We start from the raw sequence: 72,089 nt of genomic DNA on the forward strand, positions 1-72,089 counted from the left end.
GCATGGGTTGTACAGATGTTCCACATTCACACTCTGTGTCTGCCACATCTGCATAGCCCCATTTGCTCATATTGGTCTTGCATCAGCCCATCCCTGTACGAAGCCGATTGAGGAACTTCCAGGTCTTCCAGCCACACCTGGACCCACACGACAGAGGGCTAACTCCACGCAGGTCAATGTCTCTGCGTAAGACGCTACTTTTATTTCATTCGAACGAATAATTCCCTTTTATCTTCCTTGCGTCTTTCCATCCCGTGTGAGTGCAGGCAGCTACTGTAAGGAGAAACCGAGAGCGCGGCTTCAAAGCCCAAACAAAAGTACTGTGATTTCTGGTAGCTCGTTGCTGCTGGCTTTACTGCTCTTTCATTCCTGACACAGGGCGCCGACAGTCTCCGGGTGTCCAAGTCCATTGATCATTCCTTTTGTGAGGAAAAATACAACCCTGGTCCTAAAGATGATACTGAGATCAAAAGCTCAGCTGAGAATCAGATCGCCTGACTTCACTCCTGCATCAGCCTTTCTGCTGCTCAAACTTTTCTTCCCTGTCTTTGTTCCATCACTGCTGCTTAGTTACTGCCACATGTTTCACTTCTCTGCCGACTTTAGTGCATTTAGAATGTTGTCCCTCTTCCTCCCTCTCCCTTGAAAGACTGGAGCGGCTAGGCTTGTACACACTGGAATTTAGAAGGATGAGAGGGGATCTTATCGAAACGTATAAGATTATTAAGGGGTTGGACATGTTAGAGGCAGGAAACACGTTCCCAATGTTGGGGGAGTCCAGAACCAGGGGCCACAGTTTGAGAATAAGGGGTAGGCCATTTGGAACTGAGATGAGGAAAATCTTTTTCAGTCAGAGAGTTGTGAATCTGTGGAATTCTCTGCCTCAGAAGGCAGTGGAGGCCAATTCCCTGAATGCATTCAAGAGAGAGCTAGATAGAGCTCTTAAGGATAGCGGAGTCAGGGGGTTTGGGGAGAAGGCAGGAACGGGGTACTGGATTGAGAATGATCAGCCATGATCACATTGAATGGCGGTGCTGGCTCGGAGGGCCGAATGGCCTCCTCCTGCACCTATTGTCTATTGTCTATTGTCTATTGTCTATCAGGCAAGAGATACAGAATTTTGAAAACACTCACCTCAAGAGTCTGAAGAAGGGTCTTGACCCAAAACGTCACCTATTCCTTCTCTCCAGGGATGCTGCCCTGTCCCGCTGAGTTACCGCAGCTCTTTGTGTCTATCTCTGATCTAAACCAGCATCTGCAGTTCCTTCCTGCACCTCTGGATTTGGTGACAGTTGCTTCCCAGCTGTTATCAGGCAAATGAGCCATCCTATCAACAACTAAATAGCAGTCCTGTTCTACTTCATTGGAGACCGTTGGACTATCCTGGTCAATGTTTGTCACCATTGCCATGTGGTCAGTGAGGTGCTGGAGGCTGTGGGAGTCTCATATAATATAAATGCCCACAACCTGACCCAATGGGTGGGCTATGGGTTTATTATTGTGCCAGGGCATCATGATTCATATTTCTGGATTCATTGATTTGAAGACTTAGTTTAATTTAGTTTAGAGATATAGCCAAGCGTTCAAATTCCATCACAACAATTAGGAATTATAAAATAAATCTATAATGAAGAGCTTATTTAGTTTAGTTTAGAGGTACAGTGTGGAAACAGGCCCTTCGACCCAACGAGTCCGCACCGACCAATTCGATCACCGCACATTAACACCACCCGACACACACTAGGGCCAAATTTTACATTTATGCCTAGCTAATTAGCCCACAAACCTGATAGACACGAAATGCTGGAGTAACTCAGCGGGTCAGGCAGCATCTCTGGAGCGAAGGAATGGGTGACCCGAAACGTCACCCATTCCTTCTCTCCTGAGATGTTGCCTGACCCGCTGAGTTACTCCAGCATTTTGTGTCTACCTTCGATTTGAACCAGCATCTGCAGTTATTTTCCTACACAACCTACAAACCTGTACGTCTTTGGAGTATAAGAGATCCTGGAAAAAAAAACCCCACGCAGATCACGGGAAGAATGTACAAACTCCGTACAGACAGCACCCGTAGTCAGGATCGAACCCGGGTCTCTGGCGCTGAAAGGCATTTGCTCTACACTACACCATCGTGCCGCCGACCCACTTGTATTGATAATGTATTAATAATGTTGTGTTAATAATTTCGAGCATAAAATACTGGATTTACATGAGGTCACTGAAGTCCTGTGGGAAAGGGAGTCTGACATCCTTACTTAACCCAGGAGTGGCTCAACAACAATGGGGTGATTCTCAAGCAGGCCACCCAATTCAGAGCACAATTAGCAATGGGCACTAAATGGTGACCTTGACTGAGGCCTTAGCAGAAACAGCCAAATCCTGTGAGAGCATAAAAGTAACGAGACGATGTGGACCCGTTGGGCCCAAACCTCCTGCATTGGTGCAGCACCCTCACCTCTGCCCCCCCCCCTCCCCACTCCCTTTCCCTCCCCTCCCCGTCCCTAACCTCTGCATCATCAAGACTCTCGCAGTGCCTCCTCGTGGCAACACATGGTAACTGGGGCCAACTTCAGCCCCAGGCTAAACTGCACGGGGATCTCGGAAGAACTCTAGCCCCCAGACATGTGACGCGCAGGCCCACCGGCGTGTGGACACATCCTGACGCCCATCGACAGGTCCCAACCATGGGTTAAATAGCACCCCGCCCACTGCCTTGTGGGTCAGGCTCAGGAGAGCCAAAGGCACTGGAGCTGGAGTCCCTGGAGACGGTCGGCTGATCCCTCGTGCGTCCGCCTTCCAGCAACTCCTGCAACCGGGTAGGCCCCAGATATGGCAGCCACGCCATCCCTCCGGAATCAGCCTACCAGGTCGAGAGGGGAATGCAGATGCTGGACAAGTTTGTATTCCCATTCACCTGCCCAGGCTCAGCGGCTAAATCAAACAGAGAGGACACTTCATCCTTGCTGGGCACAGTGAGATGTAACCACAGATGAAAAATCCCCCTCTCCAAGCAGGACAACGCCAAGCTGACCATATACTCTCACAGATGGGCGGATGCCAATTCAATTCAATTCAGGATTATTCAGGCGTGGATACTGCAGGCATTAATTTGGACAAGAACCGTTTTTCAGGAAACCTGTTCTAATGTACATTACAAGGAGTAATCAATCTAATATTAAAAGGACAGCTTTGTAAACAAACATGTCCACTGACATGTTGTTGTATGCATCAACTGAATGTAAAATAATAGGGTATGTTGAGCAAAGAACAAAGCATTGGAGGAAATCAATGGGTCGGGCAGCATCTGTGGAAGCTGACATTTTGAGTCAGACGAATGGGGTGGGGTTGGGAAGGTGAAGTTGGGATGGGGTGGGCAAAGCAAACTAAAGTCCTGTGTGAAGAGTGGAAGGAGCCCAGTACTTCACAAATGGCCCATCCACCCCTTCTACACCCATCCTGTCAAGCTCTTCCTGCCCTGTTAATAGAAGAGACAGCAGTTTCCAAATTAGCTCATCAATCTCCTCAGAATCCAAATATCCAGAGTTGACAACATGAGAAGAAGACGGGAGATTGCTCACCATAGGATCAGATGTTTTGGGGTTCCTAATCCCAATCCAGGACTGATGGGTAAAGTCTAGAGGGGCTGCTCGGTGTGAAGGGACATTAAACTGTTGGAGGTGCAGTCTTTCTGTTGAAATACTCTCTCTTCACAAATAGTCACCAAAGGTCCTGCACTACATTTTAAAGAACCAGTAATTATTCCTAGTGGAAACAAAGAACCACAGATGCTGGTTCACACAAAAGGACACAAAGTGCTGAAATAAATCAGTGGGTCAAGAAGCATCTCTGGAGAACAGAGATAGGTGACGTTTCAGGTCAGGACCCTTCTTCAGACCCAAAACTACAGAAGGATCTCGACCCAAAATGTAATCTATCCATGTTCTCCCGGGTATAATTCCTATTGTCCTGCCAATATGTATCTGCATTAGCAAAAACATTATATGTGACCATTATCACGTTGCTAATGGTGTGACTACATTGTTCTGTGGTACACCTTAAATCTTACATATATTCCTGTCACTCAGGAAAATGCTTTCATTAAACCCTTCCACTTATCATTATGACCAATTAGCCTGTCTTTTGGAAAATAACTGACTGTTTGCTGCACTTTTATCAAATAGCACCATGGGGAATCTTTTATGAAAGTAAATGGGAATTGGTTTAACATACTGTCAAGTGGAAAACACCTTTCCAATAGCACAGAGCTCAAATAATATTGCACTGAAGACTACGCCCAGTCTGAAGAGGGTCTCGACCCGAAAAAGTCACCCATTCCTTCTCTCCAAGATGCTGCCTGACCTGCTGAGTTACTCCAGCATTTTGTGATAACTACGCTCATGAAGGAACTGCAGAAGAGAGACACAAAAAGCTGGAGTAAATCAGCGGGACAGGCAGCATCTCAGGAGAGAAGGAATGGGTGACATTTCGGGTCGAGACATGTCTTCAGGGTCAGACAGAATCTCATGAAGGGTGGGCATTTACAATGAAGTATGCTGACTTGCAATAAAGATCACACATAATAACAGCAGATGCTGGTACATATCGAAGGTATTTATTCACAAAATGCTGGAGTAACTCAGCAGGTCAGGCAGCATCTCAGGAGAGAAGGAATGGGTGACGTTTCGGGTCGAGACCCTTCTTCAGACTACAATAGAGAATCCACATAACACTTTATCTAATGTTAATGACTTGTACAAATAAATAAAACGTAATCCGGTGACAAAGAACAATGGATTGTTCCTCGTCCAGCTTAGCTGTATCCCTCATTACCTGGTTCCAGATGGGAATGTCAGGCTGTCATGCTCGTTCAATATGTAAAGCTTAACACATTTGTTGCTGCCATCAACTGAAGTGCAAACAATGTGCTTCCCTTGCTCAGGGGTCTACAGATGCTCACTGGTTTCATACTGATGAGGAAGCTGCCACACAGCACACTGATGAGGAATGGAAATTGGACAGTTCCAATTAATAATTCTTGGCTTGGAAGCAAAACTCCGTTGCAGAACTTTGGAAGCGTTTCATGTTCCACGTGCATTGCACAAAGCAAGTGTTTCTGATCATTCCTGAAGCCCTTATTCACGCCTTTGCTAGCTCTCATCGTAATGCTCAGTTTGGCAGCTCCCCTTATATTTTCTGTCAGCTGAAGTCATCCAAAACTCTACTACACGTAATCAAACTCGCAGCCGGTCCCATACTTGCCAATTCTGGTTCTTGGAGCTGAACTCTCAAATTCTCCTCCTCTGCTCCATCCCTTTCTCTCACTCTAACCTTGTCCTAACCTATAAGATTTTGATCTTTACTTCTTCATCATAACTAATTTTAATCGCTCCACTATCCTTCAGTGGCCATGGCGAAAACTGAGTATGTTCTCTTCTTAACCTTCCCCACCTTTCCCTTTTCCACAATGAAACTCCTTAAACCCAAATCTTTAACATGGGTTTTGTCTTGTCACTAACGTCTGTTTGTTAATACTACTGTGTCGTGTCCTGGGCTATTTTAATCTAGATATACTTTCCATTTTTCCTTCCAGCTGTGACTCTGGATTTTCATGTTTAAAGATGGTGCGACATGGTGGCGCAGTGGTAGAGTTGCTGCCTTACAGCACCAGAGACATGGGTTCAACCCTGACTGTGGGTGCTGTCTGTACGGAGTTTGTACGTTCTCCCCATGACCTACATGGGTTTTCTCTGGGTGCTCCAGTTTCCTCCCACTCACCAAAGAAATGCAGGTTTGTAGGTTAATTTGCTTTGGTAAAACTGCAAAATTGTCGCTAGTGTGAAGGATGGTGGAAGTGTATGTGGTGATCGATGGGCCAGCATGGACTCTGAGGGCCGAAAGGAATGTTTCCACGCTATATCTCTGAAGTACAGTAAAGACAAGCAAACTGCTTGATTGTAGACTGATTGATCCATTAATTCATCATGACCTCCACTGTGAGTCTGAGTGCCCTGTTGAACTCAGTGACCTGATAGAATCTAGTGCACTTGATGCCACGAGTCCAAGCAGTGTTTACAGGTATCAGCACAGCTGCTACAGTGGTTAGTGAAGAAGGGTCTCGACCCGAAACGTCACCCATTCCTTCTCTCCAGAGATGCTGCCTGACCCGCTGAGTTACTCCAGCATCTTGTGTCGACCTGGTTAGTGAAAGACGCATTGCTCTTATTAATTTATAATTGCCAATGTCCTCAATATTTTTTCTGTTCTTTTGAGAACTCCAAGCTTTTTACGGAGCTGATTGCAACAGAATTTCTCTGCAAAGGGAAGTCAAGTCATTATACTGAAGATAGACACAAAATGCTGGAGAAACTCAGCAGGACAGAAAGCACCCCTGGGGGAGAAGGAATGGGTGACGTCTTTGGTTGAGACCCTTCTTCAGACTGAGAGTCAGGGGAGAGAGAGACTAGAGATATAGAAGGTTGTGAAAACGTTTACTGCACTGTGAAAATCTCAGCAATGATTAGTCCCATTGCTCTCCCAAGAGGATTAACAATGTTATCTGCATTGCCAAGAGCCGCAAGAAGACTGTACCTTATGTTTTGCTACAGTGGCCAGTGACAAGCTACATCTTTTGATTCCCTTGATGTCAAAACAAAAACTATTCATCTTTAGCCCGAACAGAAAAAACTGAGCATCCACTGCTTAGGGGAAGAGAATTTCAAAGTCGGAGTGAAAAGATTTCTCATCTCAGTCCTACACAGATGTCCCCACCCTGAAATTGTACCTCTTAAATATAAACTTGTTCCAAGTATCTACTGTTGTAGGCGGTACGGTGGCGCAGCGGTAGAGTTGCTGCCTTACAGCGAATGCAGCGCCGGAGACTCAGGTTCGATCCTGACTACGGGCGCCGTCTGTACGGAGTTTGTACATTCTCCCCGTGACCTGCGTGGGTTTTCTCCGAGATCTTCGGTTTCCTCCCACACTCCAAAGACGTACAGGCATGTAGGTTAATTGACTGGGTAAATGTGAAAATTGTCCCTAGTGTGTGTAGGATAGTGTTAATGTGCGGGGATTGCTGGGCGGTGCGGACTCGGTGGGCCGAAGGGCCTGTTTCTGTGCTGTATCTCGAAATCTAAAATCTAAAAAAAAATCTAGTTCGAGATGCTGTCCACCTTCAAGGTATTCTCCCAACCTCCAGTATGAAGACACTCTGCTCGTAATAATATCCATCTCAGTACAATCAATGTCATAGAGAGACACAACAGAGTCCACATGGGCTATCAACCACCCGAGTACACTTGTGTTGTCAGTAAATTAAAAAAACTTAATCCAACATTGATCGACTACATTTCCTCACAAAACCTGCCCAAAATTCTTTTGATGGATCAGCCTACATCAACTTATTTACATGTTGTGGAAGGAACTGCAGATGCTGGTTTAAACCGAAGGTAGGCACAAAATGCTGGAGTAACTCAGCGGGACAGGTAGCATCTCCGGAAAGAAGGAATGAGTGACGTTTCGGGTCGAGACCCTTCTTCAGACAGGCAGTCAGAAGAAGGGTCTCGACCCGAAACGTCGCCCATTCCTTCTCTCCAGAGATGCTGCTTGTCCTGCTGAGTTAATCCGGCATTTTGTGTTTGTCTTCAACTTATTTACATGTTCGGTTGTGCTGTTGTGCAAGTAAGAATTTCTTTATTCTATCTGGGACATCTGTATACTAAAACTCTCATTTGTTTGTTTCTTCCTAAACTACAGTCAACATGATAGCGCAACAATTTTAGGCCCACCTTACTCACCGTCGTCCCTTTGGTGCTAATGGAAGAAGTTTCATTGAAATCGCTGTAATATTTTTAAAGTTATTCACATTTTAAAGTTTAAATCTATCTCCTAGGGAGGGAGGGGTGAGGGAGGGAGGAGGGGAGGGGGAAGGAGGGGGCACTCCTAAGGACCTTCTACAACACATGGAGTGGTCTGCTGGAGCAGCAGCATCTCAGCGGCGAAGGGGAAGAGACTTGACAAGCTGGTCAGGAAGGCCAGCTCTGTCCCGGGCTGGCGGCGCCGACAGCACGCGGCTGCGCCGGCCATGGCGCAGCGGCCGGGCTGGCGGCGCCGACAGCACGCGGCTGCGCCGGCCATGGCGCAGCGGCCGGGCTGGCGGCGCCGACAGCACGCGGCTGCGCCGGCCATGGCGCAGCGGCCGGGCTGGCGGCGCCGACAGCACGCGGCTGCGCCGGCCATGGCGCAGCGGCCGGGCTGGCGGCGCCGACAGCACGCGGCTGCGCCGGCCATGGCGCAGCGGCCGGGCTGGCGGCGCCGACAGCACGCGGCTGCGCCGGCCATGGCGCAGCGGCCGGGCTGGCGGCGCCGACAGCACGCGGCTGCGCCGGCCATGGCGCAGCGGCCGGGCTGGCGGCGCCGACAGCACGCGGCTGCGCCGGCCATGGCGCAGCGGCCGGGCTGGCGGCGCCGACAGCACGCGGCTGCGCCGGCCATGGCGCAGCGGCCGGGCTGGCGGCGCCGACAGCACGCGGCTGCGCCGGCCATGGCGCAGCGGCCGGGCTGGCGGCGCCGACAGCACGCGGCTGCGCCGGCCATGGCGCAGCGGCCGGGCTGGCGGCGCCGACAGCACGCCGCTGCGCCGGCCATGGCGCAGCGGCCGGGCTGGCGGCGCCGACAGCACGCGGCTGCGCCGGCCATGGCGCAGCGGCCGGGCCGGCGGCGCCGACAGGCTGCTGCTGCTGCTGCTGCTGCTGCTGCTGCTGCTGCTGCTGCTGCTGCTGCTGCTGCTGCTGCTGCTGCTGCTGCTGCTGCTGCTGCTGCTGCTGCTGCTGCTGCTGCTGCTGCTGCTGCTGCTGCTGCTGCTGCTGCTGCTGCTGCTGCTGCTGCTGCTGCTGCTGCTGCTGCTGCTGCTGCTGCTGCTGCTGCTGCTGCTGCTGCTGCTGCTGCTGCTGCTGCTGCTGTTGAAAATGCCCGCCGCCCTCCCCCCCCCCACCGGACCTCCTTTACTGATGTCGGGTTGGTGAGTAGAGACCTTGCTGTGGGTGGGGGGGGGTAGTAGAGACCTTGCTGTGGGTGGGTGGTGAGTAGAGACCTTGCTGTGGGGGGGGGGGTGGTGGGGAGTAGAGACCTTGCTGTGGGTGGGTGGTGAGTAGAGACCTTGCTGTGGGGGGGGGGGGGGTAGTAGAGACCTTGCTGTGGGTGGGGGGTGAGTAGAGACCTTGCTGTGGGTGGGTGGTGAGTAGAGACCTTGCTGTGGGGGGGGGGGTGGGGGGGAGTAGAGACCTTGCTGTGGGTGGGTGGTGAGTAGAGACCTTGCTGTGGGTGGGGGGGGGTAGTAGAGACCTTGCTGTGTGTGGGGGGGGGGTAGTAGAGACCTTGCTGTGGGGGGGGGTGGTGGGGAGTAGAGACCTTGCTGTGGGTGGGTGGTGAGTAGAGACCTTGCTGTGGGGGGGGGGGTGGTGGGGAGTAGAGACCTTGCTGTGGGGGGGGGGGTGGTGGGGAGTAGAGACCTTGCTGTGGGGGGGGGGTGGTGGGGAGTAGAGACCTTGCTGTGGGTGGGTGGTGAGTAGAGACCTTGCTGTGGGGGGGGGGGGTGGGGAGTAGAGGCCTTTGCCATGGGTGGGTGGTGAGTAGAGACCTTGCTGTGGGTGGGGGGTGGTAGTAGAGACCTTGCTGTGGGTGGGGGGGGGGTAGTAGAGACCTTGCTGTGGGTGGGGGGGGGTAGTAGAGACCTTGCTGTGGGTGGGGGGGGTGAGTAGAGACCTTGCTGTGGGTGGGTGGTGAGTAGAGACCTTGCTGTGGGGGGGTGGTGAGTAGAGACCTTGCTGTGTGTGGGTGGGGAGTAGAGACCTTGCTGTGGGTGGGTGGGGAGTAGAGACCTTGCTGTGGGTGGGTGGTGGGGAGTAGAGACCTTGCTGTGGGTGGGTGGGGAGTAGAGACCTTGCTGTGGGGGGGTGGTGAGTAGAGACCTTGCTGTGTGTGGGTGGGGAGTAGAGACCTTGCTGTGGGTGGGTGGTGGGGGAGTAGAGACCTTGCTGTGGGTGGGTGGGGAGTAGAGACCTTGCTGTGGGTGGGTGGGGAGTAGAGACCTTGCTGTGGGTGGGTGGTGGGGAGTAGAGACCTTGCTGTGGGTGGGTGGTGAGTAGAGACCTTGCTGTGGGTGGGTGGGGAAAGTGGGACATTCACGTTTCAGTGCATGGCGTGAGCAGCGACGTCTTTCCCCTCTCCTCTCCATGGGCAAACGCATTTTCCAGCTCAAGGTAAGGGTGATGTTTGTTTTACCTTGAATACAACACAAAAGTGCTGGAGCAACCCAGTGGGAAGTTGGGAAGGAATTCCCTCCAAAGATGCTGCCTAAACCACATAGTTCGTCCAGCACTTTTAAGTTCAACTCAAAATTTCCAACATCTGCAGTTCCCTGTGTTTGTCTCTCTCTTTGTTTTTCTTTTAACCTTGGCTGTACTTAGGCAGGAGAGTGCGGAGGATGTAAGATAAATTGCATCTTGTTCTCATTGGAGGCCCGAACACTTGTATGTACAGAACAATTAAAAAATAATAATTTGGCATCTCCTGCCTACTCTACAATTCAATGATAGATCAGCCATGATATTATCTCTTTACAACTCGCCCTCATTTGCTTTTTCATTTCATTTGCTTTCGTTTCATTTGCTCCAAGTTAAATTTTGCAAGTGCTGAATTCTGTTCACAAACTTAAAAATGTAGTGGCCAGTTGGAATCACAAGAGACTGTGGGTGATGTAATTTAGAGAGAAAAAAACAGACTATTGTAGGAATTCAGCATCCGTGGCACCTCATCAGGACTGATTGGCTAGTTTTTTTTGTGCTACATGTGTTCTTTGCAGAAATTATGTATTTGCATTCTTGGGCACCTGTTCATCTATACATTTGTAACATTGGCCAGTTTTTCAAAATGATTTCTGTTGGGATTGAGCAATGTTCTGAGATTTGGTTTGTTTAAAAAAAGTACTGATGAGAACTGATGAAAATGCTCCCTTGAGACACCACCTGATAATTGCCACACTTTGGGAGGGTTTGATGGTATTAGATTAAACCTTTATAACAATACTAAAAGTATAAACAATAATAAGTGTAATCTTATAAGAGTGGTATTCTTTAAAAAACCTTTTCAGTTATTCAAAGTTCAATAGTTAGCAAAAAATATAATTTAAATATATTTATAAAAATCAAAATTATACACAAACCAAATTTTAACTTTTAGTATAAATGTCTGTTCAAATGTTTCTGGTTTGATGTATTTCCTTTTTTTCATTCTACCCCTTCCCTTGTTATCACCAATCCTTGTGCTTTAACTCTTTTCTATATTTATTAAATTCATTACTTTTAACAAGCTTGTTCAAATTGTTATATTTTGTTATTCTCATTTTAATCTTCAATAAATCCCTTTTCCACTTGCTGTGCCCGTCTCGACCCGAAACATCACCCATTCCTTCTCTCCCGAGATGCTGCCTGACCTGCTGAGTTACTCCAGCATTTTGTGAATAAATACCTTCGATTTGTACCAACATCTGCAGTTATTTTCTTATACTATTAGTTTATTATTGCCCCATTATTGCTGTCTGGCCCGCTGAATTACTCCAGCTCTTTGTGTCTGTCCATGATTTCCAAGTCAGGATGATGTGACCTACAGATGGTGGTGATACCCCTTCTGTCCTTGTCCTTGGTGGTAGAGGTTGCCAGACCAAAGCCAAATGTGTCGCCGTGCTGCTGTCTTTTGGTGTCTTTAGATTTAGAGTTGCCCTAAAGTGAGAAGTGTCCTGCCACCATGATGGTCAATTTGCAGGTTCATCTCATTTTAAAAATGTAGTTTAGTTTAGTTTATTATTGTCACGTGTGCCAAGGTACAGTGAAAAACCTTTTTTTGTTTTTTTGTTGTGTGCTATCCAGTCAGCAAAAAAGACTATACATGATTACAATCAAGCGGGTCAGGCAGCATCTCTGAAGAAAAGCGTAGGTTTACTAGGTTAATTCCCGGAATGGCGGGACTGTCATATGTTGAAAGACTGGAGCGACTAGGCTTGTATACACTGGAATTTAGAAGGATGAGAGGAGATCTTATCGAAACGTATAAGATTATTAAGGGGTTGGACACGTTAGAGGCAGGAAACATGTTCCCAATGTTGGGGGAGTCCAGAACCAGGGGCCACAGTTTAAGAATAAGGGGTAGGCCATTTAGAACGGAGATGAGGATAAAACTTTTTCAGTCAGAGAGTTGCGAATCTGTGGAATTCTCTGCCTCAGAAGGCAGTGCAAGTGCTGAATTCTGAGGCCAATTCTCTGAATGCATTCAAGAGAGAGCTAGATAGAGCTCTTAAGGATAGCGGAGTCAGGGGGTATGGGGAGAAGGCAGGAACAGGGTACTGATTGAGAATGATCGGCCATGATCACATTGAATGGCGGTGCTGGCTCGAAGGGCCGAATGGCCTCCTCCTGCACCTATTGTCTATTGTCTAAAAGGAACAGGTGACGTTTTGGGTCGAGACCCTTCTTCAGTGTCTGAAGAAGGATCTCGACCCGAAACGTCGCCTACCTGTATTCCTTTTCTCCAGACATGCTGCCTGACCCACTGGGTTACTCCAGCGTTTTGTGTATATCTTCAATTGTAATCATGTATTGTCTTTCCGCTGGCTGGTTGGGACGCAACAAAAGCTTTTCACTGTACCCTCAGTACACGTGACAATCAACTCAAATTCAATTCATTGCAGTTCCTTCCTACACATTACAATCAAGCTGTCCACAGTGTACAGATGCGGGAAAAGGGAATAGCGTTTAGTGCGAGATAAAGTCCAGTAAGGTCCAATGTAAAGATAGTCCAAGGGTCTCCAATGAAGTAACCTGCAGCAAAGAAGCAGTAGCTCTTGATGCAGACCTCATCTGCAGCTCTCCACAAAGATCCACTGATCTCCTGTGATGTTGGCTTTCCTGTTACTACCTTGAGATATTCACCACACTGTGGAATACTTCCAGAGAACAAACTAGTAAGAACAGTGCAGTGGTTGTCTTCAAGTATCTTTCACTGCCCCAAAAATAAAACTGGGACAGGCCCCTGAGATTAAGATAGATGTTGCTTTTATTTTTGAAAGTGTACACAGTATTTCCCGAACAACCTTTAAAATTTACTGTGTGCAGTTTTAGTCTCCAAATTTGAGGAAGGATATTCTTGCTATTGAGGGCGTGCAGCGCAGGTTTACTAGGTTAATTCCCGGAATGGCGGGACTGTCATATGTTGAAAGACTGGAGCGGCTAGGCTTGTATACACTGGAATTTAGAAGGATGAGAAGAGATCTTATCGAAACATATAAGATTATTAAGGGGTTGGACACGTTAGAGGCAGGAAACATGTTCCCAATGTTGGGGGAGTCCAGAACAAGGGGCCACAGTTTAAGAATAAGGGGTAGGCCATTTAGAACTGAGATGAGGAAAAACTTTCTCAGTCAGAGAGTTGTGAATCTGGAATTCTCTGCCTCAGAAGGCAGTGGAGGCCAATTCTCTGAATGCATTCAAGAGAGAGCTAGATAGAGCTCTTAAGGATAGTGGAGTCAGGGGGTATGGGGAGAAGGCAGGAACGGGGTACTGATTGAGAATGATCAGCCATGATCACATTGAATGGCGGTGCTGGCTCGAAAAGCCGAATGGCCTCCTCCTGCACCTATTGTCTATAAAATAAAATCACTTACTGTTTAGTTTGGTTTAGTTTAGATTATTGTCACGTGTACCGAGGTACAGTGAAAAGGTTTTGTTGCGTGCTAACCTGTCAGCGTAAAGACAGTGCATGATTACAATCGAGCCATTTACAGTGTATAGATACATGATAAGGGAATAACGTTTAGTGCAAGCTAAAGCCTGTAAAGTCCGATCAAAGATTGTCAGAAAAAAATGCTGTTTTGGGAAATGGCAATGACAAATAAAAATAATATCTTTTGGCCTGAATTGATCATTTTAGATGCATTGAGATAAATTCTTTAAAATATATATTTAAGATTTCACATAAAATCTTAAATATATATTTTAAAGAATTTATCTCAATGCATCTAAAATGATCAATTCAGGCTAAAAGAGATTATTTTCATTTGTCATGCCATTAAGAACATTCCATGAGACAATGTACATCATTTTTATATTTTCCTTTTACGAAGCAGTTTGTAAATTGATGGCAGTCTTGTCGGTTTACTGACAAGTCCTGAATTTTCATGAGTGCCTGTGCACGTGTGATCTCCAGAAGCTGTTGTCAGATTTCGTGCATCAGAACAGGAGGTGATAATGGCCTCTTCACTATCCCCGCTGCAAATTCACAGCAATTAAGAGAACCTCTTACCAATGGAACTCTGGTGCAAATAGATGTCCAGCCACCCTCTCAAAATCAATAAGTACCACGCCTCAGGACAGATCTCTAACACTGAGAGTAAATGGAGTGCACATTTCCAATGGCGCTGATGTTAAACGTGCTAAATTTCAAGCGGAGATCACATCACATCACATCTCACATGGATCAGGTTTGGATTGCCATGCGATGAGAAAAGGTGTCAAGAGGGCCTGAATTGAGTGAGGACTTTGGCAAAATCATCCAAACTTTTTTTGAGATCAACTTTGAATAAATCAGCATTTCTTGTCTCTCTTTAATGGCCTTTGAGTAAGTGGTGTTCAGCTACTTTCATGAACCCTGGAAATCTTTGAGTGAAGGTAGGGCGGCACGGTAGCGCAACGGTAGAGTTGCTGCTTTACAGCGAATGCAGCGCCCGAGACTCGAGTTCGATCCTGACTACGGGTGCTGTACTGTAAGGAGTTTGTACGTTCTCCCCGTGACCTGCGTGGGTTTTCTCCGAGATCTTCGGTTTCCTCCCACACTCCAAAGACGTACAGGTATGTAGGTTAATTGACTGGGTAAATGTAAAAATTGTCCCTAGTGTGTGCAGGATAGTGTTAATGTGCGGGGATCGCTGGGCGGTGCGGACTTGGTGGGCCGAAAAGGCCTGTTTCCACGCTGTATCTGAAATATGAAATATAATATGAAATAAGGTACTTTCACAGTTCTGTCGAGTGGAGAGTTTCAAGAGTCTGAAGAGGGGTCTCGACAAGAATGTTACTTGGATTAGAGGACTTCAGTTGAGGGGAGATTGGAGGGACTGGGCTTATTTTACCTGGCGTAAATGAGACTGAGGAGGGACCTGATAGAGGTGTATAAATTATGAGTTCTAGGAACTTTGGCTGATGGTAGGAATATCAAAAGCTATGTTTAAAAGTGAGATGAAGGAATTTTAAAGGGGATGTGAGAGGATCATTTCTTATACTGAAAATTAATGCTCTCTGGAACTTTACCAGAGTAGTTGTGGAATCAGATACAGTCGCTACATTTAGAAGGTATTAAGTCATTAGATCATGTGATAGGAGCAGAATTAAGCCATTCGGCCCATCAAGTCTACGCCGCCATTCAATCATGGCTAATCTATCTCTCCCTCCTAACCCCATTCTCCTGCCTTCTCCCCATAACCCCTGACACCCGTACTAATCAAGAATCTATTTATCTCTGCCTTAAAAATATCCATTGACTTTACCTCCACAGCCTCCTGTGGCAAGGAATTCCACAGATTCACAACCCTCTGACTAAAGAAATTTCTCCTCATCTCCTTCCGAAGGGAACGTCCTTTAATTCTGAGGCTGTGGCCTCTAGTCCTAGACTCTCCCACGAGTGGAAACATCCTCTCCACATCCACTCCATCCAAGCCTTTCACTATTCGGTACGTTTCAATGAGGTCCCCCCCTCATTCTTCTAAACTCCAGTGAGCACAGGCCCAGCGCCATCAAACGCTCATCTTATGTTAACCCACTCATTCCTGGGATCATTCTTGTAAACCTCCTCTGGACCCTCTCCAGGGCCAACACATCCTTCCTCAGATTTGGAGCCCAAAATTGCTCACAATTTTGGGCTGGACCCTTCAATAAACAAGGACCTAATGTGAGAAAAAGGGGATGGGAGCATCTGACCAAAAGGGTCAGTTTAGGCAAGATGGGAAGAAGGGCCTGTTTCTGTGCTGCACTAATCTATAACTCCATGACTGTAGCTTAACAGATGAATGATTGTGAAAGGATTAAGCAGATGGAATAGGGGAGATAGCATGAATAATTTTTAACAGAGGTTATTTTCTTTTTAGAATTACTTTGAATGCAAGTCAAATAACAACGGTAATGAAATGAATTGAACGCACACAATTATTGTTTGCATTAAGTTTATCCAATCTCTTTACAAAACAATCTTTGTGTAAACTAATGATATAACACGACTGTGGTTGAAATTAATATTTTGTGGCAACAACTCTGTTTCCTGAGGATAGAGTGGGCCAAAAATGATTGCAATCTGCCATAATTACAAACACCACTGCTTCTTGAGCAATAGCTACTCCAATATATTGGAGATGTGCTCTGACTGTACTTGGCTCGTCAGTCTTCGTAACAATTTAGTGCCAAGTATTAATGTGGTACAGGTGAACAAGTGACAAATTTGGAGAGAGAATGGATAGGTAATTCAGTGCTCCTTGTTGAGCAGAAAGAAAATCTCGCATACATTCCACTTGTGTTATGCTCCACTTAATTTTAAGCAGAGATCAAGAAGGGAGAGATTGAACTTTTTCTCGCCTTCTATCACAGTGAGGAATGTGGAGGAGTCACTGTGGTGGATGTTCATGTTAAAATGTATTTTGTGTGTCCTGTTGTTTTTTTATTGTTATGACTGTATGGCAAATGAAACTCCTCGTATGCTGCAAAACATACTTGGCTAATAAAGTATTATTGTGATTATTGTGAGCAATAAAGAATTGTTGCTACCGACCTATTTTAGAGCTCAAAATATTGCAAATGTCTGCAACATTTCAATGTTATCATTGACGATGAGCTAGTGTGTCCTAGTTTCGTGGGCCATTTTGCATGATGTGCTTTGATCTTGTAGAATTTAACGTTCTTCTGCACCGATACTACAATCATCCTTGCCAAATGGTCAGCCGAGCATAATAAATCAGTCCTGATCAGTCCTTGAGTTGAACGTTTAAGTAGGTTAAGGTTCTTTCTCTCCGCCAAGGCAAGCCGCCTATGGATTCATGTTCAAGGCTATAGCAAAAACATCTCGGCGGTGAGGAATTGGCAGAGATTGATAGATTGTTGATTAGTACGGGTGTCCGAGGTTATGGGGAGAAAGCAGGAGAATGGGGTTGAGAGAGAGAGAGAGATAGATCACCATGCTTGAATGGCGGAGTGGGCTTGATGGGCCGAATGGCTTAATTCTGCTCTTTCGACTTATGAATTTATGAATGCTGCACTGTCAGAGATGACACTTTTCAGTCAAGATGTTAATCTGAGGCTCCATCTGTTGATAAGATGGGCACCAAAGATCCTGTAGCACTGAAGTGAATTGTTCCAAATACCCCAGCCAATTTCCACCCCTCAATTAACTATACTAAACAGATTTTCTGACCTTTATCTTTTGTGGGAACCTGTTGTGCTGAATTTACTTGCTGTGTCTATCGCATTTCAAGAACAAATGCACTTCAAAGCTGGAACCGCAATGTCTGTGAAAACTCTCTGAGATGTTCTGAAGTTGTAGCATGAATCTATCTACAAATGCAAGTCTTTGCTGACTTACATGCTGATGCACGCATGTGAAGAAGATGCTGGGGAGACTATGATGTCTTAGTGGGGTTATCAAAGAAGTAAAGCAAGTTGTTGATGAATTTAAAAGTGTGGCCAGAGTTGAACAGAATTATGGGCATCTGGCTTTAATATCAACTGTTGTGGAGGCACTGTGAAATGGTTCGCTGCCTCATCATCATTCCCCCAAAATCCTCTGAACACAATGATCCTTGGCAGTTCACGATATATTGGTGTTGCCAATATTGTTCACAGTTTACAGCCCAGTGGTGTGAAGATTGACTTCAGCTCACCCCAGCATTCCCTCTCTCTCCATCCCTCCTCCACCCAAGTCACACTAGCTTCTCATTTTCACCTAACAAACAGCTTACAATGGCCCGTTCCCTTTATCATCCTAACTCTGAAGAAGGGTCTCGACCCAAAACGTCACCCGTTCCTTCTCTCCAGAGATAGCCTGTCCTGCTGAGTTACTACAGGTTTTTGTGTCTACCTTCAGTTTAACCCAGCATCTGCAGTTCCTTCCAACACATTGTTCACAGTTACTTTTTACCTCTGTAGTTATGTTTTTTTCCAATTACTTTCTTTGAGACATTTTCTGTTGATCCTGAACTGCTTTTTAATTCCTCAATCTCAAACACATCTGACTGTCAATCCTTTAGACTTGAGTCACCCCTCCAATGTAAAAAATCCAATGGTCTCCATTGTATTTATAATCACCTGAAGGTGCCTAAACTCGACTTTCATGGAGTACACGGGCCTACACTATCTATATACTAAAACCCTCATCTGTTCGTTTGTTTGTTCCTGAACTGCAGTCAAAACGGTACACGACAGCGCTGAGTTTTAGGCCCACCTTACTCACCGTCGTTCCCTTTGGTGCTAATGGAAGATGTTTAATTGAAATTGGTGTTATATTTTTTAAGTTATTCACATTTTAAAGTTGAAATCTATCTTGTAGGGAGGGAGGGGGGGAGGAAGGGAGGGAGGGGGGGAGGAAGGGAGGGAGGGGGGAGGGAGGGGGATGGAGGGAGGGGGAGGGAGAGAGGGGGAGGAGGGAGGATAAGGGGGGTTGAAGAGGATGGAGTGGGGGGAGGGGAAGGGGATGAGAAGGGGAGGGGAGGGGGATAGGAGGAGGGGGAGATGAGGAGAGGAGGAGGGGAGAGGAGGGAAGGGGAGAGGAGTGCAGGAGAGGGGAGGGGGGGAGGGGAGGGGGAAGAGGAGGAAGGGGAGAGGAGGAAGGGGGAGAGGAGGGAGGGAGAGAGGAGGAGGGGGGGAGGGGAGAGGAGGGAGGGGGAGAGGAGTGGGGGAGAGGGGAGGGGAGGAGAAGAGGGTGCTGCACCAATGCAGGAGAGGTTTGGGCCCAACTTGGTCTAGTAAAACATAAACTATAAAATATTCATTCCTTTCACTAATTTCTCAGTAAGCGAGATTTTGAGGTGGCTAGTTTAAATTCCGACAGGGTTTAAAAATATAAATTTTTCAGTAAATGAGGTTTTGAGGTGGTTAGTTTAAATTCCAACAGGGTTTAAAAAAATACACTGACAGCCAGAAATTGCTGGGATGGTACAATAGTTGATGGATATTGGCTAGTGTGCCTTGTTAAGTTACAGTCTCTGTGTACATTAAGGACCTGGCTAGTATTAATCGCACATTACTAATAATGTGCAGAAACAAAAGCAGTTTATTATGTAAAGCTAATTCTGATTAAGCAAGAAATTCATGGATTCCTTCGGGTCATGGCTATTGGCAGGAGATTCTAACTGCATGGCTGCGGGTGGAATTATTTTGAGCCTTTGTATGTGAGGAACGTGATTTCCTGAGACAAACACAAAGTGCTGGAGTAACTCAGCGGAGCAGGCAGCGTCTCTGGAGAACATGGAATGGGTGGTGTTTTGGGTCGGGACTCTTCAGACTTCCTGATGTGTTCTCAGCATGTCCACTTTGGATAAAAAGTAGTCGACAATATTTTCAAAGGGAAACTGAACACAATGGATTCAAGGAATTTGCAGTCCAAGGACGTAAATCAATGAAACCAAAACTGAAAATGGAAACACTGAATGGAATATTCACCTCCATCCCAGGAGTGTCAGACTTCAGAAGGGTGGGCGTTAGGTTAGAGCAGCACTTAGCTCCAGTTATAAACAGTCTGCTGAAGGAACTCAGCAGGATAGGCATCCTCTGTGAAAGGAAATGGACGGTAAATGTTTTGGGGGGAGGCCAGGTCCTCCAGCTCCATGGATGCTGCCTGACCTGCTGAGTTCCTCCAGCAGATTGTTTTTTGATCAAGGTTCCAGCACGGACTGCCTCTTCGGGGTCCGTTATATGTTATCTGAAGTATCAATTTAATTCTGGACACTACAGTGTCTGGAACAGTATATTAGGCTCGGAGAGGGTGAATTATGGATTCCACTGAATGAAAATAGTGCTCGTTTAGTTTAGTTTAGAGATACGGAGCCCTTCGGCCCACCGAGTCCGCACCGACCAGCGATCCCCACACATTAACACCATTCTACACACACTAGGAACAATTTACATTGATACCAAGCCAATTAACCTACAAACCTGTATGTCGTTGGAGTGCGGGAGGAAACCAAAGATCTCTTAGAAAACCCACACCGGTCACGGGGAGAAGGTACAAACTCTGTACAGACTGCACCCATAGTCAGGGATGAACCCGGGTCTCTGGCGCTGTAAGGCAGCAACTCTACCGCTGTGCCACTGTGCAGCTACTTAACTTAAATTGAAAAGGATGGCTGCCTGGTTTAGCCTTAAATTCATGAGAAACGATTTTAAGGGAGAGTGTTCTGAGAGTAACTGGGAGTTATTCTGGATGTTATCACTGGGAGTATCCTCCAAAGGCAGAAAAATAATGGGCAGCTCCAACGATACATCTCAGTCTCTTTAGAGTTAGAGACGGCCTCCAGAGTGGGATGTCTCCTTTGGTCAATGTTTCATGCCTTGCTGGTTTGTGTGAAGACTGGCACAGAGATTTTCAGAATACATCCATGCAAAGTTGTGCTTGATCCACGAGTGTGTAGTTATTTATAATTTAGTTTAGTTTAGAGATACAGCTTGGAAACAGACCCTTTGGCCCATTGAGTCCATGCCGACCAGCGATCAACTGGAGACTAGTTCTATCCTACACACTGGGGATAATTTACCAAAGCCATTTAACCTACGAACCTGCACATCTTTGGGAGGTGGGCCCGGACAAAACGCAAACGGTCGCAGGGAGAACGAGCAAACTCCGTACAAACAGCACCTGCAGTCAGGATCGTACCCGGGTCTCGGCCGCTGCAAGGCAGCAACTCTACCGCTGCACCACTGTGTCGCCCGCGTTAGGCGCCCAGTATGTGATGATGTAACGCACAATAAGGGCTGAAGCTTAACTTTGTGCAATGGTTTAATGTGAGCAGTAGTGAGCCAGCTTCATGCTGGGAAGGTCAATGACTGAGTGGCTGATGGGGTGAGATGTTAGAGGGGTGGAGGGGACTCAGTGGAGCATCAATGGACCTGCAGGGCTGATGGGGTGAGATGATAGAGGGGTGGAGGGCACTCAGTGGAGCATCAATGGACCAGCAGGGCTGAATGGCCTCTCGCTGCAGAAGTCAAAGACAACTTTTTGCACGTTTTTACCTCATGCCGTGATCTACAGAACTCGCCACATTACAAATTTGCATGTCCTGCGGACATATCCCTGGCACTGCTGAGTAATTCAATCACAGAACAAGGCAATTAAAGCAAAAACAATGCCTATTTGGGTTTGTTTGCCGTCATTATGAGGGAAAAGAAACTTACACGATCTGCAATGACAGTTCTATAATTGGACTCCGAGAGTTTTCTGCCCCTCAAGCACAGTGGTTTGGGGCTGGATTAATAACCGTACATTCCTCCCGTCAGAGAATGAGTCCCTTTCATTCATGTTTTCCGGGTGGTTGCATTGACTGAATCCCGAGAGGGTGAGGTGGGGCAATAAGTGTTGGAAACATGTGCTTGTGCCCATCTACCTCTGGGACGCTGTACCCATAACTCAGTAGACGGCCAAGACTCCGAGCTCCTTGTGACAGGAAGGAACGGCAGACGCTGGTTTAAACATCATTATTTAAATAAGTATATCTATATGAACATATAAGGGAGTATGAGTATTTTTGTATTAATATCTGACTTATTATACGGGTGGGTGACTATATTTGTATTTATATTTTGTATGTAAATGGTCGGATATATGTATATATATGATTGGCCTAATGTATGTATATATATCAGATGTAGTTAATATAGACATTATTGTGTAAATAAGTATATTCATATGATTGTAGGGGTGAGTGAGAATATATGTAGTTATATAGGTAATCTAGGTATTAGTTATTATAGATAATACTTGATAAATATTGATTAGGGAATGGGGGGTAGGATTAAATAAGTTCACACTTCTTCCTACTCCTTTTCGCACATGTAAAGACGTTAAGTAATGGATGAAATTCTTTGTATTTTTTCTGTTTTTTTTGTTTATTTTGTTTTTTTAATTGATGTCTTTTAACATGTACGAAATAAAATAAAATGAGGAAAAAAAACACCAAAAAAAAAACTGAAGACAGACACAAAAAGGTGGAGTAACTCAGCGGGTCAGACAGCATCGCTGAAGAAACGGAATGGGTGATGTTTTGGGTGGAGACTCTTCTTCAGCGTCTTAAGTCTGAGTCTGAACTCTGAGTCTGACGAAGGGTCTCGACCCGAATCGCCACCTATTCCTTTTCTCCAGCGATGCTGCCTGACCCGCTGAGTTACTCCAGCATTTTGTGTCTATCTTCACTCTAAGTTCCTTGCTTGCTTCTACAGACCACACTCCGAGCACCCTATGTTAGGAGACAAGCAGATGTGACTCTGAAAAATGCAGATGTGCAGGCAGCTTTCGCCTCTTCATCTCCAGGTGTTTCTTGAGTGACTTGCCAAAATACAAAAGCCTTGCACCGCCGCACAGCATTCCCAAGATCTTGGATCTTGGTTCTTCGTTCTTGGTCCTCCAAAATATTCCAAATGGAATTTAAACTGGAGGTGGCGGAGTATGGACTTAAGCAAGAAGGGCTTCTTGGAGAAGAAAAGCTGCCTTAAATTTAGTTGCATCTGGTTGAGTAACTACTAGTAGGGTGAGGACTATTCCATGCTTTGATTGTGTGTGGGAAGAATGATTTGCTGTACACATCTGTCTTGATAGCTGGTATCTCAAATTGAATCGAATGCCCTCGTCTACTGCTGATAGGTTTGGGTTTGGTGTAGATGTGGTCGTCTATGTCGAGCTGACCACTTAACATTTTGTAAAAACAAGTCAAACGATGGGCTTTACGTCTGTCTTGGAGAGTGTTCCACCCCATTGAATTTAGAAGTTCAGTAACACTCGCTTCTCTCTCGTAGGTATTTGTGACAAAAGGAGCTGCCAGTCTTTGGACACGTTCGATGGAAGAAATGTTTTTAATTGTGTATGGTTCCCATGCTGCAACTGGTCATTACAAGATCATTACTAATTTCAGCGGCTCTCAACCTGCTGGTGGAATGAGCACCTTGTCACGCTACAAGATAGATTCTCCGCCACCTATCACCACCTGCCGATCACAGCCGATGCTGTCAGAGACGTCCAAAGATTCTTCAGGGAGACAGCAGTGATGATTTCATTTCTGGCCATTGATGGGATTTGCTGCAGGGAGCACAGAGGTATGACATTGGTAACTTTATTCAGAGACTTTCTCTCACTCACATGCCACCAACTCCTCTTGAACTGGCCCTGGGGGTCCTTCACAAATAGGAGGGGGAAATAATTCAGAAGCAAGGGCTCAGCTGAAATACTTACAGACCGTCTAGAGGATAGGTTTCTGTTATATTTAGAGGGATATACTAGACCAAGTGGACCCGATGGGCCCAAACCTCTCCTGCATTGGTGCCGCACCCTCTCCCCCCCCTCTCCTCCCTCCTCCCCTCCCCTCCCTCCTCCCCTCCCCCTCCCTCCTCCCTCCACCACCCCTCCCCCTGCCCCCCACTCCATCCCCTCAACCCCCTTTATCCTCCTTCCCCCTCCCACCCCCTCCCCTCTCCCCTCCCCCCTCCTCCACTCCATCCCCCTCAACCCCCCTTATCCTCCTTCCCCCTCCCAACCCCCTTCCCCCCACCCACCCCCTCCCCTCCCCCCACTCCATCCCCTCAACCCCCCTGATCCTCCCTCCCCCTCCCCCTCCTTTCTCCCCCTCCCTTCCCTCCTCCCCTCCCCTCCCCCTTCCTCCTCCCTCCACCACCCCATCCCCTCCCCCTGCCCCCCACTCCATCCCCCTCAACCCCCCCTTATCCTCCTTCCTCCCTCCCACCCTCTCCCTTCCCCCCCTCCCCCACTCCATCCCCCTCAACCCCCCTGACCCTCCCTCCCCCTCCCCTCCCCCTCCCCCTTCCCCTCCACCTCACTCAGCCCCCCCCTTGCTGCAGCACAACAGAATATTTAAACATAACACACTATAAACAACATGAGAAACGAGAAAGAAAAAAAAGTTCAGTGTGTATATTTACACCTACCCACAAGTACATATGTTTGCAGGTATATGTGTAAGAAAGAACTGCAGATGCTGGTTTAAATCAAAGGTAGATGCAAAATGCTGGAGTAACTCAACTCTCAGGCAGCATCTCTGGAGAGGAGGAAGGGTGACGTTTCGGGTCGAGACCCCTCTTCAGACACACACACACACACACACACACATATATATATATATATAAACACAAACACACCTACTCAAAAAATAAACAATAGTAGTGCAATAATAATAGTAATGATAATAATAGTCCATTGTAGTTCAGAGCTTATTTGAGGTTGTAGAGTTTAATAGCCTGATGGCTGTAGGGAAGAAGCTGTTCCTGAACCTGGACGTTACAGTTTTCAGGCTCCTGTATCTTCTACCTGATGGCAGTGGTGAAATGAGTGTGTGGCCAGGGTGGTGTGGGTCTCTGATGATGCTGGCTGCCTTTTTGAGGCAGTGACTCCGATAAATCCCTTCGATGGTGGGGAGGTCAGAGCTGGTGATGAACTGGGCAGTGTTCACAACTTTTTGCATGGGGGTTAGTTGCAATTCAAGGCTCGGCCTGATCACTGGCCAAATTGGGTGGCGTTGTGGCACTGCTGGTAGTGTATAGGTACAAAAAGGAACTGCAGATGTTGATTAATACTCAAAAGGACACAAAGTGCTGGAGAAACTCAGTAGATTGGGCAGGATCTCAGGAGAACATTGATAGGTGGTGCTTTGGGTGGAGACGCTTTGGCAGATTGTTTTATTAATGTCACATGTACCAAAATCCCTATTGCATAGTAAGGATGAATGAGCTGCTGCCTCACTGCTCCAGTGGGTTGCATTCAATCCTGACCTCTGCTTCTATCAGTGTGGAGTTTGCACATTCTCTGTGTGATGGGACAGGTTTCCTCCAACGTGCCGAAGACATGGAACGCTAATTTTCCACTGCAAATCTACCTACCGTAAGTGGGTGGTTTTTCGCACAAAGAGTGGCGGGTGTGTGGAACAAGCTGCCAGAAGAGGCAGTTGAGGCTGGAACAATCCAGACATTTAAGAAAAGGTTTGACAGGTACATGGATAGGACAGGTTTGGAGGGATACGGGCCAAACGCAGGCAGGTGGGACGGGTATAGCTGGGGCATGTTGGTCAGTGTGGGCAAGTTGGGCCGAAGGGCCTGTTTCCACACTGTGTCACTCTGTAACTCTATAATCGATGGCCATGTGTTATGGGGGGAGCAGGTGGGCAATGGGATTGTCCTTTCAGTCACCATTAACTCAGTGGGCCAAATAGCCTCTTCCCATATTATTAGAAAATATGGAAATAGACAATAGACAATAGACAGGTGCAGGAGGAGGCCATTCGGCCCTTCGAGCCAGCACCGCCATTCAATGTGATCATGGCTGATCATTCTCAATCAGTACCCCGTTCCTGCCTTCTCCCCATACCCCCTGATTCCGCTATCCTTAAGAGCTCTATCTAGCTCTCTCTTGAATGGATTTGACTCATCAGCTGATCCAATGTGACTGCTTGCTCATTGTATGATTGTTGAAGGCAATCCCCAAAGGTTGTATGATGTAAGGCAATTTGTAACAAGATTTGAAGGTTACATTTAAATAAGGAGGTAAAATTGAGCATACTTTTACGATTAGTGAGGATGCAACAATATCAGCAGATGTTTACTTTTAATCTCTTGCTGAGTGCAATATTATACAAAGTACGTGCTTATAAATTCTGTAGTGGTTTTAAGGAAAGCAAATTATAACTCCGAAATCCCTGTCCAATCTTCTCCACATGAGAACTATGCACCCTATCAGCCTGGTTTTGTTGGGACTGAATCCTTAGTGAGGCATCAAAGTGGAAAAGGTCTTCAGATAGAAAAGCAGAGGATAGACCTGGTCTGACTAAATGATGTGTGGGAAGGAACTGCAGATGCTGGTTAACACTGGAGACAAACACAAAATGCTGGAGTAACTCAACGGGACAGGCACCATCTCTGGAGAGAAGGAATGGGTGGCGTTTCAGGTTGCGAAGGGGTCACGACCCGAAACGTCTCCCTTTCGTTCTCTCCAGAGATGTTGTCTGTCCCGCTGAGTGTCTCCAGCATTTTGTGACTAAATGATGTGTTTGAGTGTGGTTTTGGGTCGAGACCCTTCTTCAGACTGAAGAAGGGTCTCGACCCGAAACGTCACCCATTCCTTCTCTCCAGAGATGCTGCCTGACCTGCTGAATTACTCCAGCATTTTGTGAATAAATACCTTCGATTTGTACCAGCATCTGCAGTTATTTTCTTATACCGTTTGAGTGTGGTAATAAGTTGTAGTTTCCCCTGCTGAGTGTGGCAAAGCAAGACCAAGCTAGGATGGGGACAGGGAAATGGGTCTGCAAGTTCTTTTAACTAGTCATCATGAACCAAACACTGATACACAGGGGATGACAGGGAATGGCTGGAGAGGTTATCTCCTGTCATTGTATTGGATACCATTGGAAGGAACTTGAGATCACATTTATCTGAATCCTCTCTCATTCCAATGCCGCATCCCAAAGCCAGCCCAGAATGTCTGGGAAAAGCCAGGATATTCCGGGATTATGATGCAGACATATCTCAGTATCTCAGCATTTCCAAATTTCCTAGCCACACGTCAACCCAGTTCCTATTTCCTTGCCAAGTAACTTATTACCACCTTGTAAGGGAGTCTATTGTAGAGCTGATTGAATCGCATATGTTCACATCTGTTCAGTGCAAACATGTGGAGGAGGACGGATCTGCAGATTCTGGTTTACACCAAAGGCAGGCACAAAACGCTGGATCAACTCAGCGGGTCAGGCAGCATCTCTGGAGAATAAGAATAGGCAAGAAGAGTCTCGACCACGATGGTGCAGGGGTAGAGTTGATGCCTTACAGCGAATGCAGCGCCAGAGACCCGGGTTCAATCCCGAATACGGGCGCCGTCTGTACGGAGTTTGTACGTTCTCCCCATGACCTGCGTGGGTTTTCTCCGTGATCTTCGGTTTCCTCCCACACTCCAAAGACGTACAGGTTTGTAAGTTAATTGGCTTGGTAAATGTAAAAATTGTCCCCAGTGGGTGTAGGAGAGTGTTAGTGTGCGGGGATCGCTGGTCGGCGCGGACCTGGTGGGCCGAAGGGCCTGTTTCCGCGCTGTATCTCTAAAAAAAAAGGCCCGAAACGTCACCCATTCCATCTATCCAGAGATGCTGCCTGTCCTGCTGAGCTACTCCAGCTTTTTGTGCCAATGTCTCAGGCATGCCTCTTGTTTGTAGACAAAATGTGTCCCTCTCACTCCATTAATAACGGATTCGAAACGTCGCCTATTCTTTTTCTCTCGAGATGCTGCCTGACTCGCTGAATTACACCAGCATTTTTTGTCTATCTTCAGTGCAAACTTACGTGGCATTGAGAAAAAGAATAGCTTTTTATTTTTACTTTTTTGCAATAACCCAAAATAATGAAATGTATTTTTAAAGTGCCACGTTGTGGGAAGCAAGGGGACAATTAGCTCACAGTAATAATGACCTGTCAGTTTCATTTTTGACGTGGAATGTGAATAACAACAGCCTAGATAGAGGGAGGGAGGGTGGATTGTCACTTAACTGCATGTAAAAAAATAATTCCACTGTACCTGGGCACATTGAATAAATTTGAATTGAATACATTTTATTATCCAAGTATGTATACATATAAGGAACTTGCCTTGGTGCTTTGCTCACAAGTAACAACACGACATACAGTAAACAATCAAGAATAAAACATAAAACATTAAGAATAGAACATTATAGTTTAAACAGGTGAAGAATGAAATAAAATACCAGAGCAAAAGAAGGCTACAGACTTTTGGTTGTTGAGCAGAGCTACTGCTCGTGGAACAAAAGCTGTTTTTATGTCTGGCTGTGGCTGCTTTGACAGTCCGGAGTTGCCTTCCAGAGGGAAGTGCTTCGAAGAGTTTGTGGCCAGGGTCAGAGATGATCTTGCCCGCTCACTTCCTGGCCCTTGCAGTGTACAGTTCGTCAATGGGGGGGGGGGGGGGGGGGGGTGGAAGGTTGCAGCCAACAACATTCTCAGCTGATCGATGATAATAAAGTACCATTGAATCATTGAATTCCCTTGCTGCTCTTAAAAATTGAGTCATGGATTCCTTACGTCTACCGAAGAGAGCCGACCAGCTCTCAGTTTACGAAAAAAACCTTGCCGGTGACACTCCAGCACTCCCTCATTGCTGCACAGGAGCATCACCCACTATTTCAGTGCTTCTGTCTCTGGGGAAGCCTGCCTTCAGGCACAGAGGCAAACATGAAAGGCCTAGATAGAGTGGATGTTGAGAGGATGTTTCTCAGAAGTGGGAGAGTCTAGGACGAGAGGGCACAGCCTCAGAATAAAAGGGTGTACCTTTGGAATGGAGATGAGGAGGAACCTCTTTAGCTGGAGGGTGGTGAACCTGTTGAATTTATTGTCACAGGCGGCTGGGGTTGCCAAGTCATTGGGTATTTTTAAAGCATAGATTGATAGGTTCTTGATTAGGAAGGGCATCAGGGAAGGCTGGAGTAAAGGGCCAGTGTGTCTCATTGCTTGTCAAATCCTTACCCATTGGTTGTGTCAGTTAAAATTTCCATTGAGCCTAAAACTAACACCAATCCAAGCATTACAGTGGTTAGTGCCACACCAGGAATTGTATTGGGTATCAGGTGAGCATCCTTCATGCCAACACGATGACCTTCAACGTTATCAGACTGAGTTATCAGATGAGCCCATCATCTCTTGGGAGCAAAGGATGGAGATCCAGTATTAGCCTCATAGGCCAACGTAGGGCCTTGAAATTAATCTGAAGTGTTGTAGGTTCTCTAGACTGTAATCAGGTGGCCCATTTTAGAGGCTGTGCAATTAACTCACTAAACTGCCAAACAGGAATTAAATGAGATTCCTAACGTGCCAAAGAGCTGACCTTTGAATGGATGACAGGAAATGTTCTCATTGTGCACTCACCTGGGTAATGTACTTTGGAGAGAAATGTCAGCCAAAGGTTTCTCTTAATCCATTTTTAATGCAAAATATAACACCATGGCTGCTCCAAGCCAGAAATGCCATCGGTACCACAGCACAGAGAGACACACCTAGTTATTTGCAAAACTGCCTGAAAGAAAAGCTTGCGACTCTTCAGTGATATAGTTCTGGAAATATAACTTTACCAATACTGTTTATGGTATTGGAACACAGGAGCTGAATATCCATCATTTTAACATTGGCGTTAATCTTTTCATTTCAAATGTTCAGTTTAGTTTATTGTCACCTGTACCGAGGTACAGTGAAAAGCTTTTGTTGCGTGTTATCCAGTCAGCAGAAAGGCAATACATCATTACAATTGAGCCATTTGCAGTGTATAGATTTTAGATTTAGAGATACAGCGCGGAAACAGGCCCTTCGGCCCACCGGGTCCGTGCCGCCCAGTGATCCCCGCACATTAACACTATCCTACACACACTAGGGACAATTTTTTAAAAACATTTAATTAACCCAGCCAATTAACCTACATACCTGTACGTCTTTGGAGTGTTGGAGGAAACCGAAGGTCTCGGAGAAAACCCACGCAGGTCACGGGGAGAACGTACAAACTCCGTACAGACGGCGCCCGTAGTCAGGATCGAACCTGAGTCTCCGGCGCTGCATTCGCTGTAAGGCAGCAACTCTACCGCTGCGCCACATGATAAGGGAATAATGTTTCGTGCAATGTCTGATCAAAGTTGGACACAAAATGCTGGAGTAACTCAGCGGGACAGGCAGAATCTCTGGAGAGAAGGAATGGGTGACATTTCAGTCTGAAGAAGGGTCTCGACCCAAAACATCACCCATTCCTTCTCTCCAGAGATGCTGCCTGTCCCAGCATTTTGCGTATACCTTCGATTTAGACCAGCATCTGCAGTTCTTTCCTGAACACAAAGTCTGATATAGGATAGTCTGAGGGTTACCAATGAGGTGGGTAGTAGTTCAGCACTGCTCTCTGGTTGTGGTAAGATGATTCATTTTAAATATGTTACATTCTCTACCAAAACAGTTGTTGCATGTCAGGGGACATACCTAAGAGTTTTACAGAAACAGCATGGAAACAGGCCTGCCGAGTCCACACCGACCATCGATCGCCTGTTCACACTGGTTCTATATTATCCTACTTTCTCATTCACACTCAACACACTAGGCGGTAATTTACAGCACCCAATTAGCCTCCAAAGCCGCATGTCTTTGGGATGTGGGAGGAAACCCACGCGGTCAAAGGGAGAACGTACAAACTCCGTACGGACAGCACCCGTAGTCAGGATCATACCTGGGTCTCTGGCGCTGTAAGGCAGCAACTCTACCACTGTGCCATCAGGTGCCCTCCAGGTTCTCCAGTTTCCTCCCACATCCCAATGATGTGCAGGTTTGTAGGTTAATTGGCACCCTGTAAATTGCCCCTGGTGTGTAGAGAGTGGATGAGAAGGTGGGATAATGTAGGACTGGCTTGTGAACGGGTGATCGATGGCCAGTGTGAAAATGGTGGGCTGAAGGGCCTGTTCTTGTATCTCTAAAGTAAAGTTTCACATGTAGACAGTGATTCATTGGGATGTTCCACAGAGAGAGATGTAATCCGACTGGGGCCAGTGAGGAAATGATGGAAACATTCAGTACAAATGGGTGAATTAAAGGAGAAAACTGGACCAGCAAGAAAGTTTACTATTTTTAGTTCTAGTGTTCCAACTTTCCAAACTTTGGCTCAGGTCTCAGTAATTACTTCTCGTACCTGGAGTGACAGCCTGAAACAATTTTGGCCAATGTTCCACAAGGGCTCTGTTGAAAGCCTTTAATTTAGTGGTGTTAATTGTAAGGAGTCGAGGCCACACACTGGGAAATACGTTTTGAAAGGCTAACTTGCAAAGTGAGAGTACACAATCTGCGGTTGAATTCCCTGGAATTTAGAGAATTAGAGCCAATTTAATATATTTTGAGAGTTTTGAAGTTTTGATTCCGTGGAAGTTGGGCTATACGCCGATCAGCCAAAACATTATGACCACTGACAGGCGAAGTGAATAACATTGATTATCTTGTTACAATTACACCTGTCAAGGGGTGGGATATATTAGGCAGCAAGTGAACAGTCAGTTCTTGAAGTTGATGTGTTGGATGCAGGAGAAATGGGCAGGAGTAAAGACCTGAGCGACTTTGACAAGTGCAAAATGGTTACGGCCAGACGACTGGGTCAGAGCATCTCTGAAACGGCAAGGCTTGTGGGGTGCTCCCGGTCAGCAGTGGTGAGTACCTACCGACAGTGGTCCGAGGAGGGACAAACCACAAACCGGTGACAGGGTGTTGGGCGCCCAAGGCTCATCGATGCGCGAGGGCAATGAAGGCTATCCCATCTGGTCCGAACCGACAGAAGGTCGACTGTGGCACAAGTCACAGAAAATTTTAATGGTGGTCACGGGAGGAATGTGGCACAATACACAGTGCATCGCACCCTGCTGCGTATGGGGCTGCACACGGAGGACCAACAGCATATTAAGGCAGGTGGTCATAATGTTTTGGCTCATCAGGTCATAATGTTTTGGCTGATCCGTGAAGATCTATATCTGTGTCAGAAAACAACTGGAACACTGAAAGCAGTTCAACTTAGAAAAGATACATTGGCCTTGGAAGGGATGCAAGGAAGGAAAGATACCCAGAATAAGATACAGAGGCAGAGATAGATAGATTATTGATTAGTGCGGGTGTCAGGGATTATGGGGAGAAGGCAGGAGAATGGGGTTAAGAAAGAAGGATAGATCAGCCATGATTGAATGGCGGAGTAAACTTGATGGGCTGAATGGCCTCATTCTGGTCCTATCACTGATGAATTTAAGAAGTGCAGGACTAACTCCGCGGGTATGGCAACATCCCTGGAGAACATGGATAGGTGACGTTTCAGGTCGGGACTCTTCTTCAGACTTGCCTTGCCTTGGTTAACAAAGAACGAGATTATGCAGAACAATATAAAAAAACATCTTTTTATTCACCAGTGATCACCTCTTAATTGTTACTGTTGAAGTGCCTTGAGACATCTTCTACATGAAGGATGCGTTACAAATATGGCTTGTATACACTGGAATTTAGAAGGATGAGAGGAGATCTTATCGAAACGTATAAGATTATTAAGGGGTTGGACACGTTAGAGGCAGGAAACATGTTCCCAATGTTGGGGGAGTCCAGAACAAGGGGCCACAGTTTAAGAATAAGGGGTAGGCCATTTAGAACTGAGATGAGGAAAAACTTTTTCAGTCAGAGAGTTGTGAATCTGTGGAATTCTCTGCCTCAGAAGGCAGTGGAGGCCAATTCTCTGAATGCATTCAAGAGAGAGCTGGATAGAGCTCTTAAGGATAGCGGAGTCAGGGGGTATGGGGAGAAGGCAGGAACGGGGTACTGATTGAGAATGATCAGCCATGATCACATTGAATGGCGGTGCTGGCTCGAAGGGCTGAATGGCCTCCTCCTGCACCTATTGTCTATTGTCTATAGGTTATCATTATTCACTTTATGTGCCATTTGCCTGTCTGACTTGAGTTTTAGTTGTGGCACGGCATGAAATACTGTGAGCCTGAAGCTGGACTGCCTGTGATACGGTGGCAGCGATCAGAGATAATGCAAGGAGGCATCCATCAGTGTTGTAAATGACACACATGACCCCAGATCTCCACACAGACTCCTGCCCAAAAATATTAAGGATTTATAGGTTCGCTTGCAAGCTGTGCAACAAAGTTAGAAGCGTGTATCTTTTCACATTAAAGTGCGGAATTCTTTACCTGGGACTCATCTATAAATCATTACCGTGGGGAGCCACAGTTTCTACATCACAGCATGGCCTGCCCTCAAGCTAACATTCCCCACCCCTCAATTATCCCTCCTTTCCATTTTGTCGGTGTTATTGTTATCTCTCGCTGCCTTTCAGTGTCGATTCCCCATTGCCGATCTTTCAACGGAGCTCCTGTTATTAGGGGCCAGCAGACCTTCATTTGACATTAACAAGGCATCCTGAGGAATGTTCGAAGCAGGACCTGTGCAACCTGACTCCAAAAGGCTTGGCCTCTTACTTTCCCTCAGGACCAAGCCTTCCACAGCGTCCACTGTGCCCGGACACTACTGTCGAGAATGTTTTACTGAAAGACAAGCCATTGGTTTGCAGCAAAGATAGACACAAAATGCTGGAGTTACTCAGCGGGACAGGCAGCATCTCCGGATAGTTCAGTTGATTGTCACGTGCAACGAGGTACAGCGAAAAGCTTTTTTGTTGCGTGCTAACCAGTCAGCAGAAAGACAATGCACGATCGCAGTCAATCCATTTACAGTGTACAGATACATGATTTGGGAATAACATTTAGTGCAAGGTAAAGCCAGCAAAGTCCAGTCAAGGATAATTAGAGGGACATCAGAGTTAGATAGTAGTTCAGCACTGCTGTCTGGCTGTGGTAGGACGATTGTCGTTTTGGGTCGAAACCCTTCTTCAGACCGCTATTTTTTTTAGATGAGGGAGTGGGGGCCTGGAAAACGGAAGTCATTGAAGAGCTCGTGAGGTGTCTTGGAAAAAGGTAGGGAGGGATTGGGCCAGGGGGGAATGGGATGGAGTCAAGGTATGTGAAAATTAGTTTAATGGGATAGGAGCAAGCAGAAACAATGGGGCTGCCAGGACCCATTCTGTTTGTGGATTTTGGGAGAAGATAAAACCGTGGCGTGCGGTCTCCTATTCTTTTCTCTAGAGATGCTGCCTGGCCCATTGAGTTACTCTAGCGTTTTATGTCTATCCGAAAAAATGTAGTTTGGTAGATTAAAATTTACTGCCATAAATTGCCCTTAATGTATAGGTGAGTGGTAGAATCAGGAGAGTATTGATAGGTAGTGGGGAGAATAAAAAACGGGATAAACATTGGGTTAGTATACATGGGGGGGGGGGTGTTGATGGTTAGTGCAGACTCAGTGGTCTGAAGGGCCTATTAGTATGAAGGTAGACACAAATGGCTGGAGTAACTCAGCGGGCAAGGAATGGGTGATGTTTCGGATCAAGACCCTTCTTCAGACTGAGTCAGGGGAGAGGGATACATAGAGATATGGAAGGATAAAGTGTGAAAACACAGATCAAAGGGTGTTCAAGGAAATGTATAATGGTACATTGTGTAGGAAAAAAACCTGCAGATGCTGGTTTAAATCGAAGGTAGACACAAAATACTGGAGTAACTCAGCGGGTCAGGCAGCATCTCGGGAGAGAAGGAATGGGTGACGTTTCAGTCTGAAGAGGGGTCTTGACCCGAAACGTCACCCATTCCTTCTCTCCCGAGATGCTGCCTGACCCGCTGAGTTACTCCAGCATTTTGTGTCTACCTTCGAATGGTACATTGTTAACAGAGGTATAGGTGACAATAGGCATACAATCAGTGATGTTTAATCAGGAGGACACTGGAACTAGTGGGTGAACTAGGATGGGGAGGGACAATTGCTATGCCCTATCTCGCTAGGATTCTGTGACTGCATGACTCTGTGATACACCGGGTCTGCAGGTAGTTCTGCTGTCTCACAGCTCTGTCGACTTGGGTTTGATTCAGACCTTCAGTGGAAGTTGCGTGTAGCTTGCATGTTTAGTTCAATTTAGTTTAGAGATATAGAGCTGACTAGAAGAATGGAGAATATCACCCGTAGTCGGGATCGAACCCGGGACTCTGGCGCTGTATTCGCTGTAAGACAGCAACTCTACCGCTGCGCCACCACGGCCATGTTCTCCCTGTGACGCCATGGGTCTCTCCTGGAAGCTGTGCTTTGCCACCACATTGCAAGCACACACTGGTTGTTGGGTTAGTTGTCCCTTGTGTAGGGGGGCAGTGGTGAACAGTGGGGTGTTTGATCAGAGGCACGTGTAAGAGAATAAGGTTACGGTGAAGCAAGTTGGTGAATGGAATTCAGTCTGAAGAAAGGTCCCGACCCGAAACTTCAGCGGTCCAAGTTTTCCAGAGATGCTGCCTGACCCGTTGAGTTACTCCAGTACTTTGTGTCGTTTTCTTTCATTTGAACGTTGCTCAAAGTGTTGACATAGACCTGATGGGCTGAATGGCTTCCTTCTGTTCTACTGAAATATGAATATAACACAAATATTTCACTTGGTGTAACAGCGTTTGGTATTTCTTGTAGTTATATAAGGAGTTATAGAAATGAAGGTTATTTTTTCCACCTTCTCTCTATGAAGATGTTCTTTTAATGGAGCAATGAATCATCAATAGGATTGGTGTCTGTGCCAATTGACCCAACTTGTAATGTTACTTGTGGATATCTGCCCAAAATTAAGTTCATTGCTTTGCTATTCTTATTTACAATTGGCTCTGTTGGGGCAATAGATACGTTCTGATTTAGTTACGTGAGGTTATAACACTTTGGCAATTTATGGGATTGCATTTGCCAGATTCCATCCATAAATTTGTCAGCATAACAGAGCAGTGAACTTTAAACTTACTAAATCTTTCCAATAACTGTCGTTCTTTTATATCTCGCCACATGTTAACTCATTTTAATGTTAACTCATTTGAACTCAGACCACGATTTGCATTAATATAGTCTGAAGAAGGGTCTCACCCGTTTCTTCTCTCCAGAGATGCTGCCTGTCCCGCTGAGTTACTCCAGCATTTTGTGTCTATCTTCGGTGTAAACCAGCGTCTGCAGTTCCTTCCTACACATACAGCACCTTCGATGATGTGAAGGAGCCCGAGGAAGTTCACCCGAGTGTAAACAGAAATGTGAAATGGAAGCAAGACAAGGTTGATTGAAGAAGGAAATGCTTAAAAGGGGAGAAAGAAGAGGATTAGCAAAGGAATTCCAGAGGTCTGGACTTTGGCACATCGAAATGCAAACCGAAAGGCAAAGGAACCAGATTTGGAGAATGATCCAAGGAGCCAAGAACTGAAGGAGTGCGTTGATTTTTGTGGTGGGAACTCTAAAGGAGCTGCAGTAAGATGTTTGGATACTTCAGCAGGGAAATGTATCCTAGTCTTGTACGTCTTTCAGAGTGATGCTGCAGAAAGACCCCCCCCAAAATTCATTAACATGTCTATGCAACAGTTATCCAGAAACATCAGTGCAACACACATTTGGACAATGTCAGTCTCCCCCCCCCCCCCCACATATACCCTGAGAGACCAAGTCTTTATCATTGCCTGTGGTATCCAGGAATTGAAATCATGAGAGGCATAGATTGGGTGGAAGCATTGAGTTTCTTGCCCAGGGTAGAGAAATCGAGAATCAGAGGACATAGGTTTCAGGCGATGGGGGGGGGGGGGGGGGGGGGATTTAACAGGAACATAAGGGGCTTGGGTCGCGGGGCTTAGGTCGGCCCGCTACAGACCTCTCATCGTCCGGCACGGCCTGAAATAGGCCGCGGGATTTTCTCTGCCTGGCGGGGGCTTCAATGTCGGGAGCCACGACCGCCCCGACGTGGCAACTTCAACAGCCTGACCGCGGGAGAAGACGGCAGGGGAAGAGAAAATACATTCTGGCCTTCCATCACAGTGAGGAGGTGACTGGAGGAGACTCACTGTGATGGATGTTTCTTTTTGTTTGATGTTGGTTTGTGATTGTGTGTGTTATTGCTTATTTTTATTGCTTATTTTTATTGGTCTTATTGTTGGACTGTGGGTAATCTTTCATTTCACTGCACATTTATGTGTATGTGACAAATAAATTGACTATTGACTATTGAAGGGGTAACTTTTCCATACAAAGTGTGGTGGGTATATGGAACGAGCTGCTGGAGGAGGTAGTTGAGGCAGGTACTATCGCAATGTTTAAGAAACATTTAGACAGGTACATGGATAGGACAGGTTTAGAGAGATATGGGCCAAACGCAGGCAGGTGAGACTAGTGTCGATAGGACATGTTGGTCAATGTAGGCAAGTTGGGCCGATGGGCCTGTTTCCACGCTGTATGATTATATGAGTCTATGATCTCCAGGATACTGCGGGAAGCAAAGCAGTAGAAGATTGGAAGTCACCCAAAGCATCAGCTCTCTTGTTGTGGCCCCATGGAGTGACCTTAAGCAGAGAGGTGAAGCAGAGCTTTTAAGGCGTACATTTCCAGAATGATGCACCTTTTCACTGAACTTTTGAAGTGCACTCACTGTTGACATGGGGAAGCAAGGCAGCTAATAACAATCTCAGCAAAGCGATGATACCTGTTAATCATCAATGATGCTTTCAAATAAATGTTGGTGAGAATTCCAGATAAAACGCCCCTCCTCTACTGAGATGTTTACATCCATTGGGAGGGAGGGAAAGAGAGAGGAGAGAGAGGGAGGGAGAGAGGGGGAGAGTGGGAGGGGGAGGGAGGGAGAGAGAGGGGGGGGAGAGAGTGGGGGAGAGAGGGAGGGGGAGAGAGGGAGGGGAGAGAGAGAGGGAGAGAGAGAGGGAGAGAGAGAGGGGGAGAGAAAGAGGGGGGAGGGAGGGGGAAAGGGAGAGAGAGAGAGAGAGAGAGAGAGAGAGAGAGAGAGAGAGAGAGAGAGAGAGAGAGAGAGAGAGAGAGAGAGAGAGAGAGAGAGAGAGAGAAAGAGAGAAAGAGAGAGAGAAAGAAAGAGAGAGAAAAAAAACCTCCACTGAAAGAGTTAACAGGAAATGATGGAAGAAGGGTCTCGACCCAAAACGTCACCCATTCTTTCTCTCCTGAGATGCTTCCTGACCTGCTGAGTTACTCCAGCATTTTGTGAATATGCTTCGATTTGTACCAGCATCTGCAGTTATTTTCTAACAGAAAATGATTGTCAATTCTTGAAGGGAGACTGAAAAAACAATGAATCAACGTCTTCCTTTCATTAATCAAAAAGTACTTTTTGTTGTGCAATGTTCAGTCAACTTGCGGTTCTCAAAAGATCCCGAACTGTGGCCAAGTGGCAGATTTGTGATGTACAGTTTGAGGATCTACCACCAGCACAGAGCAGAATGTGAATGAGCATTGATTTGTCGCGCAGAATGGCTGCTGCAGACCAGGTTAGTATTTTGTTATGTTTGCATAAAGTCCCGGGAGTCAGTTGTCCTGCCTGCCTGCCCGCCTGCACCCTCTCATAGAGGACATCTCTAGGTTACCCAAGCTCTTAGGGTCTGGTTTACCAGATGATTTATTAGCCTGGACTTCCAGCTTGTGTTGTGCCATTGTTATTTTTATCCACTGCACACACCACTGTTTGCTCGGGTTAAGGTGCCTTTGAAAGCTCAGTGTACGAGAGTTAACAGGTTTATTTTATTGTGCAATTGCAGCTTTGAAAACTGGAAAACAAAAGTTTTATTAGGGCATTTAAATTGAAGAGCATAAGTCCGACATTTCTGCTACAATCTCACTGCCTTTCCACCCACCCCCTCCCACAAAAAAAACATGCCATCTGGGGACTTGTTCCTTAGAAAATCACAGCCCCTCAGGCAACTGTGGCTTGTACATCCTCGATGGAAATTACGAGGATGGTGGAAGAGACCAAGGCAGATTGCAGCAGGCACCTCCCAGCTGTTAACAGCCCAGAAAGAAAGAAGGTGAGAGAGAGAAAGAGAGAGAGGGAGAGAGGGAGGGAGAGAGAGAGCAGGGGAGAGAGAAAGAGAGAAAGAAAGGAAGGAGCCTGTTCCATGAAACAAGCAGCAGAGGCAGGGAGAAAGGTTGCTAAGGTGAGGGGGAGAGATTCTTCACACTTAGATGAAGGGATTAAAAGTACCGTAAGCAAATTTGCAGATGATGCAAAGCTGGGTGATAGTGTGAACTGTGAGGAAGATGCTATGAGGTTGCAGGGTGACTTGGACAGGTTGTGTGAGTGGGCGGATGCATGGCAGATGCAGTTTAATGTGGATAAGTATGAGGTTATCCACTGGTGGTAAGAATAGGAAGGCAGATTATTATCTGAATGGTGTCAAGTTAGGAAAAGGGGACGTACAACGAGATCTGGGTGTCCTAGTGCATCGGTCACTGAAATGAAGCATGCAGGTACAGCAGGCAGTGAAGAAAGCCAATGGAATGTTGGCCTTCATAACAAGAGGAGTTGAGTATAGGAGCAAAGAGGTCCTTCTGCAGTTGTACAGGGCCCTAGTGAGATCACACCTGGAGTACTATGTGCAGTTTTGGTCTCCAAATTTGAGGAAGGATATTCTTGCTATTGAGGGCGTGCAGCGTAGGTTTACTAGGTTAATTCCCGGAATGGCGGGACTGTCGTATGTTGAAAGACTGGCGCGACTAGGTTTGTATACACTGGAATTTAGAAGGATGAGAGGGGATCTTATCGAAACATATAAGATTATTAAGGGGTTGGACACGTTAGAGGCAGGAAACATGTTCCCAATGTTGGGGGAGTCCAGAACCAGGGGCCACAGTTTAAGAATATGAGGTAGGCTATTTAGAATGGAGATGAGGAAAAACGTTTTCAGTCAGAGAGTTGTAAATCTGTGGAATTCTCTGCCTCAGAAGGTGGTGGAGGCCAATTCTCTGAATGCATTCAAGAGAGAGCTAGATAGAGCTCTTAAGGATAGCGGAGTCAGGGGGTATGGGGAGAAGGCAGGAACGGGGTACTGATTGAGATTGATCAGCCACGATCACATTGAATGGTGGTGCTGGCTCGAAGGGCCGAATGGCCTACTCCTGCACCTATTGTCTATTGTCTATTGTCAGATCCAGGCCGCATCCAAACTTAGTCACCAGGATAGACACAAAAAGCTAGGGTAACTCAACGGGTCAGGCAGTATCTCTGGAGAAAAGGAATAGGTGACGTTTCAGGTCGAGACCTTTCCTCAAACTGACAGTCAGGGGAGAGGAAACGAGTTAAGGTGAGGGAGTGGGGGCTCGGAAAGCAAAAGTCATTAAAAAAGACAAAGAGCTTGTGAGGTATTTTGGACATATGTTGGAAGGGATTGTACCAGGGGGGGGATAGAGGATGGATTTGAGGTAAGTGGAAATGATTTCAGTGGAGCAGGAGAAGGCAGAAACAATGGGTCTGCCAGGGCAGTTGTGTTTGTGGAATTTGGGGAGATCATGCCATGCGGGGCTGGGGAACGATAAGGTTGGAGTCTGTGGAGGGCAGGCAGCTGGAAGTGAGTGATAGGAAAGAATTAGGCCATTCTGCCCATCAAGTCTACTCCGCCATTCAATCATGGCTGATCTATCTCTCCCTTCTAACCCCATTCTCCTACCTTCTCCCCATAACCTCTGACACCCGCACTGATCAAGAATCTAACCATCTCTGCCTTAAGAATATCCACTGACTTGGCCTCCACAGCCTTCTGTGGCAAATATAATGCCACAGATTCACCATCCCTGACTAAAGAAATTTCTGCTCATCTCCTTCCAAAAAGGACGTCCTTTAATTCTGAGGCTATGACCTCTAGTCCTAGACTCTCCCACTAGTGGAAACATCCTCTCCACATCCACTCTGGCACTGGAGAGCCCAGTTCGATGCTGACCTTGGGTGCTGTCTGTCTGGAGTTTGCACGTTCTCCCTGTGCTACAGTTTCCTTCCTTATCCCACAAACGTGGGGTTTATAGGTTAGTTGCCTGTGTAAATTTACCCCTGGAGGGTAGTGAGTGGGAGAAAGTGAGATGATAGAACTAGTGTGAGCTATAATCGAATGTGCATAAGACATTATGCAACATGTCTACAAGCATCGTCTACGTGTGCCAAGTCAATGACTGAGGTGGGATTGCCCTTGCTTCTGAAGCTTTGCACTCAGACATAGAAACATAGAAAATAGGTGCAGGAGTAGGCCATTCGGCCCTTCGAGCCTGCACCGCCATTCAATATGATCATGGCTGATCATCCAGCTCAGTAACCTGTATCTACCTTCTCTCCATACCCCCTGATCCCTTTAGCCACAAGGGCCACATCTAACTCCCTCTTAAATATAGCCAATGAACTGGCCTCAACTACCTTCTGTGGCAGAGAATTCCACAGACTCGCCACTCTCTGTGTGAAGAAATGTTTTCTCATCTCGGTCCTAAAAGACTTCCCCCTTATCCTTAAGCTGTGACCCTTGGTTCTGGACTTCCCCAACATCGGGAACAATCTTCCCTCTCCATCTAGCCTCTCCAACCCCTTAAGAATTTTATATGTTTCTATAAGATCCCCCCTCAGTCTTCTAAATTCCAGCGAGTACAAGCCGAGTCTATCCAGTCTTTCTTCATATGAAAGTCCTGCCATCCCAGGGATCAGTCGGTGGCCTCATCCTAGTGGGAGGCTTGTCAGAGGCGAGTCACATTAATGGGACTAAAAGATTGAGAAATAATGTTCGGGGTTTGACCCCCAATCTGCACAGAGCTTGTCCCAGTGAAGGACCCACTGCTAACATTACATGATGCAGCAGATATAGAATGAAGAGGAATTTCTGTGTGACGCCAAAAGCGAGAAGAATTCTCCACGGACCCTTTCAATCAATAACTTTCAGGGCAATGGTCAGTTCAAGGAATGGCCATCTGTAGTAACAAGGAACTGCAGATGCCGCTTTACAAAAAAAGTCACAAAGTGACGGAGTAACTCAGCGGGTCAGGCAGCATCCCTGGAGAACATGGATAGGTGACGTTTCGGGTCAGGATTGTCTTCAAGTAGCCTGCATTACAAAAGAGCAAAACTCCTACTGTCAGTGTTTCTAGAAGTTCAAGTGTTCATGAACACTTTATACCAACTCTCCCTTTAAATTATTTAGAGAGACTAACTACTCAAAACTGGACCGAACCTTTAGTTTATCCAGGGCGGGTTGGTCAGCTACCTGTTCCTCCCGGGCAAGGGAGATGAGGATGTGAATTTGTGTCTGAATTTCCTCTCTGCGAAGCTTTGGAATCTCAGAGGGATGCGGCCTGCTGCCGAGGTCTTGTTGTTTCTCCCTTGATAAATGGCCTTTTCAGCCAGTGGCAGGTGGTGATAAGGCTGGACTGTTGTAGGGATGGAGCCAAGGACATTCATGACAAGGTCAGAGTCACAGCCGGGTAGTTTGTTGGTTCTCTTTGCCGGCAGTGCTGATTGCCTCCCAGCCTTGATAAGCTCTAATTCCCGACTGCTAACAGAGTAAGCCCTTGGTGGTTGATGTTCTTGACAGTGCTAAAGAACCTGCATATGTTCTGTTAGTCAGGGAGTTGCTGGATCTTCCCACACACCATCTGTTCTGCCGGCCTTCAGTTTTCTAATGGACCTCGGCCTGAGGAATTGTCCCTTTTCTCTCCAGTGCGAAGTTTCCCGGGCCCGACTTGGTCGCTGTGGATTGGGAATGCGGGAGGGAGTGCATTGCATGACAGGGGAGTGGGCCGCTGGAGGCCCTGCAACAGGCCGGGGCTGGGCTGGGCCGGGCGCTGATCCCAGAGGCCAAGCCCGTGGACCAGACACGGCTTTCAGTGGCAGAGGACACCACGGCCACACTTGCCCAGGCCGACCCAGCAACACCACCAGCACAACAGACCTTCATGGTCAGATCAAGATGCCCGCACTTACAACAACTGGGACTTGAAAATGGTGCCAAACTGGCAAATCTGTGTACTACTGCTATACACTTGTACTATTTCCAAGATGCTTATCTAAGATGTATCTAAGTGCCGATGTATAGTGAAACATGCTGCACTGTGTACTAAAATGAATTTCACTGTGCTGCAGTACATGCGACAACATAAAGCACCAGACCATATTATTCCTATCCACCAGCACCTGATTTAGCCACTGGGTTGCCTTGGTTGGTCTCATCAAAACTGTCCGGGCGTTTTCTGTACAATCACTGTAGCGGATTCCAGCGGGTTTTGTGGCAAACCAGGCACTCAACACAACAGGAGGCTGCACTGGCTCAGCACTGTGAAGGAAGCCACAGGCGCCCACAGGTTGCCAGAGCTGGAGAGGGAATTGTGCACAACAATGTTGAATGCAGTCGGAAGGAACTGCAGGTGCTGGATTGCATCAATAAGCAAAAGAGGAAGGTGGAATATCACTAAATGCTGGAGTACCTCAGCAGGTCAGGCAGCGTTACTGAGATAATGAGTTAATCCAGCTACCTCAGCAGGTCAGGCAGCATTACTGAGATAATGAGTTACTCCAGCATTTTGTGATACCTTCGATTTGTACCGGCATCTGCAGTTATTTTCCTACACAAAGTGGAATATGAGGGTAATCTAACGAGAAACTTAACAGCCGGCTGTGAAGCTTCTGAACGAGTATAAACGCACGTGTATTAAAGAACGTTGCTCTTTTTTCCACTTAACAAACTATATTGGGGAATAAGGAAACGCAGATACATTTAACAAGTAACAGAAAACTGGAAATAGTGGAGAATAGACAGACACGAAATGCTGGAGTAACTCAGTGGGTCAGGCAGCATCTCTGGAGAAAAGGAATAGGTGACATTTCAGGTCAAGACCTTTCTTCACGCTGTGAGTCAGGGGAGAGGGAAATCAGAGGTATGAAAAGGGGCAGAACAACACAGAGTCGGCGCCGATGGCCAAGGAGCCCACAATGGTCTATTGTTGGCTGTGGAGGAGGTGATAACAAAAGGACAGTGAAACTAGTAAGACTCAACTCTGGGCGACTAGGAAAGTTCCATCCGATAATATGGCAAGAACTTTGCTTTGCAGGAGAAATGTCCTTTACATTTTCAAATGATTTATTTCATTGGATTATAGAAACTCTCAGTGCGGAAGCCTATTCAGCACTTTACTTGCTGTGTTGGCAGTTTAAATGTCCAGTTGCCCCCTCTAACTTATCCCAGCTTTTGGTTGGCGACCCTGGGATTCGTTGTAATTAGGGCAGAGATTTAAGGTGAGAGGGACAAAGTGAGAACAGAGGGGCGGGAGAGGGGTGGTGGGGGGGAAGGAGATGGAAGAGGGACTATATTGAATACTTTAAGAAAATAACTGCAGATGCTGGTACAAATCGAAGGTATTTATTCACAAAATGCTGGAGTAACTCAGCAGGTCAGGCAGCATCTCAGGAGAGAAGGAATGGGTGACGTTTCGGGTCGAGACCCTTCTTCAGACTGAGTTACCCATTCCTTCTCTCCTGAGATGCTGCCTGACCTGCTGAGTTACTCCAGCATTTTGTGAATAAATATTGAATACTTTTGTAACTTGGTCAGCACCCTTTATCTATCTACTTTTGCACACTTGCACTGCTTGCAAACAAAGAATCTCACTGCACGCGCCAATAAAGTACCAGTCAATTAAAAAAATATAGGTCTATTCCCAGTGCTTTTAGATCTGTGACCTCTACCCCACCTGCAATCTCTCAACCTTGGTCAAATCCTTGAAACCCAGCTGAAGGTCAGTGTTGTTCTCACTTCCAGGGAGAGCTGACCTAGATAGGACACTGCAATTCGATTTATTCACAAAATGCTGGAGTAACTCAGCAGGTCAGGCAGCATCTCGGGAGAGAAGGAATGGGTGACGTTTGCAATGGCTGGCTCGTTTCAGCTTCATGCAGAAGCCCCAATCGAACAGTTGACTTCAGAGCAGTGGGTGAGAGATGGCACCACACAAGCCCTGGGGGCGTTACGATGTGCTATTCTTCCTCCAGTTGTACCTGCTGTTCATGTGATTTGTTCCAGATGCATGGTTTGCACCAGCAACATCAAATGCGTCCTGCTTACCAACCGAGCTCAACGCTGTGGGGCGGCACGGTGGCGCAGCGGTAGATTTGCTGCCTCACAGCTCCAGAGATCCGGTTCCGATCCTGACTACGGGTGCTGTCGGTACGGAGTTTGCAGGTTCTCCCCGTGGGTTTTTCTCCGGGATCTCCGGTTTCCTCCCACCGTCCAAAGACGTGCAGGTTTGTAGACTAATTGTCTTGGTATAATTGAAAATTGTCCCTAGTGTGTGTAGGATAGTGTAAGTGTGCGGGAATCACTGGTTGGCGCGGACACGGTGGGCCGAAGGGCCTGTTTCCACGCTGTATCTCTAAACTATACAAAACCAAACACTGCATGTCCATTGACCCCCCCTCCCTCGAGGCCCCATTGTCTACACAGAGCACTGAACAATAGTGTCAATTGCAGAAGTACCTGCAGGACTTCCTGATCAATCTTCAGCTTTAAATCCACCATGTAACACGTAAAAGTAACATGCCCTGTGTGGCAGCAATTCTATTCTGTCCTGTTAATCCTCTGTGTTGAGTCGGTAGAGACCAGGTTTGCTGCACAGGCAGGGAAGTTGCACAACAGAGAAAAGACCCTGGAGCAACTCAGCGTCTTCCAATTTACTTCCACCAGGCCACACGTCTTTGTTAACCTCTGCCCTTTTTAATTCACCAACATGTTTCCTCAGCTCTGGGGTGCGATGCATGAAGGAGGAATCGAGATGCAGATCAATTTAATTTAGGCTATTGCGGAGATACAGCATGGAAACAGGCCCTTCGGCCCACCAAGTCAGTGCTGACCAGCGATCCCCGAACACTAACACTATCCTACACACTAGGGGACATTTACAATCTTTTACCGAAGCCATTAACCTACAAACCTGTGCTTCTTTGGAGCGTGGGAGGAAACCGGAGCATCCAAGGTAAACCCACACCCGTCAAAGGGAGAAGGTATAAACTCCATACAGAGAGGACCCGAGGGCAGGATCGAACCTGGACTAGTGCTGTAAGGCAGCAATTCTACTGCTGCGTCACTGTGACACCCATTGTTCTCTACAGTCCTGCACTTTTCTTTTGATGTCAAACAAGAATAATAACATGGTGTCTTCACCACAGTCTCTCTTAATGGCCGGGGATTGGCGGCCAACTTAAGAACTGCCTGCAAAGCAGAGGAATGCTGGAGCTCCAATGAAACAACATGGCCATGCAAGGTCAGGACAAACTGGGAATCCCCACTGTTCACTGGGAGAATCCTGCTTCATTGAGGGGCCAGGTCGAGGCTGGTGCAGAGTCATTGCAGAGACCCTTCGCAGATCATTGAAGATAGATCGGTACAGCACAGGGACAGGCCCTTCGGCCCACAATGTCTGCACCGAGCACGATGGTGCATGAAACAAATCCCTGTGTAGGAAGGAACTGCAGATGCTAATTTAAACCGAAGATAGACACAAAAAGCCGAAGTAACTCATCGGGACAGGCAGCGTCTCTGGAGAGAAGTAATGGGTGACATTTCAGGTCGAGACCCGAAACGTCACCCATCCCTTCTCTCCAGAGACGCTGCCTGCCCCACTGAGTTACTCCAGCTTTTTGTGTCTATCTTCAGCTTGAAACAAATCGCTTCTACCTGCACGTGATCTATAACTCCAGTCCCGACATATCTATGTGTCTGTGAGCACCAAAATAAAGAACAGCTTCTTCCTAGTTTCAATCAGACCCTTGAACACTGTACAGCACTAACCTCCACCTCAGTGACTATGAAACTATGGACTGTTTGTGGTTGTATTAAGGGTGTCATTTTTTTAATGTACTATTATCACAGTGATTATTGAGGTATACTGAGGTTTTAAAAAAATTATTAAAATATATTGATGTGTATTACTTTTATGTGGTTGTTAAGCTGCTGAAAGTAACGATTAAATGTTTCTATTTTCAGTACATATGACAATTAACCTGTTCACTGCCAAGGTTTTTGTACTGTTGGCCAGGACTCAAGTATACTCAGGGTGGCACTTAACAGGTTAAATACTCTTGACGCTCTCATGCCCGTGTACCCATCATACAACACAGACCTTGACCTTGATAGAATGGCCGATTCATGATTTTATTTCCCCACACACACACATTCTGAATGAGAGTCCAGAAAGCCTAGACTCCCTTAACATTGCACCACACTGTCCACCCAGTCTCTGTCTCAATAAAATGCAATTTCATTCAGTGAAAGTCTGACACCAAAAAAAATAATTCCACCATCAGATCCAGGCTTCCACGGCCAGTGACATAAAAACATAGAAACATAGAAAATAGGTGCAGGAGTAGGCCATTCGGCCCTTCGAGCCTGCACCACCATTCAATATGATCATGGCTGATCATCCAGCTCAGTAACCTGTACCTGCCTTCTCTCCATACCCCCTGATCCCTTTAGCCACAAGGGCCACATCTAACTCCCTCTTAAATATAGCCAATGAACTGGCCTCAACTACCTTCTGTGGCAGAGAATTCCACAGACTCACCACTCTCTGTGTGAAGAAATGTTTTCTCATTTCGGTCCTAAAAGACTTCCCCCTTATCCTTAAGCTGTGACCACTGGTTCTGGACTTCCCCAACATCGGGAACAATCTTCCTGCATCTAGCCTCTCCAAGCCCTTAAGAATTTTATATGTTTCTATAAGATCCCCCCTCAGTCTTCTAAATTCCAGCGAGTACAAGCCGAGTCTATCCAGTCTTTCTTCATATGAAAGTCCTGCCATCCCAGGGATCAATCTGGTGAACCTTTTCTGTGATGTAGGAGACATGGCGGCCAATTTGTGACCAGCAAGCTCCCACAAGTAGTAAACTGACAGATGATAAATGATCATCTGTTCCTTGGTTTTACATACTGACTTTGCCACGGTAAACATTTCACTGTGACATCCTATACTCTGCAACACGACTAAAGCAGGATGTAGTTACAATAAATCATTCATATCATGGTCACCACATCCCCTAAAACAGCCAGCCGCGCTGTATCAAATGATGCCCAATACAAAGCCCAGTGTCTCGAATCACTAGAATTGAAAATTCTAGCTACTTTTACATTAACAATGAATAGAAAGCACTGTGTTATTTTCAACTGCCTCCTTCCCAATTCTCATAATCAAGTTATTGAAGGTTGGGCTGCTTTTTTGTTTCAACTCTGAAATCTCCAAGAGCTTTCAAGGGGCGGCACGCTGGCGCAGCGGTAAGGTTGTTGCCTTGCAGCACCAGAGACCCAGGTTCGATCCCGACTGTGGGTGCTGTCTGTGCGGAGTTAGTACGTTCTCCCCGCGACCACGTGGGTTTTCCCCAGGTGCTCCAGTTACCTCCCACACTCCAAAGACGTACAGGTTTGTAGGTTAATTGGCTTGGTATAAATGTAAAATTGTCCCTAGTATGTGTAGGATAATGTTAATGTGCAGGGATCGATGGTTGGTGCGGACTCGGTGGGCCGAAGAGCCTGTTTCTGCGCTGTGTCTCTAAACTAAACTAAACTAAAAAAAAGATAGACATAACTGATGGAGTAACTCAGCGGGACAGGCGAGAAGAAATAGGGTGACGTTTCGGGTCGATATCTTTGGTTTAAACCGGCATCCGCAGTTCCTTCATAAACTAAAAAAAACATGGGCGATTAAGATTTTTGTTTTGATCGCATTGTAAATTCTTTGGCGTGTCAGAAACCTTTCATTCCAGTAAAGTACATGTTGTAATTTAACTGACTTTCAACCGTCTCGGAAAAGATGAAGGGCTTCTACAAAAGGATTAATTTCCGCTGTAGATTTAAGAGAGGGTGATGTGCCACTGCAGTGTAGCAAGCCATGGACAGCAACAACTCACCTTTGTAGCATCCCGTGCGAGACTCCCAATCTCATTCCTGCTCTCCACTGCCAAGGAACGAGTGCAGGTGAGTTGAGGGGCTTGTCGTTGTACGACATTTGAACTTGCGTGATTCTTGAATTCCAGCTCAGAAGTCTGGTTGCCATCCAAGCTAATTGGTGTCCCCCTTAACCCAGTAAGAGCTTAATCAAAGTAGCAGCGTCCTGAATATTTGCAGGGAATGGAGGGGTGTGGATCATGTGCAAGCAGATGAGGTTAATTTATCGGTATCATATTTGGCACAGACATGTGAGCCAATGGGCCTGTTCCTGTGCTATACGCTACTATGTTGATCGCCCCGAATCGGAGGGCCCGACCGCCGTCTAAGGGAGCCAAGATCGTCCCGTCAACGGAAGGCTCGAGGAACAAAGAAGGGAAGAGATTGAACTTGTTTTTTCGCCTTCCATCACAGTGAGGAATGTGGAGGAGTCACTGTGGTGGATGTTCATGTTAAAATGTATTTTGTATGTTTTGTTGCTATTTATTGGTATGACTATGTGACAAATCAAATACCTCGTAGGTTGCAAACCATACTTGGCTAATAAAGTATGATTATGTTATGTTCTATGTTCTATATTCTATGTGGACAAGTAACTACCAGTCTGAAGAAGGCTCGACCCAAAACGTCACCCACCTTCTCTCCAGAGATGCTGCCTGTCCCGCTGTTACTCCAGCATTTTGTGTTTATTAAGTATTAATATTAAAGGCTTCAGGACCAGATGTGAGCATTGCTCAGTGAGTTCAGTGAATGAAAGGGCATGCAGGAGACAAAGGTGAAGAATTATGAGACTATGCGACCATCATGTTGTGGGGTGTTAATTCAGACAGCCTTCTCCCCCCAGAGACAGGTGAGGAGGTGAACTTCAATGGTTGGGAGTGATTGGGGCCACATGTGAGAAAGGTGAGATAGAAGGAGATGAAATAGAGATGAGATAGAAGGGTGGTGAATCTGTGGATTTTTTTGCCACAGAAGGCTGTGGAGGCCAAGTCAGTGGATATTTTTAAGGCAGAGATAGATAGATTCTTGATTAGCACAGGTGGTCAGAGGTTATGGTGAGAAGGCAGGAGAATGGGGTTAGGAGGGAGAGATAGATCAGCCATGACTGAATGGCAGAGTAGACTTGATGGGCTGAATGGACTAATTCTATTCCTATCACTTATGACCTTATGATGATGTAGTTGTGTGGAGGGGACTGGTGCAGTGAGTAAACCCTCACATGGATCCTCACGCCCTCTTGTCTTGCTTTTGTGCTGCTCATTCTACCTGAAGCTTCTCACTGTCAACTTCATTCCTAACGTAAACAGTACGAGAAAAAGTCATGGATCATTCTAGCACAGGAAGAGACTTTGCAGCCCACCAAGTTCATTTATGTATAAGAAAATAACTGCAGATGCTGGTACAAATCGATTTGTAAACGTCATCTACCTTCGTAGACAACGTAGACAAACGTAAACAAATCGAAACGTCACCCATTCCTTCTCTCCCGAGATGCTGCCCGACCTGCTGAGGGCATCCAGCATTTTGTGAATTTAAAAAAGCTCATTTATGTTACTGCCATTTAATTACTCTATCATCGAATTCCTTGAGGCAGGTTTATTTGCTCAGTCAATAGACAATAGACAATAGACAATAGGTGCAGGAGTAGGCCATTCAGCCCTTCGAGCCAGCACCGCCATTCAATGCGATCATGGCTGATCACTCTCAATCAGTACCCCGTTCCTGCCTTCTCCCCATACCCCCTCACTCCGCTATCCTTAAGAGCTCTATCCAGCTCTCTCTTGAAAGCATCCAACGAACTGGCCTCCACTGCCTTCTGAGGCAGAGAATTCCACACCTTCACCACTCTCTGACTGAAAAAGTTCTTCCTCATCTCCGTTCTAAATGGCCTACCCCTTATTCTTAAACTGTGGCCCCTTGTTCTGGACTCCCCCAACATTGGGAACATGTTATCTGCCTCTAATGTGTCCAATCCCCTAATTATCTTATATGTTTCAATAAGATCCCCCCTCATCCTTCTAAATTCCAGTGTATACAAGCCCAATCGCTCCAGCCTTTCAACATACGACAGTCCCGCCATTCCGAGAATTAACCTAGTGAACCTACGCTGCACGCCCTCCATAGCAAGAATATCCTTCCTCAAATTTGGAGACCAAAACTGCACACAGTACTCCAGGTGCGGTCTCACCAGGGCCCGGTACAACTGTAGAAGGACCTCTTTGCTCCTATACTCAACTCCTCTTGTTACGAAGGCCAACATTCCATTGGCTTTCTTCACTGCCTGCTGTACCTGCATGCTTCCTTTCATTGACTGATGCACTAGGACACCCAGATCTCGTTGAACTCCCCCTCCTCCTAACTTGACACCATTCAGATAATAATCTGCCTTTCTATTCTTACTTCCAAAGTGAATAACCTCACACTTATCTACATACTTCCAAAGTGAATAACCTCACACTTATCTACATAATAACCTCACACTTATCTACATAAGTCATAATCTTACAGCATGGAAACAGGCCCTTCGGCCCAACTTGCCCACACCGATCAACGTACCCCATCTGTACTAATCCCTACTCTAGTGTTTCAAGTGCCATTCGATTTCCTTTTGTAATCACTGATTCTCTGCACTCAATAGGTGGCGCAGCGGTAGAGTTGCTGCCTTGCAGTGCCAGAGACCCAGGTTTGATCCTGACTATACAGTCCTTGTCTGTACAGAGTCCTCCCCGTGACCTGCCTGCGTTTTCTCTGGTTTCTTCCCACGCTCCAAAGACGTGCAGGTTTGTAGGTTAATTGGCTTTGGTAAAATTGTAAATTATCCCTGGTGTGCATAGGATAGCGTTAGGGTGTGGGGATCACTGGTCGGAGCGGACTCGGTGGCCGAAGGGTGTGTTTCCGCACTGTATCTCTAAACTAAAAAACTAAACTAAACCTCCTTAAGCGACCAAGACCCTATTTCGCAGCTGAGCCGAACAGAACTCGTCTTGAAATGTCGGGGGGAGGAGTGATGAAGGTCTCTCCCCTGGGACCAAGGCATCCGAAAACACCCTTTTTAATTGAGAAGCCTACGGTCCTACAGATGGCAGGGGTTCACCAGTTGTCTCTGTTGCTTTTCACCCCCCCAGCCCAAAGCCTCTCTTAATCTACACGTGAATAAAACATAAGTACAACAATGTGTTCTGTCAAACTGAGTGTGACACTAGAAAGATGCTTCCAGTGCCAAACTCAGGCAGTTTTCTCCTCTTTAATATCAGCCCAAGATGAAGGCCGTTCTCCACCCCCCCCTCCCCCCCCCCCCCCCCCCCCCCCCCACCCCACCCCCGCATTTCAAATATCAGCAATTAAGAAAGAGAAATGCATGCAGATAGCATCTCACTCAGCCTCAGGACTCCAAGAAGCACTCAAATGGGTAGGAAGGAACTGCAGATGCTGGCTTACACCGAAGATAGACGCAAAATGCTGGAGTGACTCAGCGGGTCAGGCAGCATCTCTGGAGAGAAGTAGCAGGTGACGTTTCGGGTGGTGACAATTTGTTGGCTGACTCCTATACTACGAGCTGCAACAAAACACCTTTCTAAAAATGAGTGGGTAATTTGTGGATGAGAGACTGGCCCAGAGACCAGGGAGAACTCTCGACCCAGTACATCCACCTGAGTGAACAGCCAGAGCCTTGGTCACAGCACCTCATTCTGAAGTCAGTAGCATGAGATGATGCCATCCAGAGAGATGCACATCGTGTCACAAGCCATTTTGGAGAATTTTAATCATTTTTGTCCGTTTTATTTGCACTTCAACATAACAGCGCGGAAACACACCCTTCGGCCACCGAGTCCGCTCCGACCAGCGATCCCCACACCCTAACGCTATCCTATGCACACCAGGGATAATTTACAATTTTACCAAAGCCAATTAACCTACAAACCTGCACGTCTTTGGAGCGTGGGAAGAAACCAGAGAAAACGCAGGCAGGTCACGGGGAGGACTCTGTACAGACAAGGACCCATAGTCACGATCAAACCTGGGTCTCTGGCACTGCAAGGCAGCAACTCTACCGCTGCGCCACCTATTGAGTGCAGAGAATCAGTTGGACAGTGAAACAGGTTCGAGGATGTTCTTAGAGGAAGATTTCCTGAGGAAATGTGACATTCTCATTGGGGTCTCTGTGAATCCCTGACCCACCCTGAACCGAGCCTTCATGGTGGGCTGAGAACCTTGAGCCCGTGTGACAGGGACACCCAGAAGGCCAGGATAGATGGCGGGGGGTGCAGACCACCCTCACAAATGACCCATCCACCCGTCCCATTGGGCACATCTTGTCCCACATGCACTGAGCCACCTTGGAAACCCCGGAAGCAGAATGGAAGCAAATCAAACGTGATCCCAAAGGACTAACTTGGAAGAAGAATTTAGTTTGTTAAGTGATAGGAGCAGAATTAGGCCATTCGGCCTATCAGGTCTGCTCCACCATTCAATCATGGCTGATCTATCTTTCCCTCTCAACCCCACGCTCCTGCCTTCTCCCCATAGCCCCTGACGCTCCTACCAATCACAAATTTATCAATCCCTGCCTTAAAAATATCCATTGACTAGGCCTCGGTGGCCAATGGATGTGGCGATATGACAATGAATTCCACAGATTCACCACCCTCTGACTGAAGAGGTTCCTCCTCATCTCCTTCCTAAAAGCACGCCCTTGGTCCTGACCCAGAGCGTCGCCTATCCATGGTGCCTGAAGAATGGACCCGACCTGAAACACTGCCTGTCCATTCCCTCCAGAGATGTTGCCTGACCCGCTAAGTTACTCCAGCACTTTGTGTTTTACTCAGGATTCCAGCATCTGATGTTCCTTGTGTCTCCAGCTCAATCTTATTTGCTGTGGCTCTGTACTCGATGTTGTGGCCTTATTTCTGCAGCTGAGTGTTCCTTTAAGAGCACAAAACGCATTCATCTAGCCTTGTTCAGGTCAGTTAGATGCTGATTATTCTTAGCAACTGTCCCGGTCAATTAAAGGTTGGATTTGCATTCTTTAAAAATAATTTTCAAAAGTGTGACATTTGAGGCCTGATTGACAGACGCCCAGGAGAAATAATCTTCTTTTATTAACATAAAGACTAATATCCTTTGGGGTGTTGCTTGGCCTTGCCAGCAAGTGTCCTGAGAGTGTTCAATGTGGTTAATGTCAGCTTGTCCATACTGCCTGATGAATAATTGTATTATAGTTGAGGAAATGCCAATTTGATGGACACTGTTTAAGAACTGATGATTGATCTCTCCAGAGGTTTTCAGCCTATTGTTTATACAGCTGCCTTGCCTTCTCCACGCTCCGTTGCCCTTTCTACTTGTTCCTGTAACTTCCAGCAGTCCTGGAAACCTAAATCTTCTCCCCAATTTCTCCATTCGTGGCTCTCACACTTCCATGCTGCTACAAACCCCACTCTGCCCATTTTGGCCAAGAGATACATGGCCATCCCATAGTTGATTTAGTAACGACACACGATGAGACACCTGGGATGATCTGCTTCCCTGGATCTTGACCATGGAACCTTCTTTAGTTTAGTTTGGTTCAGAGATATAGTGCAGAAACAGGCCCTTCGGCCCGCCGGGTCCGTGCTGACCAGCATTCCCTGCATATTAACACTAACGTACAGTACACACACTAGGGACAATTTTGACATTTACCAAGCCAATTAACCTACAAACCTGTATCTCTTTGGAGTGTGGGAGGAAACTGAAGATCTCGGAGAAAACCCACGCAGTCATGGGGAGAACGTACAAACTCCGTACAGACAGCACTCATAGTCAGTATCAAACCCAGGTCTCTGGCACGGCAAGCACTGTAAGGCAGCAACTCTACCGCTGCGCCACCGTGCCGCTTAGGGCAAGCTTTATGTAGGCCAAAGCATTAAGACTAATTATTATTGTATTTCCCCAAGAACCTCATTGTTCTTTCAGTTGGCTTTTACAGTGGCCACTGCATGATCACAGAATTCTCAAGCTAGTTGGATAGAAGACATATGGGATCCTTTATTGACAATGGCAGAGAACGTAACAGCAGGGAGATCCTGCTGTAACTGTGTAAACTGTATAACTGTTGGGCCACAGCCAGAATTCTGCACAGGGCTGGTCACTAAACTGCTGGAAGGATGTAATAACATGAGAGAGAATGCAGGTAAGAGTTACAATGGCTTTAATGGTGATGATGTTTAAGGGTGAAATTGTCAGTCATTTTGTTTTCTTTCCAACAAAGGTGGTGGGGAATGCATTTAAGGGGATGGAATTGAAGGGGATACACTGAAAGAGGGGCCTTGATGAGATGGGTTAGAATGATCCAATTACGATACGATACGATACGATAATACTTTATTGTCAGATCAAGTCTAAAATTTTTCTTGCACCCCAGCAGCTCCACTTATCATATCATATCATATATCATATATATACAGCCGGAAACAGGCCTTTTCGGCCCACCAAGTCCGTGCCGCCCAGCGATCCCCGTACATTAACACTATCCTACACCCACTAGGGACAATTTTTACATTTACCCAGCCAATTAACCTACATACCTGTACGTCTTTGGAGCTTGCAACATCAACAAAGACAAAGAATGTAAGACAAGAAACGAGGATACATTTACCTTGGCAACGTAGTCAGTAGGATTGGAAGGAAGTTCAAGGAAAATAAATCAGCCTGGTGGTGGTTTAGTTTAGTTGGGAGACACAGTGTGGAAACAGCCCCTTTGGTCCACTGAGTTCACTCCCTCTATCACTCACCCGTACACTAGATTGATTCAAGATTCAATTCAATCGTCACATGTACCAATTAAGGTACAGTGAAATTTGAGTTACCATACAGGCAGACTGAGTAAAAAGCAATAAGACACACAGCCACAAAAAATAAAATGTAACATAAACATCCAACACAGCAGAATCCACATTCCTCACTGTGATGGAAGGTAATAATGGAAGGCTAGCTCTATGTCTTTGGGAAGTAGGGGGAAACCGGGGCACCTGGAGAAAACCCTTCCGTTCACAGAGAGTATATTGAAACTCCGCACAGGTAGCACCCGTAGTCAGGATCGAACCCGGGACTCTGGCGCTGCAAGGCAGCAACTCTACTGCTGCGCCACTATGCCGCCTCTGATTCTGTCATTGTGATAGGGAGTGAGATACGGTGTCTGTCTCAGACAGGTAACACATGAATAAGTGATTCCCACCCCACCCCACCCCACCCCACCCCACCCCACCCCACCCCACCCCACTCACATCTGATGCCCTGTCAGTGATGAACCTGGTGCATGGCCTTCCTTCCCAGGACACAGAACCCCAAGCCGTGAATAGCAAAGGCGGACACAAAGTGCTGGAGTCACTCAACGGGTCAGGCAGCATCCCTGGAGAAAAAAGGATGGGTGACATTTCAGGTCAGGACCCTTCTTCAGAACCAAAACATCACCCAATCTTTTTCTCCAGAGGTGATGCCTATTGAGTTACTCCAGCACTTTGTGTCTATCTTTGGTGTAAGCCAGCATCTGCAATCCTTTGTTTCTACCCTCAAGTAGTGAGTGTTGTCAGACACTGAGCTAATTGTAGCTCCATGGTAGAGAAGAGAATAAGAGCACTGTGATATTGTATGTCGTGCCAGCCACACCTACGTGCTTGTTAATTGGATCAGAATCCCACATCCATGTATCTAATGATGATGCCCCTGGGCAGCACGTGAGGAAATGCTGTCAGAAGTATTTCTTTCACATTAAACATAAAATGGAGGTCCTACCCATAACCTCAGCCAGATAGAAACATAGAAAATAGGTGCAGGAGGAGGCCATTATCCCTTCGAGCCAGCACCGCCATTCATTGTGATCATGGCTGATCATCCACAATCAGTAACCCGTGCCTGCCTTCTCCCCATATCCCTTGATTCCACCAGCCCCTAGAGCTCTATCTAACAATACAATACAATACAATATATCTTTATTGTTATTGTGCAGGGGTACAACGAGATTGGGAATGCGCCTCCCATACAATGCAATAAATTAGTAAGATTAAATGAGAACTTACCAGTTCGAAGTTTGATCTGTATTTTATGAGGAGTTACGATGAGGGATTACGTGAAGACCCCGTCCAGCACGCATGCGCGACATTCTTCAAAGCAGCGGTGTGGATTCACAGAAAAAACACAACGATTGAAATAAATATAGTAAAGAAAGAATAAGAACTTAATTACCAGTTGATCTGTATAAAAGAGGGTGGGAGTGGAGGGCACGTAATCCCTCATCGTAACTCCTCATAAAATACAGATCAAACTTCGAACTGGTAAGTTCTCATTTAATCTTACTATTTTATTTCGGAGTCACGTGAGTGACTACGTGAAGACTTCAAAGCTCTGTGATTCCGAACCGTGTACCAGCTCATGCTTCACTCACTGTCTGAAGACCTTAGAGGGAGGAAGTATGTTATCGCAATCAAGAAACCTGTTTGTGAACAAAAAAGGTTTATTAATGACAACAAAAACAGAGAGCTCCCCAGGGCTCAAATTAAATATTATCTGCAGACTCTAAAATTCTGTCTGCAAATGTAGCAGGTTGCGCCAGCGGTTTATTATAAAACCTTTGGAAAGTTCTTTCCGAGGACCATCCTGCTCTGGCCAGAATATGGTCCATAGGCACGTCCATTCGACTAGCCGCCGACGTAGATGCAGCCCTGGTGGAGTGAGATTTGTAAATATTAGTATTGACTCCCGCGGACTTAAGCACCTGCTTGAGCCACCTTGAAATGGTTTGGCTCGTCACCTGACCATGAGGCTTCTTGTGGCTTATCCATAAGGCTTTTTCTCTTCCTCTTAAGTTGTATGTTGTGTCTATGTAATTGGCGAGATGGGTCTTGGCACACAGCCGTGGGTCAGATGAATATGCCCAGAACTCCATGACTGGAGGCGTGGTACCTGGTCTAGTTTGTTTGACCAGTCCCTGAATATGGAATGTGAAACAGTCCAATGACTCTGTCATGCTGTCCAGCCTCAGAAGGTGGAGGGACTGTACCCTTTGAGCTGACACTAGTGCCATGAGCATGACTGATTTCAGTGTAAGTTGTTCCAGCGTGAGTGCCCTGGGCGGTGGCCATCCCCTAAGGTGCGTCAGCACAATGCTGACATCCCAGATCTGAGTGTACCTTGGTCTGGGGGAGTTAGTGTTAAAAATGCCCCTCATGATTTTGATTACTAGTGGATGGGACCCGAAAGCCAGTTGTCCTGCTGCTGGAACCAAATAAGCTGACAACGCACTCCTGGCTGTATTTATGGCGCTGTAGCTGAGTCCTTCTCGATGTAATCCAACCAGGAACTCCACAACACTGGTGGGTGTCGCTGTAGTGTAGGTAGTTCCTGTTTTGGAGCAATACCGTTCCCATTTCCTTATGTTGGTCAGGTATTGTCTCCTGGTGGACTCCCGGTGGGATGCGGTCATCATGTTGATGGCGTCCTCAGACAGTCCCAGGCCCAGTAGAGGTCTTTTTAGAATCTGCAAGCCAGGAGATTGACTCTGTCATGGCACGGGTGACTAATGCCTGACACTGGGTGGATTAATAATTCCGGACTGCTGGGGAATTCCAACGGTGTTTCGACAGCCATGTCGAGGGCCACTGGGTACCATGGCTGTGTAGGCCAGTCGGGTGTTATCAAGATTCCTGAAGCGGAATCCAATTGAATCTTGCGTAATACCCGACTGATGAGGCAGAAGGGAGGAAAAGCATAAAAGAACATTTTCCCCCAATACAGCGTGAATGCATCAACTGCTGCTGCCTCAGGGTCTGGTTCCCAAGCGACATACGTTGGTACCTGGTGATTCAGCCTGGATGCAAATAGATCGATATCTGGTGTGCCATATTGCTTTGTAATTTCGGCAAATACTTTGGGATTTAACATCCATTCGATGTTATCGTTAAATTTGCGTGACCTGGTGTCTGCCACTGTATTTTGCTTACCTGGTAGGTAAGTTGCTGATAACCAAGTATGTCTTTCGACACACCATTGCCAGATTAGGTTGACCAATTTGTCACACGATATCGACTTTATACCACCCATGTGGTTGATATAAGCCACCACCGTGGTATTATCTAGTTGCAACCGGACATGTGCATGATGCGTATTAGATGAATATGCTTTTAAACCATAAAACGCACCCAACATTTCTAAATAGTTGATACCCCGTGTCTGTAGGCAAGATGATTCAGAATTAGTCCATCTGCCCCCTGTGCTGGATTGCATGTTAGTTGCTCCCCAGCCCAAAGCACTGGCATCCGTTTGAATGGTTAATACTGGGTTGGTGATTATTATGGGACTGGAACTGAGCCTAATGTTCCTTGTCCACCATTGTAACTCTGGAATGGATTCAGCAGTTAAATACATAGCTCGGTCAAAGTGACCTGAGTTTTGCTTTAGTGCGTGCACTTTTGCTCTTTGTAAATTTTGGTAGTGCAAAGGCCCAAATTGTACAGCTGGAAAAGCTGCTACCATTTTACCAATAACTCTAGCTACCTGCCGTATGGTTGGCTGACGTTTATGCATTAGTTCGTGGCATGATAGTGCCAATTGTGATGCTTTCCCCTTCGGCAGAGTTACAAACATGCGAACAGTATCAATCGTAAATCCAAGATAGTCCATGGTAGTGGATGGTGTAAAATTGGATTTATCTGGATGTATGACAAACCCCAAAGTTTCAAACAAACGTTTGGTGGCTGCTACTGCCAAAATAGCTGTCTCCAAGGTTTTCCCTACTATTAAAATGTCGTCTAAGTACGCCATGACTATATGCTTTTGTTTCCTCAATAATGCCAAGGCGGGTTTTAAGATTTTAGTGAACAACCTTGGAGCGGAGGTTAGTCCATTTGGTAAGGCTTTAAATTGCCATAGCTGTTTCATCCAGATAAACTTTAAGTATTTACGATGCTCCTTGTGTATGGGTACTGAGTAGTAGGCATCTTTTAAATCAATGCCTGCTAGAAAGTACCCTCTAGAAATCAAAAGTCTGGCGGTTTCAAAAGTTTCCATCTTAAAATGTGTATACTTAACTGACTCGTTTAACGTAGTTAAGTCAATGATGATGCGACATCCACCATCTTTTTTAGTTTTAGTGAAAATATGAGACACAAATTCCAAAGGTTCATGTTTTGTTCTTTCAATGACACCTTTTGCTAGTAGCCTCACAAGTTCAGCTTGACCCTCTTGTTTCTCTTTGACTGAGAGGGTGAATACCCTTTGGGGTATATGCTGAACTGGCGGAATGTTTTCATGAACAAAGTCAATTTTATAGCCATGAATGCAGCTTAGTATGTACTTGTCATTAGTGATGGTTTCCCATGCATCCAAAAACAAGTGCAATCTCCCCCCTGATAGTATAGAGTCCCTACTGCTCATATGCTGAGAGGTACCAGACCCACCTACCTCCATGGTTACTGGTGTTACTTCTGCCTCTTCGCTGGACGATGAGGTGTCTGCTGGGCTGTAGAGGGCTGCTGTTGACGTTGATGTTGTTGGGGGTGGCGCATTTTCCATGGGGTCCGCTCTGGGCCCTGGCCTAAAAAAGGCTTACGGGGAATGGTTGCGGACCCCGAGCTTTCACCAGTCCCATATGGTGGTCTACGACTGGTGGACGCCGTGGGGTACTGCCGCCTGGGTTTGTTAGGTCTGCTCGGTCCCAAACCTGCCCTCACGAGACCAAAGGTCTTGGATTCTTCCTCTAGGTCTTTCACCTTTTTTGGAAGGTCCTTTCCAAAAAGCAGAATTGGAGGTTCTGAACCCGGTGTTTTGCAAAGTCCCGCAAACTTAGGGTTGAGAGCAGGCTTGATGATTTCCTTCCGTAAAATGTTTATCTGATATTGAGTGGTGCACAGCAGAGCTAATGTATCTTGCTGATTTGTGGAGATGTCCACACCATCAATGGACCGAGCATATGATGTCATCCCTGCAGTCAGGAGTTTAAGGATTTTCTGGAGCTTCAACTCCAGGTTCCTGATGTTCTGCCCCAAATGTCCCCAAATTTGGCTGTTTACAGCTGGTACATTCAATGATGTACAATTTTCTGGGGCTGTATATAGTTCAAGAGCCTCATTGACCACCTGTTCTTGTAGGGGTTTTGAGGACAGGTGGTCAATGCTGGCTGCAAGTTTCGGCTCTAAAGGCCGACCCCCTCGTGGAATGACCACGTAGCGGTTGACCACACCCAGCAGCTCTTCCTGATCCTGTACACTGCGTACTCCGGACATCTTCAGCCAACAACCCCTCTTCTTGACCAGCCCAGACCTGGTCGCCAATGCTGCCTTCAAAAGAAGGTGAGGCAATGGCCAGTGCCGTAAAGGGCACTGCGGGAGTGCCTGGGCTCCCTTGGCGAGTCTGCTGCTGCTCTCTCAGCAGATCTCGCTGGAGCATTTGCTCCATAAGCCGTTCCATTCGGCTTAGGCGGCTGCCAGTGCCGCTCTCGAACGGTGTGGCATCTTCATCCGAATCGTCGGATACTACCGCCCGGTTCTGGCTGCAGGTACCTCCAGCTCGCTGCTCAGGCTGCACTAGCGGTGCTGGGCTCGGCTCGGTAGTTGCCGCCTCTTGCCCCCCCTCCAAAGAACGTTCCTCAACGGAAGACGAACGGGGGCGAGCTGCAAATTTCTTCCCTCTGGTCTTGCTCATTTTCTTGGAACCTAAAGCAGACCACAGAGAAAATACTCACGGCCACGGTAAAACTTACCTGTCGGCCCGACTTTTTAATTTGTAGCGGGAGCACCTTGAACTCCCGTTCGTCGCGGGTGCACTGCATGAACGCTAATGTCGCGCATGCGTGCTGGACGGGGTCTTCACGTAGTCACTCACGTGACTCCGAAATAAAATAATTAGCTAGTCAGTATTAATTTAAACAACCCAATGAAACAAATTACAACAGTTTTAAAACAGAATAAAGTGCAAGTAGGCCTGTGCCGGTTCATTTTTAAATCCATCCAGTGAATCGGCCTCCACTGCCTTCCATGGCAGAGAATTCCACAAATTCACAACTCTCTGGGTGAGAAAGATGTAAAAGATCTGAAGGTAGCATCGCAGGGCAGGACAGTCGGGCAGCTAGCAGAGCTGTTAGCTCACCGCATCTGGGCGGCACGGTGGCTCAGCAGTAGAGCTGCTGCCTTGCAGCGCCAGAGAGCCAGGTTCGATCCTGACTTCAAGTGCTGTGTGTACAAAGTTTGTACGTTCGGTTTCCTGACTACCGTGTGTACAAAGTTTGTACGTTCAGTTTCCTGACTACCGTGTGTACAAAGTTTGTACGTTCGGTTTCCTGACTACCGTGTGTACAAAGTTTGTACGTTCAGTTTCCTGACTACCGTGTGTACAAAGTTTGTACGTTCAGTTTCCTGACTACCGTGTGTACAAAGTTTGTACGTTCGGTTTCCTGACTACCGTGTGTACAAAGTTTGTACGCTCAGTTTCCTGACTACCGTGTGTACAAAGTTTGTACGTTCGGTTTCCTGACTACCGTGTGTACAAAGTTTGTACGCTCAGTTTCCTGACTACCGTGTGTACAAAGTTTGTACGTTCGGTTTCCTGACTACCGTGTGTACAAAGTTTGTACGCTCAGTTTCCTGACTACCGTGTGTACAAAGTTTGTACGTTCGGTTTCCTGACTACCGTGTGTACAAAGTTTGTACGCTCAGTTTCCTGACTACCGTGTGTACAAAGTTTGTACGTTCTCCCTGTGACAGCGTGGGTTTCGTCCGGGTTCTCCGGTTTCCTCCCCCACTCCAGAGACGTACAGGTTTGTAGGCTAATTGGCTTCTGTGAAAAATTGCAAATTGTCCCTCGAGTGCAGCATAGTGTATGGGGTGATCGTTGGCTGGCGCGGACTCAATGGGCCGAAGGGCCTGTTTCGTGCTATATCTCTCAGGTCTAAAGCTTCGCAGACCTGAGTGCAATCCTGACTTCTAATGCTGTCTGTGTGGTTTTCCTGCTCTCTGTGTGACTGGATGCTTTGCAGCGGGTGCTCCAGATTCCTCCCACGTCTCAACGACTTGCAGGAAGTAGATTAATTGGCCCCAGCGTGTAAATAAATTGTAGAATCTGAGGAATTGACATGAAAGTAGGAAGAATATAATGAGATTAATATGTGATTAGTGTAAATGGGTGATTGATGGTCAGCTCGGTCTTTGTGAGTGCAAGGGTCTGACGATTATGTGACTAAAAGAAGAGAAACAGAAATAAATCTATGGTCTCGCCAAAAATTTATCACCCAATTAACATCCCTGAAAATAGATTATCTGCTCATAGGTATGGTGATGTTAGCTGCTGTATTCCAGGCAAACTAATAGATGCGAAGATAGACCCACAAAGCTGGAGTAACTCAGCGGGACAGGCAGCATCTCTGGAGAGAAGGAATGGGTGACGTTTCAGGTCGAAACTGGACTTCTTCAGACTAGTTAGGGATAAGGAAACGAGAGGTATAGACAATGATGTAGAGAGGGAAGGAACAATGAATGAAAGATGTGCAAAAACAGTAACGATGATAAAGGAAACAGGCCATTGTTAGCTGTTGGATGGACAGAATAGATGGTGCATTTTGAAAGCCAATCCTTTGGTTGTGCAACATCGTGAGGTCATGAAAGTTGCTGTAAATGTGTGTTTTTTTATGGACAGCCTCCCAGTCCTCATCCATTCTCTGCTCATTGTCAATTTGCAACTCACCTTCTGGTTTAAAGCTGCATTAAATCTGTAAGGAGCCGCAGAGAGAGGGTGATATTCAGGGGCACGTGGAAGTGTAAATGGCTGTCTGGAAGTTGTCAGCCGGTCCAGCTGAGGCAATTTGCAACATTACTCGAGAGGCTGGAAGGCAAAGAGTTGTGGAAGGTGCTATCACTGCCCTCAAATACAAAGCAGATCAGCCGACCACCTCCCCCAGCACAGAAAGCTGAGAGATGTGCAGGAAGGCTGGGTTTGATCCTCAGACGGGCACAAAAAGCTGGAGTAACTCAGCGGGACAGACAGCATCTCCTGAGGAAAGGAATAGGTGACGTTTCGGGTTGAGACCCTTCTTCAGACTGAGAGGCAGGGAAAACGGGAAACTAGAGATATGGATGGTGACGTAGAGAGATACGGAACAAATGAAGGAAAGATATGCAAAAAAAGTAACAACGATATAGGAAACGGGCCATTGCTAGCTGGGGCCCAGGCTGAGAGATACTCAGACATAAAAAGGACAGGGATGAGAGATTTGCCATGAAGCATATCCTGGGCGAGATTACTATCTCCATCGTTAGGGTTGCTTTGGCAATGCATTATGTGATTTGTATGTTTCCAAATGTCCTCTTGACATTATTGACTGTGTCAGAACTCATTAAAATCTTCCCTTGCTTCTGCTTATCTGCAGTTCCTTTTTCTTTTGCTTGACAGAGGTTGCAGACAAATAAGCAGTGAAATTCTTGGGCCCCCCGTGGTGCTGAGTTCTAAAGGCACAGCAGGCTCTCTTTGCAAGCTTTCACTGATCTACTGAAACGCGGGACTCTGCACTTTTTTTTTTTCTAATCGCTGACAGGAAATTGCATCCAGCAGAAATGTTATGAGCGAGATCCCTTCAGTCATCCCTTTCACAGAGAGAGAGAAGTCCAAGATTGCAGTCTTGTCCCTGCTTTGAACAACGACCGGTCACAAATAGGTTCAGTGTTTAGTTTAGTTCGAAGACACAGCGCGGAAACAGGCCCTTCGGCCCACCGAGTCCTCACCGACCAGCGATCCCCCGCACACTAACACTATCCTAAGCGCACGAGGGACAATTTTACATTTACATCAAGCCAATTAACCTACAAACCTGTATGTCTTTGGAGTGTGGGAGGAAACTGAAGATCTCAGAGAAAACCCACGTGGTCGTGGGGAGAACATACAGACAGCGCCCATAGTCAGGATCGAACCCGGGTCTCTGGCGCTGTAAGCGCTATAATTCAATCATGGCTGATCTATCTTCCCCTCTTAACCCCATTCTCCTGCCTTCTCCCCGTAACCCCTGACACCCGTACTAATCAACAATCTATCTATCTCTACCTTAAAAATATCCATTGATTTGGCCTCCACTGCCTTGTGTGGCAAAGAATTCCGCAGATTCACCACTCTCTGACTGAAGAAATTTCGCCTCATCTCCTTCCTGAAAGAAGGTCCTTTAATTCTGTGCCCATGACCTCAGAATAAATGAAGTGGGGCATGGAGCCTTGGACAGCAGATATTCAGCGATCTCCACACATCAACAGTGATTTACTAGAGCACAAAGTGAGCGGTAGAAGTCATTTTATTTGGGATGCATCACAGCTTGGTTTGGGAACAGCTCCATCCAAGACCGCAAGAAATTGTAGAGAATTGCGGATGCAGCCCTGACCATCACACAAACCAACCTCCTTTCCATTGACTCCATCTACACTTCATGCTGCCTCGGCAAGGCCACCAGCATGATCAAGGACAAGTTTCACCCTGGTCATTCCCTCTTCTTCTGTCTCCCCTCAGGCAAGAGGTATAGAAGTGTGAAAACGCACACCTCCGGATTCAGAGACAGATTCTTCCCAGCTGTTATCAGGCAACTGAACCATCCAACCAACAACAAACGAGTGGTCTTGAGCTACAATCTACCTCATTGGAAACCCTCAGACTATCTTTAATTGGACTTGACAAGGACTTTATCTTGCACTAATCGTGATTCCCTTTATCATACATCTGTGCACTGTGCACGGCTCAATTGTAATCGTGAATAGTCTTTCTCGCTGACTTGTTAGCACACAATAAAAAACTTTTCACTGTACTTCAGTACACGTGTCATTAAACTAAACTAAATTAAAGTGTTAGTATAACTCAGTGCATCAGATAGCATCTCATGGATTGCTGATGTTTCGGGTCGGGACACTTCCTCTGACTGATTGTGGTTGGGGAACAAAAAATAGAAAAGAGGCGGGGGTGAGTCAAAGACTGGCAAGTGATAGGTGGATACTGGTGAAAGAGGGAGGGATAATTGGCAGATAGGCGGATATAGGTTAGCAATGAGACTAATGGGCTACCCATTACAGTTCTCAAGGGATATAAGAAGATAACTGCAGATGCTGGTACAAATCGAAGGTATTTATTCACAAAATGCTGGAGTAACTCAGCGGGTCAGGCAGCATCTCGGGAGAGAAGGAATGGGTGACGTTTCGGGTCGAGACCCTTCTTCAGACTGATGTCAGGGGGGCGGGACAAAGGAAGGATATAGGTGGAGACAGGAAGATAGAGGGAGATCAGGGAAGGAGGAGGGGACGGGAGGGACAGAGGAACTATCTAAAGTTGGAGAAGTCGACGTTCATACCACTGGGCTGCAAACTGCCCAGGCGAAATATGAGGTGCTGTTCCTCCAATTTCCGGTGGGCCTCACTATGGCACTGGGGGAGGCCCATTACAGAAAGGTCAGACTGGGAATGGGAGGGGGAGTTGAAGTGCTAAGGGATGCTGCCTGATCTGCTGAGTTACTCCAGAACTTTGCGTCCTTTTGTGTAGGCAGTTCTTCATTTCTACATTTGTCCTGCCTCTCCTTTTTCCCAGCTTTCTTCTCTTCCTCCCTTCAATCAGTCTGAAGAAGGGTGACCCAAAGCGTCACCTATCCATGTTCTCCAGAGACGCTGCCTGACCCACTGAGTTACTCCAGTGCATTGTGTCCATGGTTGACAGATATGGAGAGAAGAGCAGATCAATGTAAAGGGAGGAGTATAGGTGAAAGGGGATGGGGATCAAGATCCTGGTGAACCATGACACTTATTGTCCATCTCTAAGTGCCCTCGACAAGGCGACGGTGTTGAACTGTGGACGTGAAAGGGTGCGTTTCCTGGTGATTAGAGCGATGTAAAAGAAACATTTCCAATTTAGGAGTCCAGAATTCAGAAGTAATTTTGTCAGAGAGTTGGTACCAATTCCCAGATTATAACTGACAGATCAAAGGGTAGCTGAAGGATATTTTTCACATAGAAGAGGATGAGGAGTTGGAACATAGACTCACAGAGAGTAACAGATGGTATATGTAAACGTTTACCTATGACGGCCCCATTATAATTACCCTTGAAGTATCATCTTTCAGATGCCATGTTTAACTGAGTTCTTTCCCTGAGGTGAATAGAAAGATCATGTGGCCTTCTTTCGAGTAAGATCAGGTATCAGAGGTTATGGGTAGAAGGCATGAGAATGGGATTAGGAGGGAGATCAGCCATGATTGAATAGCAGAGTAGACTTGATGGGGCGAATGGCCGAATTCTACTATTCCTTATGACCTTATGAAACAGTGGACTACCAACGTGGACTTTAGAAGAGAAAACCAAACATATTAACCAGTAAAAAAGGACACAAAGTGCTGAAGTTCGTCAGTGGGTCAGGAAGCAACTCTGGAGAACATGGATAAGTGACGTTTCGGGTCAGGACCTTTCTTCAGACCCTTTATTAATCATGGTCCGACGCACGACAAAGCCAGATCAAAGATCAGCTTGTTGCTGCATCCACTTGGTGGATGGATGCTACTGGCAAGGCTGGCATTTATTGGACACACCTTGTTACCCTTTAGTAGGTGCTGGGATGCCACCTTGTTAAGATCTGACTATACTCTCACTGTATTGTTGGGGAGGAGATTCCACGACTCAACTCCAGCGATGATGAAGGAACGGTAACACATTTACAAGTTAAGATAACGTGTGATGGGAGGGGGAACCTACAGGTGGTGCTGTTTGCTATCCTTGTCCAACTCAGGCAGAGGTAGACACAAAAAGCTGGAGTAACTCAGCAGGTCAGACAGCATCGCTGGAGAAAAGGAATAGGTGACGCTTCAAGTCGAGGCCCTTCTTCTGACTGAGGGTCTGGGGAAAGGCAAAGGAGAGATATAGATGGTGATATATAGAGATAGAACAAATATCGAAACGTATAAGATTATTAAGGGGTTGGACACGTTAGAGGCAGGAAACATGTTCCCAATGTTGGGGGAGTCCAGAACAAGGGTTTAAGAAAAAGGGGTAGGCCATTTAGAACTGAGATGAGGAAAAACTTTTTCAGTCAGAGAGTTGTGAATCTGTGGAATTCTCTGCCTCAGAAGGCAGTGGAGGCCAATTCTCTGAATGCATTCAAGAGAGAGCTGGATAGAGCTCTTAAGGATAGCGGAGTCAGGGGGGTATGGGGAGAAGGCAGGAACGGGGTACTGATTGAGAATGATCAGCCATGATCACATTGAATGGCAGTGCTGGCTCGAAGGGCCGAATGGCCTTCTCCTGCACCTATTGTCTATTGTCTATTGTCTATTGTCTAAATGAATGAAAGATAGGCAAAAACATGACGATGATAATGGGAACAGACGATTGCTAGCTGCGGCCTGGGTGAAAATGAGTTACAGACAATGAGACTCAACAAGACGGCTTTGAAGCTCCCCCCTTGGGTGGGGGAGGGATGGGTAGCGAAGGGATGCAAGGGATGGTCGAGGTGGGAGGTCTGGGAAGTGATGTCAAAGAAGCCTTGGTGATTTGCGTTGCATCTTGTAGAGGGAAACAATGCACCAAGAGAGCTGATATTAAGCTGTTGACGTTGGAAACCATTAACAAAAGAATCTTTTTTTCACCGCCGCTCCACAACTACCACAGACCGATCAGTAGAAAAGAGGCAGAACTGAGACTTAAGCCAATGTTTATTTACATCCTGAAAGAGAGATGACTGAATAGCATTTGAATACTCCAAATATATCATTTTGCCACCTACTTTACCCCAAGCATTCATCGTAGTTTCATAGATCAAAAAGGCACATGCAAATCAGGAGATGCCTTGTGTGTGATCACTCCAGGGACTTGAGTCTAACGATGGAATCCCAGGGGCCTGCTTGTTCCCATGGTAATGGAAATGCAACGCTTGCCCGAAGCTGCTTGCCATCCCTGTCTCCTCTCATCACAGCGTGCGTTGTCACCAACTGATAGTGGTCTGAAGAAGGGTCTCGACCCAAAACGTCACCCATTCCCTCTCTCCTAGATGCTGCCTGACCCGCTGAGTTACTCCAGCATTTTGTGATACCTTCGATTTGCACCAGCATCTGCAGTTATTTTCCTACATTTATCACCAACTTTGCAGATCGTCAAAGATCTTACTCCACTAGAAAGAAAAGTTTCCATGGTTGATCAATGAACTTTGCCTCAATTACCTTGCAGCGACTTAGCCCCTCAGAGTTTGAATGGTGTCAATGAATATAGGGCTTCCTCCACCAAATCTCTCTCTCTCTCTCTCTTTGCCCACTTCCACCAACTTGCGACATTATTCAACGGCTTCAAACAAGTGGAATCATTTGATGGTTTCCTCTCTTTGATTGATCCACCTCAGCACCTCATATTTCGCTTGGGCAGCTTGCAGCCCAGCGGTATGAACATTGACTTCTCCAACATTAGATAGTTCCTCTGTCCCTCTCTTCCCCTCCCCCTTCTCAGTTTTCCCTCTATCTTCCTGTCTCCACCTATATCCTTCCTTTGTCCCGGCCCCCCTGACATCAGTCTGAAGAAGGGTCTCGACCCGAAACGTCACCCATTCCTTCTCTCCTGAGATGCTGCCTGACCCGCTGAGTTACTCCAGCATTTTGTGAAATAAATACCTTCGATTTGTACCAGCATCTGCAGTTATTCTCTTACACCTTTCTCGATGCTGTCTTCACAACTCTCTCAATAGATCTGGGCTCATTAAAGACTCTGCTCTCTGTACCCTAACTCACACGACTTCATACAATCATAGAATCATAGTGCATACAGAAAAGAAACAGTCCCTTCAGCCCTCTACGCCCGACGCTAACATCTAATATTCATGAAAACTGTTCCGATTTATCCTGCGCTTGGCCTGTAGCCTTCTCTGCGTTGTTGATTGAGCAATCTAATTTAAATACTTTATAAATGCCGTGAGGCTGCCTAACTCCACCACACACTCAGGCAGTGTGGTCCACATTCAGACCATCCACCGGCTGCAAAAGTCCATCTTTACATCACTTGTAAATGTCTTATCTCTAGTCCTAATACGGTGGCGCAGCGGTAGAGTTGCTGCCTTACAGCGAATGCAGCGCCTGAGACTCAGGTTCGATCCTGACTACGGGAGCCGTCTGTACGGAGTTTGTACGTTCTCCCCGTGACCTGCGTGGGTTTTCTCCGAGATCTTCAGTTTCATCCCACACTCCAAAGACGTACAGGTATGTAGGTTAATTGACTGGGTAACATGTAAAAAAATTGTCCCTAGTGTGTGTAGGATAGTGTTAATGTGCGGGGATCGCTGGGCGGTGCGGACTCGGTGGGCCGAAGGGCCTGTTTCCGCGCTGTATCTCTAAATCTAAAAAAAAATCTAAACATATGCCCTCTAGCTTTTGACTCTTCTGTTGTGGGGAAAATTTTCCATCTATCTAACCTTTTCAAGCTTCTCACAATTTTCTACACCTCTATCAGGTGCCCCCCGCTCAACCTCCTCTGACATAGAGTCATACAGTGTGGAAACAGGCCCTTCAGCCCATCTTGCCCATGACAAGCAACATCCCCAACTACACGAGTCCCACCTGCCCTTGCTTGCCCCATATCCCTCTAAACCTAGCCTATCCATGTACCTATCCAAATATCTCATACATGTTATGATAGTACCTGCCTCAACTATGTCCTCCAACGGTTCGTTCCATATACCCACCACCCCTTGTCTAAAGATGTTATCCCTCAGGTTCCTATTAAACTGTTCCTCCTTCACCTTAAGCCGAAATTCTCTGGTTCATGATTCCAAATTTATTGTCCTCTAGTTCTTGATTTCTCTGCTCAAAAGGAAAACATCCAGCCTAGGGTCCCCTTCACAAATATAATACTCCATCTGAAGCAACAGTCTTGTTCACTCTTTATCCTGCACTCACTGGCATACAGTTAATCCCATCCAAAGCCTGCCACTGACTCGCCTATTCCCAATTCCAGTCCATAACCTAACAAGTCCGCTCAAACTCCTCTCCAATTCTTGCCTGTGGCTCAGTCTCCCTGTCATCAATTCTAAAGCCTTTTTGGATAGGCACATGGATTGTATAGGCTTGTATACACTGGAATTTAGAAGGATGAGAGGGGATCTTATTGAAACATATAAGATAATTAGGGGATTGGACACATTAGAGGCAGGAAACATGTTCCCAATGTTGGGGGAGTCCAGAACAAGGGGCCACAGTATAAGAATAAGGGGTAGGCCATTTAGAATGGAGATGAGAAAGAACTTTTTCAGTCAGAGAGTGGTGAAGGTGTGGAATTCTCTGCCTCAGAAGGCAGTGGAGGCCAGTTCGTTGGATGCTTTCAAGAGAGAGCTGGGTAGAGCTCTTAAGGATAGCAGAGTGAGGGGGTATGGGGAGAAGGCAGGAACAGGGTACTGATTGAGAGTGATCAGCCATGATCACATTGAATGGCGGTGCTGGCTCGAAGGGCTGAATGGCCTACTCCTGCACCTATTGTCTATTGATATGCAGGGAATGGAGGGATGTGGATTTTGTTCAGGCAAGTAAGAGTTCAGGACAGACATTGTGGGCCAAGGGGCCTGTTCCTGTGCTGTGCTGTTCTATGTTCCATGTTAATCCATCATTAACAGCAGTGCATTGAGCCATCCAGAGCAACGGGAGCTGGAATTGAGACTGAAGAAGCTGGATTATGCTGTATTGAGCCAAAAGGGATGAGAGGAGATTTCACTGGTTCAAAGTGGGGGAATGGAAGGAGGTTGTTTCCCTTGGTGATCGGAGATCAAGGGCGTGGATTTGAAATGTAGGTCAAAGTACTGAAGGAGGATGTGAGGGTTTTTTTTTTTCACATGGAATGTTGTTTTGATCTGGAACTCACAGCCTGTAGTGGTGGTAAGACAGAATCAATCAGTGTCTGCAAAAGGAAATGGGATAAGGCGTTCAGGGAAAATAATTGGCAGGGTTATGTGAAAGAGCAGGCGAATGGGACTGAAGGGATTACTATATTAGGGACCTATGGATTCTAAGGCCTACTGTTCCGTTACACTTTTATGTTTTTTATGAACTCTATCCCTAAAATACGCTGCCATTTTCTCCCGGGTCCCGAAACGTCACCCATTCCTTCTCTCCTGAGATGCTGCCTGACCCGCTGAGTTACTCCAGCATTTTGTGACTACCATCAATTTGAACCAGCATCTGCAGTTATTATCCTACACAAGTATGTCAGTGTGGAACTTTGTCTGTTCATGTCCTGCTAAATTGCCTTGAAATATTTTTTGCTCCTTCAAAAATTCTACATAAGTCCAAGTTGTTGCTGTTTGCAGGTGGTGTGTGGTAGCATGGTGGAAGCCAATGCCCTTGGCAGGGTGAGAGTTTAAATTCAAGGAATTAAATAAATCCAGAGCACAAAGT

General features: G+C 46.5%; 1 long non-coding RNA gene across 1 annotated transcript; it reads left to right on the top strand.

The window, feature by feature from the left end:
* The first annotated feature begins 23,088 nt into the window (after positions 1–23,088).
* Positions 23,089–46,264, top strand: LOC144609924 (uncharacterized). Its single transcript, XR_013549381.1, has 3 exons — positions 23,089–23,378; positions 44,786–45,006; positions 45,501–46,264. It is a non-coding gene; the product is annotated as an uncharacterized LOC144609924 (long non-coding RNA).
* Positions 46,265–72,089: the final 25,825 nt, after the last annotated feature.

This window comes from Rhinoraja longicauda, chromosome 35 (genome assembly GCF_053455715.1).
Source record: "Rhinoraja longicauda isolate Sanriku21f chromosome 35, sRhiLon1.1, whole genome shotgun sequence".
NCBI lineage: Eukaryota > Metazoa > Chordata > Chondrichthyes > Rajiformes > Arhynchobatidae > Rhinoraja > Rhinoraja longicauda.